The 68,752-nt window shown below is 45.0% G+C and overlaps 1 protein-coding gene across 1 annotated transcript; it reads left to right on the top strand.

The window, feature by feature from the left end:
• Positions 1 to 23,723: 23,723 nt before the first annotated feature.
• Cybrd1 (cytochrome b reductase 1) lies at positions 23,724 to 53,283 on the top strand. Its single transcript, XM_075984924.1, has 4 exons — positions 23,724 to 23,981; positions 38,131 to 38,339; positions 48,519 to 48,673; positions 49,341 to 53,283. The coding sequence occupies exons 1-4, from the start codon at positions 23,795 to 23,797 to the stop codon at positions 49,639 to 49,641; spliced, it is 852 nt and encodes a 283-aa protein (XP_075841039.1). The 5' UTR covers positions 23,724 to 23,794; the 3' UTR covers positions 49,642 to 53,283.
• Positions 53,284 to 68,752: the final 15,469 nt, after the last annotated feature.

Genomic DNA, 68,752 nt, shown 5'->3' with positions numbered 1-68,752 from the left:
ATCAAAGAGTTAGTAGCAGGGGCTATACAATCAAGAAATAAAGGAAACAAATATAAACTCATCTTTTTGTGCATAGAAAAGATTTACAGGTTGAATATTCTTTATCCAGGATGCTTAGAACCAAAATGATTTTGTAATTCAATTTTTCCCCCTGATTTTAGAATATTTACAGGTACATTATAGGATCTTGGGATGGGCTCAAGGTCTAACCTTGAAATTCTTTTTTTATGTTTAATACATATCTTGTGGCTGGGCATTGGTGGCTCACGCCTTTAATTCCAACACTCAGAGGCAGAGACAGGAGGCTCTCTGTGAGTTCGAGGCCAGCCTGGTCTACAGAGCGAGTTCAGGACAGCCAGACCTACATAGTTAAACCCTGTCTCTAAAAAAACAAACAATACACATCTGTGTACATAACCTGAAGGCACTTTTATGCACTGTGTTAAGTGTGGTCATTTGTGTTTAACTGTGTCTTAGCACATAAGATCAGGTGTTGAGTTTTGTACTCATGACATCATGTCAGCACTAAAAAACGTTTTGGGTTTTAGAGCATTTTGGATTTCCAGATTATGGATATTAATATGTATTGGCATTACAGAATAAGGCAGAATGAATATGAGCTAAAAAAAAAAACCAAACGTCTTTGGAGCTGATCCTATGTAGACTTACCATCAGAGAACATAAAAATAATTACCTCATGAGCAAGGTAATAACATGTTAAAGTCGAATACTTGGATCTACTGTTTGAAAAATTCAGCCTCATCTATGATACGTAGCAGCTCTATTGAGTGTCTCTGAAGGCTGAGAGCATTTTAGAGACAGCTTTGTAATTACAGGGCAGTTAGCAGCTACATGCCCAGCCCTGCCTAGCATATTCACACCTTGCTGTTTGGGTTTTGCTTTGTTGTGTTTTGGCACGTGCATGCTTTGTGTGTGTGTGGGGGGGGGTGTTTTTAGAAATGGTCTCATTGTGTGGCTCTGGCTGCCTTGCTACACTGTGTAGACCACACTGGCCTCAGACTCACAGAGAGCTGCCTGCCTCTTCCTTGCAAGTGCGGGATGCATACATAGCACATCTGACCCACAAGTTTGCACATTGAAAAACAAATCCAATGAGGAGCAGCAGGAGAGAGAAGAGGGGACTTTGCCATATAGGTTCCCACATGGCAGTGCATTGGCTCTGAGTTTCGAGAGCATTTGGAACAGTATGTCTTTAGTCTTCAGTCTTGGCAGAGAATCTTTGGTGGCTATGGAGTTTCTTCTTTAAGTCATTGTGGTGTGTATGTGTGTTGTGGTAGTAGAAAGAAACTCATGTGTTCAGAAAGGCAGTTGAGACATTTCTGATATTCATGGTGAGAGAAGGGATGGGCTACTTCTAATTTAAGTATAACATGACCACTAAGAAATTTGTAGTGTAAGCTGAGCTTCCGGTTCATATCTCTAATCCTGGCAACTGGGAGGCTGAAACAGGAGGGTCACTACAGTTGGAGGCAAGCCTGGGTTGCGTGGTCACAGAACATCCTGGGTTATACAGACATGTGTAACTCAAGCTCCAGGGAACCTAACATCCTTTTCTGGCTTCCACAAATGCCCACACATATGCTCACATGTGCACACAAATCCATACAATACACACAACAAATACATACAAATATTTACAATACACATAAGTAAGACAGAGTGTGTGTGTGTATGTTCAAGAGAGAGCTGTGTGGTGTGGGAGGTCCTTCTGTCTATGTGTTGCTTTTACTGGTTAATGAATAAAGAACTGGCTTGGCCTATAGCATGGGAGGAGGAAGGTGGAGTCAGAGATACGCCATGGATCTGCTGCCTGAGACAGGTGTTGGGAACTTTACCCGGTAAGCCACAGCCTCGTGGCCATACACAGATTAATAGAAATGGGTTAAATTAATATGTAAGAGTTAGCCAATAAGAAGTTAGAGGTAATGGGCCAAGCCGTGATTTAAATAATACAGTTTCAGTGTGATTATTTTAGGTTTAAGCTGCAGAGCGGCCAGGAACCAACAACAGCTGTGTCCAACTAACAAATTTAGCTACAGCTGTTAAGTTTTGGCCAGTAGTCACAGTTTACGGGAATGTAGGCTGCTGAAGGCGTAAGTCACAAACAATGCCAATTTGGGATTATGATTAATAGGGTGATATTTATTTAAAGGGGAAAAAACTTACAGATCACTTTCAGCCCTCTGCGTAACCAGGAAGGAAGTCAAGTCACTGGCGGAGCAGGAAGTGAAGAGAGAGAGGAGAGGGAAGTGGCTGCTTTTTTAAAGGGAGAGAGACCACGCCCCAAGGGGCTGGTATCTCAGCGACGATAGGCTGGAGGAGTGGGAGGACCTCCCGCAACACCTCCCCCTTCTGTTTAAATAAGAGAGTTCTAAACCTACTATGAAATTATATACAATAAGTACAAATATGCTATTCTAACTAGCTTAGGTCTTGTTTAATAAATAACTTGGCCAAGTCATGAGAGAAAGTAACTACATTTATATAGTCTTCAACCCCATCAAAGATCTGAGAAGGGAAATAATGTTACCTGGGTAATTAGGAAGTTCAGTACAACAACTTCCAAAACATGCAACAAATCACAGAGACAACTAGCTACCTAGGCAATCACCCAAAGTCACATTAGCAGCGTTGAAGCAACCAACTTTGGCTAAGGCCTAACATAACTGACACACCATTTTCAAAGGCAAGCAACTTTCAAAACTATCTTACCCTGTCTTGGCAGGATAAGACAGCCCTGTTTTATCCATTGATGCATGCTCTGTATCTTTGTCAGTGGTTGAGGTATGGGCATTTCTTTGCCCCAAGGCCAGTTCTGCCAAAAAGAAATGCTCCAGGTGGAGTGTCTTTGGTGCTCAACATTCTCTCGGGAATAGAGTGGTGTTGCCAGGAGCAATTGTGTCTCACTACCACAAAACTCTGAGTTAGATTAAAGGCCATTTTCTACAGCTCTTTGAAGAAGTTGAAGATTATCTATCTATACTGAGTATAATCTCTATATATCTAAAGAACCTGATTAGTCTAATTATAAATGACAAACTTAGATGACTATTAGTCTATATAATTCTCAATATCTATCTAACTTAAAGACTAAGACAATAAACGACTGTGAAACAAATGAGGACAATGACCTCCAAATATAGACAATGTACAAATATACATTGCAGTGGGTAAATATATACCAATACACGAACATTATATAAGTATCTTAATCAGAGGTAGAAATGTACACTGCAATATGATAAATATATACAATATATATATGTCAATACATAAAAAATGTTTTAAACAGAGGTAGAAACATGAATGCATACAATAGTCAATACAATTTAACTTTGTATCAATATACAAGAATCTATATCAATATATTTGTCTAACAACAGTAACTCACAATTACAAATCTATTATCCCATCATCCCTCTTTTTTTTTTTTTTTCAAAATGATCCCTGAGCTTATAAAATTCCTCCCCCAACCCTCAATCGTATACTAATTATAATCAACCCCTAAATGATGTCCCTAAACCCAAGGGCAAACTTTACTGGGAGAGGGGACGTCGTCCTCTAAAATTACTTCCAGCTGTCATAGGGGCGACGTTCTTTCTGGGGGATCCTGTGAAAGTAAAATGATGGTTAAATTTCAAGATCAATGTCTTTTAAAATTGCAAATAGTCTCTGAGTATTTTGTGGAGGTCTGGCCAGAATGTTGTACAAGATGTGCACCATTTCAGCTAACCAAGTTGGAACTGTCTTGTGCAGCTGGTACCCAAAGCAGGTCTTGTTGTAGCGCTATCAGTATCTGACGTCATATCAACCAGGTGGAGTTGTTGTTATGGGGCCCCATCTTCTGCCTGGAAACTTCAAATGTCACTTCAGGAAAAACTCATTGTTCATTATGAAAAACTTAAGCATTAATCATATAGACATATATAGACATATATATATTCAATGAAAGACATGATAGATATATTCAATGAAAAGTATGATAGATATGAAGAAAAGCAAAGATGTTTTCTAAACTCATATTTCTTTCTGTCCCACATCATGGCTCTTGACATGAGACAGAAACTCCAGAAACTCTGGGTTTTTCTCTTACTAACAGGCTTGGAATTGGAGAGGGACTGAGCCAGAGTCCAACTTCAAAACCAGCTTTATAAATTTAGAAATATGGTTTAATATTACTTACACAACCCATTCAGTTTTCTTGATATTTTCTATCGGGCAGGTATTTTTCCATCTGTCAGTATCCAAACATCCAGGGTCCCTTGAATTTCTCAAAGATGAGTGTTTTCCTGTGGAGATAAGAACAGAACCCTGCCCCCATTCTATATGTTTTTCTTACCACCTGTATGAATATCATCATTGTGGATAAGTTGTCATTTCTCCTTTCCAAGAGGTTTCTCCTCTTCCAATCGAAACTTTATTAATTTTGATGGTATCCACAATTTTTCTTCTCCTGTGGAAACAAGAGCAAAACCCCTTCCCCAACGTAGCACATCTCCTGGCTTCCACTGAGAGGTCAGCACATCTTTGAAATAAATCGGTTGATTTAGTTCAGCAGACTTTTCCATTATCCAATGTCTTTCTGCTGCTGTCGTTCCTTTCTCATTAGCGTTAAGAAAATTCAAGGTTAATAAAGCATTATGTAATCTATTTCTGGGGGTATTTTCGGTCCCTTTCTGTTTGTTCAGCATATCCTTTATAGTACGATTTGATCTTTCTATAACTGCCTGACCTGTAGGATTATTTGGTATACCTGTAATGTGTTTTATATTATAATAATCAAAAAAGCGTTTCATTTTCTTAGATACATATGCTGGACCATTGTCTGTCTTTATTTGTGCAGGTATACCCATGATGGCCATAACTTCCAATAAATGTGTGATTACTGAATCAGCCTTTTCTGAGCTCAGGGCAGTAGCCCATTGAAAACCTGAATACGTGTCTATGGTGTGGTGTACATATTTTAATTTACCAAATTCCATAAAGTGGAACACATCCATCTGCCAGATTTCATTTCTCTTAGTGCCCTTTGGGTTACTCCCTGCAGGCAACGGTGTTTGATTATAGAAAGAACAAGTAGGACATCTCTTTATAATGTCCTTAGCTTGTTGCCAAGTAATGGAAAATTCTTTCTTTAGGCCTTTACTATTGACATGATGCTTCTTATGAAATTCTGAGGCCTGCAACACACTTCCAATCAATAATTGATCAATCTCAGCATTGCCTTGGGCTAGAGGACCAGGCAGACCTGTATGGGAACGGATGTGTGTTATGTACATCGGACAAAGCCTGTTCCTGATTATGTCTTGTACCTGGATAAACAATGAAGTCAACTCTGTGTCATCTGGTATAAATTCAGCGGTTTCAATATGCAAGATAACTCTTTCTGCATATTGTGAATCTGTAACTATATTAAGAGGTTCTTTAAAATCCCTTAGCACCATAAGAATGGCATATAATTCTGCCTTCTGGACAGAATTATAAGGGCTTTGTTCCACCTTACTCAATTCATCTGACTTGTAACCTGCTTTCCCTGATTTATTTGCATCAGTATAGAACGTACGGGCTCCAGTTATTGGAGCATCACGTACAATTCTAGGAAGAATCCAAGAAGTTCTTTTTATGAGGTTAAGTCTACCACTTTTGGGATAGTTGCTATTAATTTCTCCCAAAAAATTAGCACAAGCTCTTTGCCACGGTTCATTGTCTTCCCATAACTTTTTTATTTCTTCAGTAGTAAAAGGCACTATAATTTCTGCTGGGTCTATACCTGCTAGTTGACGAAGTCTCAGCTTACCTTTTATAATTAATTCAGAGACTTTTTCCACATAAGTTTTTAATTTTTTACTTGGTTTATTAGGTATAAATATCCACTCTAAAATAATATCTTCCCTCTGCATTAGAATCCCTGTAGGAGAAATTCTGGAAGGCAATATGACTAGGATGCAGCTAAGATTTGGGTTCACCCTATCCACATGTGCCTCCTGTAATTTTTCCTCAATCATTGTCAGTTCCTTTTCTGCTTCAGCTGTCAGTTCTCTTGGACTATTCAAATCTTTATCACCATCTAAGGTTTTGTTTAAATGAACTATTAGATCAGGTGTTATCCCAACAGCTGGTCGTAGACTGGAAATGTCTCCTAACAATCTTTGGAAGTCATTAAGAGTCTTTAAGCGGTCTCTCCTAATTTGTGCCTTTTGCGTTTTAATTTTCTCTAACCCTATTCTGTAACCTAGGTAATTAATAGAGTTTCCTCTTTGAATCTTTTCAGGGGCAATTTGTAATCCCCACCTAGGCAAGACTTTCTTTACTTCTTCAAACATCCTTTCTAAAGTATCTTTATTTGAATCAGATAACAAGATGTCATCCATGTAATGATAAATAATGGACTTGGGGAATTGTTTACGAATTATTTCCAATGGCTTACTTACAAAATATTGGCACAGTGTAGGACTATTGAGCATACCCTGTGGGAGGACAGTCCATTGATATCTCCTATTGGGCTGAGAATTATTATAAGTAGGCACTGTAAAGGCAAATTTTTCTCTATCCTTTTCTTGTAACGGTATAGTGAAAAAACAATCTTTCAAATCAATAACTATAAGAGGCCATCCTTTTGGTAACAGAGAAGGCAAAGGAATTCCAGATTGTAGTGAGCCCATAGGTTGAATTACTTTGTTGACAGCTCTTAGATCTGTCACCATTCTCCATTTACCAGATTTCTTTTTTACAACAAACACAGGAGAATTCCAAGGGCTGGTTGATTCTTCAATGTGGTGAGCATTTAGTTGCTCCTGCACCAGCTGTTCCAATGCCTGTAGTTTATCTTCAGCTAGAGGCCACTGTTTGATCCATATTGGCTTCTCAGTTAGCCATTTTAAAGGTAGGGCTGTTGGTACCTCTAAAGGTTTGGTATTTGCTGTATGTTCTTGTACAGCCTGAATGGCTAGTGACCTTTTTCCATAATACCTCATCATATCTTTCCCAGAATTATGAGTTCCTGGAACTACAGGAATGTTAATCTGGGTATTCCATTGCTGTAGCAGGTCACGGCCCCATAAATTTATGGCAATATTGGCTATATATGGCCTTAGTCTTCCTATTTGCCCTTCGGGCCCTATGCATTCAACCCATCTTGTGCTTTGTTTTACACGAGATAGGGTTCCAATTCCCAGGAACTGAACATCTACCTCTTGAAGAGGCCAATTCGGATGCCAAGATTCTGGGGTAATGATACTTACATCCGCACCTGTGTCTAATAAGCCTTCAATAAAAGTGCCATTTATACAGACTCTTAGCTTTGGTCTTTGATCATTAATAGAAGTCTGCCAAAATATACGTTTACTCTGTCCAACTGGGTTTTTTGACTCATCCTCCACATGGATTTCATCATTTAGACCAGTATTACTTTTTGCAGCAGAAATTGGAGCTTTTAATTTTCTTGGTGAGGCACGTTCTCCACTGTGACTGGGAATGACTGGGCCACTGTTGGCTTGGGGGCCTGCGAGAGGCCCCTCAAGGAGTTTCCCGACGGTATCGGGTTGCCTTGTTTGTCTGTTGTTGACCTGCATTCATTGGACCAATGTCGGCCTTTACCGCATCTCCTACATATACCTGAAGGCCTAGGTCTCCTATCTTTGTCATTCCCAGAGGAGATAATATTCCTAGAAATTCTGTGCCTGCAATCCCTTTTCAGATGTCCTAATTTACCACAATTAAAACACCTGGCAGTTTGATGTCTCCTCATTGCTGTGGAAATCGCTTCTCCTACCCAAGATTCATCGTTATAGCTAAACGTCTCAACATTCATCGTATGCTGAATCCATTCATCCATAGGTGCTGATCTAGACTTTAAAGGCCCAATTATCTTTTTGCATTCTATGTTTGCATTCTCAAAAGCTAGAGATTCAAGAAGTATTCGTCTAGCTTCTGGGTCTGTTACCCCTATGTCCAGAGCCTTAATTAATCTTTGCAAAAAGTCAATAAAGGGTTCTCTCTGTCCCTGCCTAATTCTGGTATATGATTCAACCCTTTTTGCTGGATCTTGTATCCTATTCCAAGCATTTAAAGCTGCTTGGTGACATAGACACAGTACTTCATCATCATAAAGAGCTTGGACCTGTGGATCAGCATATTCTCCTGCACCAAGAATTTGATCTTGGGAAACCTCAATACCTTTTGCTCTTCCTTGCTGTTCCATATGTTTGGATTCTTCTCTGAAATAAATTCCAAACATCAAGGAAGGTCCATTATCTAAAACTGCAGACACTAACTGATGGAAATCATGGGGGGTAGCTCTAGCATTAGAAGCCCAAGTCCTTATCATTTCCTTTACGTATGCAGAGTGCAAGCCAAAATTAACAATAGCTTGCTTAATTTCTTTTAGATCATTCATTGCTATTGGCGTCCATCTAGCTTCTCTGACTCCCTTTGAGCCTTTAGAAGTTGACGCTTTGTCAGAATTAAGTATAGGGTATGCTGCTAAAACCTTTGGTAAGCCAGTTCTAATAGCTGGTGTTGGCATTGTATTCTGTCCTTGTGCCTTATTACTCTGTTCACCAGCTCCAATCATTTCTTCAATCATTTCAAGTCTTTTTATTATTGTCTCTTTTGAATCCTTAATCTCCTGACCTGCATGAGTTTCTAGTAAAGATTGTATGGTTCTTAGGAGTGCCATGATCTTCCTAAATGATAGAATATGCAAAAAAATACTGAAACCTAGTAACCAGTAAATTAAGTTATCCCCATAGTCATATAAACCTTGCATGATATAACCCATTGTATTGGTAACCAGAACAGTAAAATTCGCGTTGGAAACGGGAACTGCCATATTACCTATTATCCAGCAGGTGGCGCTGTTGCCAAGTCTCGACGAAAACACGGTCCTGTTTCAAAGTCCGCCTAGTATTTGTTAAAAACTGGAAAATGTAAGTTGCTCAACAAAGTAAATGTAATTAAATCAATTCCAGAGATGGAACCAGAAACCAGAATCCAGGGGTAGGGAAGAGCAACCTGGAAGCCGCTTATGCCTCCACGTGACAGAGTCACCCTGAGGGGTTGCAGCTTTCAGCAACCACGTGCTCTGGTTCGCGCCACTTAAGAGCTGTGCTTGCAAGGGAGATTTGAAAACGACTCAGAAAAGAGCAAATCACGCGGGCAGAGACTTCGCGGGCCTGTGGAGTTTAAATCCACAGGCAGCGGCTGAGGAAGCAACTGCTCCCGCCAAGCTGAACAAGCGCCCGCCAAGCCGAACTTGCGGCCGCCAAGCCGAACTTCCGGCCGCCAAGCCGAACTCGCGGCTGCGAGCCGGGAGAGGTTCTAAAACCAAACGTTGGGCGCCAAATGAAGGCGTAAGTCACAAACAATGCCAATTTGGGATTATGATTAATAGGGTGATATTTATTTAAAGGGGAAAAAACTTACAGATCACTTTCAGCCCTCTGCGTAACCAGGAAGGAAGTCAAGTCACTGGCGGAGCAGGAAGTGAAGAGAGAGAGGAGAGGGAAGTGGCTGCTTTTTTAAAGGGAGAGAGACCACGCCCCAAGGGGCTGGTATCTCAGCGACGATAGGCTGGAGGAGTGGGAGGACCTCCCGCAACAGGCTGCATATTTGGTAATAGGATGGTTGATAAGAAGATGCCGAAAGATACTGAAGGTAGAAAAGAATGGAGAAAATTTAGATGCCATTCATACCAAGAAGTTTAGCTGGGGATATAGCTCAGTGATAGAACATTTGGCTGTTGTGCACAAGGCCCTAGGTTCAGTTCCCAGTGCGGGAATAACAGCAAATGCAATGCATGCTATCCCAAAAGTGTGCCCGTTCCTGCTCACTCTGAAGTAGTCACTTCCCTCAGCAAGCACAGATGTTACACTGTATTCTCAGAGCAATACAGCAAGCTTATTGTTCTTTAACTTCCTGCAGTATTTTTTTTTCATTTTTTTTATTGAGAAAAGGAAAAAAAAGTTTCAGCCTCCTCCCAGCCCCCCATTTCCCTCCCCCTCCTCCCACTCTTCTCCCCCTCCCCCACTCCTCTCCCCCTCCCTCTCCAGTCCAAAGAGCAGTCAGGGTTCCCTACCCTGTGGAAAGTCCAAGGTCCTCCCCCCTCCGTCCATATCTATGAAGGTGAACATCCAAACTGGCTAGGCTCCCACAAAGCCAGAACATGAAGTAGGATCAAAACCCCGTGCCATTGTCCTTGGCTTCTCATCAGCCCTCATTGTTCGCCATGTTCAGAGAGTTCGGTTCTATCCCATGCTTTTTCAGTCATAGTCCAGCTGGCCTTGGTGAGCTCCCAATAGATCAGCCCCACTGTCTCAGTGGGTGGGTGCACCCCTCGTGGTCCTGACTTCCTTGCTCATCTCCCTCCTTCTGCTCCTCATTGGGACCTTGGGAGCTCAGTCCAGTGCTCCAGTGTGGGTCTCTGTCTCTATCTCCATCCATCACCAGATGAAGGTTCTATGGTGGGAGAAAATTGGGATCTTGGGATTGGGGTGGGATGGGGGTAAGGGGAGATGGGGAGAGAAAAGGGAGAAGGGGAGGATGGGGGGAACTTGGGGAAACAGGATGATTGGGATAAAGGAAGGTTGGATAGGGGAGCATGGAAGCACAATTCTTAGTTAAGGGAGCCACCTTAGGGTTGGCAAGAGACTTGAACCTAGGGTGGCTCCCAGGAGTCCAAAGCGATGTCCCCAGTTAGTTCCTTGGGCAGCTGAGGATAGGGAACCTGTAATGACCCTATCCTATAGCAATACTTCCTGCAGTATTTATCACAACTCCGGGAGAAATATAAAACCAACCCAGTTGTCATTGTTGTTGAACTAATAAGTGAGGAGATGATTTTGTTCTGTTCAAATAAAGATATTCCATAGCTTCCCAACATATGAGCATTTTATTAATCCTATGTATACTTTTATTATTAAAAAACACAGGGAAAACCATGTTTTCTCTCTCCATCTTTCTCTCTCTCCCATATTTGTGTTCATTAAACGTTCTAGAATCTAAGTAAAACTCAGGAGCTAACTAACTTCTGTTCCCTGTGTTGCTGGGCAGTCTTTGGCTCACACGGAGAATAGAGTCTTTCAAGCAGGGTCTACACTAGATGAGACTCAGAGCCTTCTCCGTCGTGTCGGGAAGATTTTAAACATACAGGAAGGTCACGTAGCTTCACTGTGTTACCAAGCACCAGCCACAGAGGTTCCACTCTCTTATCACCTAGCTTCTCAGTGCAGGTCAGAAGAAATCGCAGCTGTCAATTATTCCCCCAGTACTCTAGCACACATGTAATATTTTTACTATTCATTTAGATTTCAAAACGTAATATTCACATATAATGAAATGCACAGATGTTGTATAAATTTGCTGAGATCTTGTGATCCTACAATCCAAATCCTTTTCAAAGTTTAAAGCATTGAAGTCTTCCCCTCCCAGGCCACCCTTACTTCACCTGCTCCTGCTCTGACTCTGTCAGCTTCCAGCTCAAGCTCCTTGGAACAATGACTGTGAGGTTCATTGGTGTTGAAGCATCCCTTTTCATTACTGAGTGTGTTATATGAATGCATCAGTCTCTTTCTCTGCTTCCCTGTTGATGGGCTCCTGGGGTGTTCCTGCTCTTGTTTTCTTACTGTTATGAACAAAGCTGCTGTGTTCACATGTGTGTTCACATGTCTGCGGTGTGTATGTGTTGTGTGTGTGTAAGTATAGTGTCTTTTGACATAATTGTGCACTCGCTGAATTGCAAAATGTAGGGAGAGCAAACACCTATTACACAGCTTCCCTGATATCTACTGTTATGAACACCTGGAACACACGGTACACCTGACAAGACCACTGACCTTACCCATGTCTCGCCAGTTGCTTAGTCTTTTCTGTTTGTGTGCAATTTACCATGTCTTCGTATATAGAGAACCATACGACCAATCACAGTTAAGATGGAGAAGGTTCCATCCCAGTGGAGCATCCCTGCTCTTCCTCTAGGGCCATATGCGGCTGCCTCCCTCCAGATGCTTGCCAACTCTGACTTGCCCTTGGTCATAATTTAGATCTGTGTAAGAATGGTAAGCGAATCATATCATAAAGCCCTTAACTTTTTCAATTGGTTTTCCTGCTCATCCTCATGGCCTCCTGAGCCTTTGAAGTTGTTGCACATGGTGAGGATTTGTTCCTTTTTCTTGTTGGGCAGTATTCTCTTGTGTGAGGTACCACAGTTTTCAGCCACTCCCCTGCTAAAGGACTTGTAGGTTATCTCCAAAGAAATATTTTTTTTTACAAACAATTTTGTATAAACAGTTTTCATTCCAATGAAGTAAGTTCTCAGGAAAGTCACTTGTAGATTATCTGACAGATGTACACCAATCACGATAAGACATGGCTAGATTGAACTACAGTGTTCCATTTTACACTTGTAGATTATCTGACAGATGTACACCAATCACAATAAGACATGGCTAGATGTTCCATTTTACATCCCCACTACCAGTGTATGAGAGATCCAGTTTTTCTTCATCCTTCTAGAATTTTGTATCATAGCTATTTTTAGTTTGATCATTCTTCTAAATGTGTAATAGGTCTTACTGTGGGTTTAGTTTGTATTTCCCTAACAATTAACAACTTCAACTATCATTCCATGTCCTTGGTTACTGTCTAAACAACCGTTGTCGCAAAGTGTCCAAGTCCTTTGACCATTTTCTTGTTTGGTTTAGTTTTTCAAAAGATCTTATTGGATTTTATTATGTGTATTTGGGTGGGAGGTTATGTACTTGGGTGCCTTTGGAGGAGCCTTGACCCGGAGTGACAGGCAGTGATGAGTCACTCGGTATGGAAACCAACTGGGGTCCTCTAGAAGAGCAGCCAGTGCTCTCAACCACTGAGCCCCCTTGGCTTCTTGTTTATGAGTCTCATGTGACTCAGGCTACTCAAAATTGCTGTGTAGCTGAGGCTAGCCTTAGACTTCTGACCATGTAGTCTCTGCCTTTTAAGTGTCAGGACTACAGGTAGGCACTACCCCACTGGCTTTTTTTTTTGAAGAGGCTGGGACTACAGACCCCCCCCACACACTCATGCTTACCTTCTATGTGGGTCGCTTGTCCTGATGAGCTAAGGGTTTTTGGTTTTGTTTTGTTGTTGCTGGGTTTTTTTTGTATGTTCTGGATATACAATTACATTCAGTATGTGTGTAATCAAAGTTTTATCGGAACATGAACATATCCATGTATGTGTACGCCACTTGTCAGTGTTTCCACAGTGCTGTGGCAGAGATGAAGCAGAGACCATATGGCCCGTGAAGCCCACCGTATTTACTCTCTTGGCATCTTCAGCAAGTGCCCTGATTCCTGCTCGGATTGAAAAACCAGAAACAGAAAATTCAGACCTGCTGGAAGTCAGATTCTTCTGAGAGATGCAGACAAAGCCAGAGTATAGGAGAAAACCATTCAGACTTGCTGAGGAAGAGATGAGGCCAGGCTTCCATGTCTGTCCCAGAGCCTGGACGGGATCCATTTCCTATGCCCCTGCACTTCTCTTGAACCAACACATTTGTAGCACACATTCTAATTGGTCTTAATAATAAAAACTCGGAGTCAGCTATCAGAGGGTGAAAGCAGAAGGACCAGAGAAGCAGGGCGTCCAGCCACTAGAGAGTTCTCACCTCTACCAGTGCTCAGACCAAAGCACTGTCCCTATGAGTCCGCAGACTGCATCTCCTCTCCGAAACCTCAGACTGCACTGAGCTTTTCTGTCTCTCCCTCCTTATATTCCTCACTCTGTCCAGCCATATCGCTCCTGTCTCCACCTCCCTAGTGCTGGGATTAAAGACATGGGATCCCAAGCGCTGGGATCACCTTTGTGTGAGCTCTGTCTCTCTTTTAGACAGATTCAATCTCCTGTAGCCCAGGGCGGCCTTGAACACAGAGAAATCCCTCATAAGACTCAACAGAACAGGTGGTAGTTCTGGTTTCTCATACCTTCTAAGTCACTTACTTCCTTGACAGCAGTTATTTTTGTTAAATAGATGATAGCTTAAACAAAACTACGTGTAATACTGCCCATGTGTTATACAGGCCTGATAGTAGGTGTATCAAAGACAGAACACAGGTGAGCTGTCCATTGATGATAACATGTACAGGCTCCACTCTGGGTGGCCCAGCCACCTTCTTGAACTCACCACAGCTCCTGGGGAACAGCTTCAGCTTAGCTCCTCCAGGGCTAACCTCTGAAACAAGGACTGGCAGCCCTCAAGACACAGTAACTGAACTTCCTGCCCTGGTGTGGGAATTGTTGACTGGAGATGTGGGGGAAGGAGTCCTGGACTCTAGACTTCCAGACTTGGCCTCATGCTGGAGACAGGAAGATAAGACATTCACTGTTTATTGTTTTAAATCTGCTGTAACTTTATCAATTGCCCTAGCTGTGTTCTTTCTTTTTCCTTTCCAATTTCTTTCTTTCTTTCCTTTTTAGACTTTGTATTATATAGCCAAGACTGACTTCAGACTCACTCGGTAGTTTCACAAAGTAGCCCAGCATGACTTTGAATAGAGCCCCTGCCTCCTGAGTGTTGGGACTGTAGTTATGCCTCACTCCAGGTTTTATAACATGATGGTTATCAGACAGACGCAGGGCCTCATTCAGGCTAGCTAAGCATTTCACCCACTAAGCTACACCTCTAGCCCTGGAATTATTTTCTTTCTTCTTCTTTCCTTCCCTCCCTTCCTTTCTTTCCTCCTTCTTTTCTTTCTTGCTTCCTTTCCTTCTTTTTCCATTTCTCCATCTCTTCCCACTTCTCTCCTTTCTTTCTTTCTTTCTTTCTTTCTTTCTTTCTTTCTTTCTTTTCTTTTTTTTTTTTTTGACATAGTCTAACTCTGTAACTGAAGATAGCTTGGGATTCTGTGTAGCCCAGGTTGGCCTTGAGCCCACCAGCCTCAACCTCCCAAGTGCTGAGATTGCAGGTATAAAGTATCATGCCAGGATCTCATTCCTTCTTTTAAAAAAATATTATTTTAATTTTACATGTATGGATGTTTTGTCAGCACGTATATCCGTGGACCGTGGATATGCCTGGTGCCCAATGAGGCCAGAAGAGAGAGTCCGATCCCCTGGAACTGGAATTAGCAGATGGCTGTGAGCCACCCTATGTGTGCTGGGAATCAAATCTAAGTCCTCCGGAAGAGCCAGTGCTCTCCACTGCTGAGCCATTGTCTCTCCAGGCCTCGCCTCATTCCTTTCCTGACCTGAGAGAGATGATGGGGAAAAGCCTTGACTCTCAGGCATCTAGTTCCAATTCTAACTTCACCACTGCCTGCAAATATTTATTAAATAAGTAGACAGATGGCTTCAAAGATCTTCAGGGGAGGAGGAGTGCTGAGAACTGACGTCGGACCTCCAATATGTTCTTCACACTTAACCGTTTTTTACTCAGCCCCCCCCCCCTTTTCTTTTTTGTTTGTTTCATTGTTGGTTTTGTTTTTTGAGAGGGTCTCCTGCATTCCATACTGGCCTCACACTCACTAAGTTCCTCAAGTTGACCTTGAACTCCTGATTGTCCTTCCCCCCTCTGTTGTGACCACAACACAGATCAGTACAGAGGTTTCAGTGACTTAAAGGATCCAGATTAATTCACTGTGTCTCATGACCAAAAAAAAAAAAGCACTGTGGAAACTGTCTTCTAATGATCAGTGAATTAACTTTTTTTCTATTAAATCTTTCCATAACACTATACTAATAATGTATTTGGGAAAGGATATTAACCAGAAGGCTGGTGTGGGGTGAGGGTGTCTCACAATCCTTTTGAACAGGACATCAAGGTTCTAGGACCTCTCAGTGGGCCCTGCCTTATGAAGATCCATTTTATCCCTAAAAGCACTGTCCTGGGGACCAAGCCTTTTTTTCTGGGGGTAGGGGTACTCTGTCCATACTCAAATCAATTACAGCAAAGTCTATCTAGCATCAAAGAATAAACACAAAGGACCATTTTATATATGTGACTTATGTCTTTCCACAAACAAAGTATCATCTTATATTGAGAATATGCTCATGACTCATGTCGAAGGTCCCAGTTGGTTGATCCAATCAATCATGGAGAGTTTAGAGCACAAGGATTCTGACTCAGTGGTTTAATCCCTTAGTAGATTCAAAATATGATGGTGTATTGGGAGGTGGCAAGTCTGAGCGTAGGGACGAGGTGTCAGGGAAGCAAAGGGCCCAGGCAGAAGGAAAACTGTAGCAAAATCAAGGCACCCACAACAAACAGCCCAACCGCAGCTGTGGCCAGGACACGCTGTGCTGACGGAGCTTCGTTCAGACTGCCCATGAATAAAAATTAAGCAATGGAGAGATGGACTTGTTCTTCCTTTGGGAGTCTGAGTCAGGAGAACCCAGATTCCACAGCCTTGCTGGGCTAAAAAGACAGAAGGTGTTTCTAGGCTGGCTTTCCAGGATAACTAGCAAATGGTTCAAGTGTTATTCATACTCCTACCACATCAGGATGATGATTAGACCTCAGAAGACTCGAATCTGACTTAGCTGGTTGCCTTCCTTGGCTGGCAGGTCCACCTGTCCACTTCGTATATTTAAAGGCAGAAATAAACCTTAGAAGTTATTTTACACAAAGCTTCCAGTGATTTGTGTGCCATGGACTCCTTTGGCGAGCTAATAGGGCCTCTCCCTCAGAACGTTGTTTTTAAATGCATTAAGAGTCCCAAACCCAAAGCCCTAGGAAACCAATCACATTGAACCTAAAGAAGCTAAATAAGAAGGTGAACCCAAGGAAAAACATATAGTTATCCTCTTGGCTATGGGAAGTAGACAAAATTGCCGGGGAGAAAATTGGGATCTTGGGGGTGGGGTGGGATGGGGGTAAGGGGAGATGGGGAGAGAAAAGGGAGAAGGGGAGGATGGGGGGAACTTGGGGAAAAAGGATGATTGGGATAAAGGAAGGTTGAATAGGGGAGCACGGAAGCACAATTCTTAGTTAAGGGAGCCACCTTAGGGTTGGCAAGAGACTTGAACCTAGAGTGGCTCCCAGGAGCCCAAGGCGATGTCCCCAGTTAGTTCCTTGGGCAGCTGAGGATAGGGAACCTGAAATGACCCCATCCTATAGCAATACTGATGAATATCTTGCATATCACCATAGAACCTTCATCTGGTGATGGATGGAGATAGAGACAGAGACCCACACTGGAGCACTGGACTGAGCTCCCAAGGTCCCAATGAGGAGCAGAAGGAGGGAGAACATGAGCAAGGAAGTCAGGACCACAAGGGGTGCACCCACCCACTGAGACAGTGGGGCTGATCTATTGGGAGCTCACCAAGGCCAGCTGGACTATGACTGAAAAAGCATGGGATAAAACTGGACTCTCCGAACATGGCGAACAATGAGGGTTGATGAGAAGCCAAGGACAATGGCACGGGGTTTTGATCCTACTTCATGTTCTGGCTTTGTGGGAGCCTAGTCAGTTTGGATGTTCACCTTCATAGATATGGACGGAGGGGGGAGGACCTTGGACTTTCCACAGGGCAGGGATCCCTGACTGCTCTTTGGACTGGAGAGGGAGGGAGAGAGGAGTGGGGGGAGGGGGAGAAGGGTGGGAGGAGGAGGAGGGAAATGGGAGGCTGGGAGGAGGCGGAAACTTGTTTTTTTCCTTTTCTCAATAAAAAAAAAGAAAGAAAAGAAAAGTGATTGCTAACGTTCTGAAGATAAAAACACATTTGTTCTGTAGTAAAGCGTCTGTTGGCATCGATTCAGTGAGAAGAACTGATTGCAGTTCTCGGCAGTAACTGTGTTACTTTGAAAAAAAGGCTGACTTCAGATGATGTCTGTGAAAATTCTATGAAGTTAAAGTATCAATTGTAGCTAAGTGATTGCTACTGCGAATCCAAGTGTCACCCACCCACGTGGTTAAAGACGTTGCTCAGATTCATTTAGTGGCTAATGAAAATGAAAATGCTGTTTTCCCCATCTGCGTTTTGTTCACATCCACACGGTTAGGACCCTAAATAACACTAAAACTATTCTGTCACTAGTTAGCAAATTAGAGCCCAGTTTTTTGGTCCCTGTGCATGTCACAGCCGCCTAGCAACAAGTTCAAGTGCCTGGTTCCAAACAGCGTCCTGACGTCTGCCTGTAACCTCAAGGACCCAGGCTTGGACAGAAAGGACATGTAAATAGTAAATGACGGTAACCAAGTTATTCTGGAGCAAAAGTAAAGTTTGGAGGATGAGGGGGCTAGCACTGTCACTTGCTAAACACTTAACCTCACAAACATGAAGACCTGAGTCCATACCCGGTACCCACAGAGAAAAAGCCAAAGGCAAACATGATACACTTTCAATCCCAGCACATTTGAGACAGATGCAGATGGATCTCTGTGAGTTCAAGGCCAGCCTGATCTAGACAGCCAGTTCCAGGCCAGCCAGAACCACACAATGAGACCCTATCTCAAACATTAAAATAAAATAAAACATAAAATGTGCTAGTTTGTAATTCCAGCCCTGGGGAGGCAGAAAGGGCAGGTCCCTGGGGCTCACAAGACAACCAGCTCCAACTGATCAGTGATCCCCAGGTTCCAGTGAGAGACTGTCTCAAAATACAACAGGAGAGCTCTGAAGAGCTAGTGAAGACTGGATTAGACCAGTTAATTTTCTCTTTAAAAAGACACTCACCTAACAACAAAGATACAGTTAAGTCTTCCCAAGATCTAGTAAGATAAGTTGAAAATATTTGCCTGTAAATTTTGTTTAGAAAATACCTAACATCTCTCTGGAAACAGCAAGATGGATCAACAGGTAAAGGAGCCAAGCCTAATCCCAGGACCCACATGGTAGAAGAGAGTACTGACTTCCACAGCTGTCCTCTGATCTCTCTCTCTCTCCCTCACCTTTATCCTCTCCTTCCCTCCCTCCCTCCCTCCCTCCCTCACTCTCTCTCTCTCTCTCTCTCTCTCTCTCTCTCTCTCTCTCTCTCTCTCTCTCTCACACACACACATACACACACACACACACACACTCACAAACAAAATAAGTAAATTTTGTGAAAGGGAGAGAGAGCCTCTCTGTTCTATAGCCGGAGTTCCCATGATCCTTTCATGCTTCACTAAGGCCCTGAGGCCTATGAGGCCAGCTTCTGGAAATCTGTTTCTGAGGTGTGCTCCCTACGAAAGCCCTTTAAAAATGCATGGGTGACGGGAGGATTATCATTAGAATACATACTTCTGTTATTATAAAGCAGACCGAAAAGGCTCCAATAAAAACCTCCACAGGTAGCCGTGGTTTGGAATTCTCCTTAATTGTGCGGCCCCATTCCTTACTCAGTAAGTTCCACCCACACAGCCCGATGGTCTTATAAAACTTGGTTTGTGTGTGTGAGCTTGATTATAAGAAACATATTTCGGGGCATTCTAACCCTTGCTAACTCCGGGCTTTAGGCTCTGACTTCCTCAGTCTGTCATCACGAATGTGTTTTTAAACACTCTCTGTCAGCAACTGTTCCAAGCTGTGTTAGCTCTATTTTCTTATTTTCGGTCTTATTCATCTCTGGAATGTGGTGTGCCTTGTGGACCCAGGGAGTCACCCTCCCAGAGTAAGCTAACTCCCGGAGATAACCCACCTTCCTGTCTTTGATATGTCTCCTATGATGAAAGCATAGTCGTCCCATTAGCAGGGTTCCAGCTTCGCGCTTTTAAAACATTAATCCTTGTATTTCATTAAGGAGCCTTTGACCACTTCTCGGGCTTGGCTTGCCTCACCCAGTTTCAGCTGTGAGTCACTTGACCTTGGACTGGTGAAAGGGACGCTTCTCTCTCTCTCTCTCTCTCTCTCTCTCTCTCTCTCTCTCTCTCTCTCTCTCTCTCTCTTCCAGTCCTGGACATTGAATTCCCAGGACCTCACAAATTCTAGGCAGGTCCTCTACTTCTGTCAGTACTAAAGACAACTTTCTGGTCCCCACATCTCTAGGAAGAAGGGAAGAAATTGTGATTGCATCTGTGATTTTTGTCCCACTGAACGTGTCCGTCCACTCACAAGAAGAGTGTGAGCTGTCCATCACAGGAGAAACACTAGACCAACTTGCTGGAGGAGAGACTGATCCTGGCTCTCAGTTCTTGATTCCACTCCTTATATAACTTGACATTTTTATTTACTTACTTTTGCGTGCACAGAGGCTGGGGGTGCACCTGTGTCCCGTGCACGTGGGGAGGCCAGCGGATAACTGCTGAGGGTCTGCTCTCCTTTTCCACCAAGTGGGTTCCAGGGATGGAGGGCGACTGGGGTGAGACTTGGGGCGCAGATCAGTGTTTCCCCATTCATCTTAATCACGATCCATCAGGAAACACTGAGTTCACACGAAGGATTTATTGTGAGAAGGTTGAGTAAATTGAGTATTTTCTGAGCTGCAAACAGACTGAAGGCGACCCAGCAAGGCAGATGAAAACCGGAGACGAGCGACTTCAGGAAGTGAAAGCCTGTGGAGACCAAGGGACGATGTGGCTGAGCAGTGCCACTCCCGTGAGAACCACAGCTACAGAAGAGAGCCTATCAGAACGTTCCAGCAGAAAGGAAGATGAAGAAGAAAATGACCCGACAAAGAGGACACGGTGGGGCTAATAGGTCGATTCCTACCCTTAACCTGTCAACAGCATCCATCCACCAAACCCAAATGGAGGCCACGGGACAAGGAAAGCTATTGATCAGCATTTCTCAGCCTGTGGGTCCCGACCCCTTTGGGGGTCGAATGACCCTTCCCAGGGGTCATCTAAGACCATCGGGAAACACAGATATTTATATTATGATTCATAACAGTAGCAAAATTACAATTATAAAGTAGCAACAACAATAATTTGAGGAATGGTATTAAAGGGTCACAGCATGAGGAAGGTTGAGGATCTCTCTGTAAACTAAAGCCTTCTGGACACAGGCAAGGCCAAGGGTAGAGAATGGAGGAGCGAATAGGCCAGTCAGCACGGTCAACAGATGGGAATGTAAAAATAGGTCTACTTATGCCAAAAGGAAACCGCCATGTTTTTGGTTGAGGATAACGGACACCTTACACACAAGAAGAAACGCACCATCATGCTCGGGCCTCCTGCACGCTGCTCTGTGCCCTGGGGAGCTGACCTGTAGGAACTGCCTCACATCTTCTGATATCTGGTTAGGCTCTGCTTAGCCACTGGAGGACCACTCTGGAGAATACGGGCAGGGAGGGTAAAGGTGGAATAGTTACCTCTCGTCTGGTCTTTTCCTTTGAGGGCCCCCTGCAAGCTGGCTGCTCCTCTCATACAAGGCTGCCCTCCCAGCTTTCTCTCTGGACTCCGGTAGCCCTCTCTGCTGCGGGCGTGGGGCAGTGTGGTAGCTTCCCATGTCCTGCTCACAAGTGTCAGTTGTCCTGTTCATTGTCAAATTACTCCGTTTGAATATGCTGCCCGGTCTCTGTCAAGACCCTGATAGACACTGCATCACCTAACACACATTTACTGAATAACTCTTACGTGCCAAAGAAGACAAAAGGGCAGTCTGGAGAGCAGAGACTGCTGTGGGGGAATTATGTCACATCTTTGTAAGGGGTGTAGAGGCATTGAATGGGGTGTGGCTGGGAGGAGGACAGTCTAGGGCCTGGAAGGACCGGAGGGTTTGTTGGAAGAGGCAGATGTCAGGGAAATGTAGAGGAAGAGAGATGGATAGGGAGCTCTCAGGCAGATCCGAGAGAGAGATTTACAGCCAACAACATCCAGGGTCTGTCAGACTGTGGCCACTGATAATGTAGGGTTAGGCTGAGCTAGACCATAGATAGGAAGCCATGAACTGAAGATATAGCTCCTGTCCTTCCATTTGCTTAATCTCCTCTTACCAAAGGAAAAATAACCACACGGCTATAAGCCACAATCTCAAACTCGTACCCATTAATTCAGCCCTATTATTGGGTTTTGGGTATTGACACTACACTTTCTTGATTTAAAAACCTTTATTTAAAACTCATACAATATTTTAGGAGCTGGAGAGTTGGTTCAGCTGTTAAACACAGTGCCTGCTTTTCCAGAGGACCAGGGTTCAGTTCCCAGCACCCACATGGAGATTTACAGCCATTTGTAACTATAGTCCAAGGGAATCCAATGCCCTCTTCTGGCCCCTGTGGGTATTGCATACATGTGGAACCCATATCTACACACGCAAAATTCTCATAATATAAAAATAAATATATCCAAATAAGAAAAAATTTTAAATAATTTTTATATTTTATTATTATTTTAAATTTTAAACATCTATTGTGTGTGTGTGTGTGTTTTCTGTGAGCATCACAGTCAGAGAACAATTTGCAGAAGTCAGTTTTCTCTTTTTTCTGGGGGTCACGCTCGGGTTATCAAACTTGGTGACAAGTGCCTTTATCCATTGAGCCCATCTCACCAGCCCTTAAAACCTGGCTTTGAAAAATCATTCCTTGATACACACACACACACACACACACACACACACACGCACGCAAGCGCGCGCTGCAGTTTTTTTTAAGGTCTTCAGAGTGAGCATCCCAACTGCATTTCACATCATCTGCATTTTACAACAACTGCATTTACATCTTTAGCATCCAGAACCCTTTTCCTCTGATAGAAATGCATAATGCTGACACTGCTCTGGTCGTGCCTGGAAGGGCAGGTCTCTTCATTAAGGTATGTCGCAAGCCGAGGTGTAAGGTTTGGGTTCACGTTAGTTTGGGCAGGCAGACATCTTTAAATCCATCTTACCACACTCTACTCCAGGTCAGCATCTCTCTCTCTCTCTCTCTCTCTCTCTCTCTCTCTCTCTCTCTCTCTCTCTCTCTCTCTCTCTCTCTCATTTTTCTTACTATTGAGATCCGGTAGCATGTATTTCAGACTGGCTTTGAACTCTCTTTGTAACTGGGGATGTTATTAAACTTCTGATCCTCCTGCCTCTACTTTCCCAGTGGTAAGATTGCGGGTGTGCACCGCGAACCCCGTTTATTCGGTTCTTAAGAACTGCCCCCAGGTCTTCGTGTATACTAAGGCAAACTTTCCGCCAACTCGGCAGCGCTTTCAGCCTTCTCTTTTCTCTCTTCTCTCTTGATTTTGAGGCAAGGTTTCTGTAGCCAGGCTGGTCTGGAACTCACTGTGTAGCCTAGATTGGTTTTACATTTGCGGCTAGCCTCCTGCCTCAGCCTTCAGAGTGTTGGGATCACAGGCGAACTCCACTATCAATCTTGGTTCTAAAGATGCTTCTTTACTCGGTAAGGCCAAGTCCACTGCTACCCATACCAGCTACCCAAGTTCTTTCTCTCCATCCTCTGGGGGTCAGGAATCTTCATTAACTAAACGGCCTTAACCGCATCCAAAGGATTGCTCCCTCTCTGGTAACAAAGAGAGTGTGCCGCTGCCGCCCACACAAATAAGGAATCGAGGCGGGAAGAGTTCAAGGGAAGTGTTAGACTTGAGCTCCAAGCAGCTCTCCCCGTTAGGAACTGACCGAGGCCTGACACACCCCGGGGGGTCCGATGCTTAGCCAGGTAGCAGTCAGAGCTCTCAGCGGCCGCGTGACTAGGGTGTGTGTGTGTGTGTGTGTGTGTGTGTGTGTGTGTGTATGGGAGGGGGGTGTACCGCCTCGGAGCTCGCTGCACCCCCGGGAGGCCCCACAGCCTGTTACCCCAGAACGCTCCTCCCCCTCGGGCGGAGACGGCGCCGAGAAGTCGCCGCCCCGGCCCCGCCGCCCGGCCAGTACCCTGAGTCCGCGGCCGCAGCGCCGAGTTCTTCCGCAGTCCGTAGTGGAGCATGGGGTGCTGACGGCCATGGAGGGCTACCGGGGCTTCCTGGGGCTGCTGGTGTCCGCGCTGCTCGTGGGCTTCCTGTCTGTGCTCTTCGTGCTCGTCTGGGTCCTGCACTACCGAGAGGGGCTTGGCTGGGACGGCGGAGCGCTCGAGTTTAACTGGCACCCGGTGCTCGCAGTGACTGGCTTCGTCTTCATCCAGGGCATCGGTACTGGGGCCCTCGAGGGGGAGTGGCGGGATCACAGCGCGATGGGGACCGGGACGCCGTCGGGGATTCCGATGAATCCATGAAACTAGAGAAAGCTACTTCTGTGGGCGGGGAGGGCCTGCGCAGTCAGGGGCTCGGAACCGCTGCTTTGTCGAGGCCTGTCCTTGAACTTCAGGTCTCAGGGCAGAGAGGTAGGCGGGGAGCTCAGATGCCCGCACAGCATCCTCAGCCGGAGCCAGAGGAGTCCTCTCCTCCACCCTCTCTCCTAGTCCATTCCTCCCTAGCACCGGGCGCCTCAAGCACTCACGGCTGCTGCCTGGCTTCGCTCCACTTGTTGATGTGGCTAAAGTTCCGTGGCGGAGTTTCTTTTGGGCCCGCGGCCCCAAATCTGGGTGGGAGATGCGAGCAGGGCGTGGCCCCGAGGGATGACTGGCCGCCCCCGATCCGGTTTGCAGGCTGCAGTAGGGCAGCATGGACCCGCCGGTTTTCGTGTGTGTGTGTGTGTGTGTGTGTGTGTGTGTGTGTGTGTGCGTGTGTGTGTGTTGCTGTGCAAATGCCACTTAACTGTCACCTTCAGCCAATGTGGCGCTGCACAATTGCACTTTTCCAAAAGGTGGTGACTGCGAATGTACTCAGAAAAGCAAAGCAGTTATGCTGGGGTTAGTTCGCAGAAACTAGTGGAGAGGCTCAGAACAGGTTCCAACGGGCTGGAACTTCCAGCCTGGGCTTTGAACAAGTCACCTCGTCACTAATATTGGCAGTCCCACAAACAAGCAAACACAGAGAAGCGCTGGTTTCGCTCCTAAAAAAAAAAAAAAAAAAAAAGGTTTCTGTCTGTGTCGTTGCACCACCCGCTCCCACCCCCTACGCCCCCACCCCACCCCTTACGCTTTAAAGCGAAGCTACAGCCTCCAGCAAGTGTGGCCAGCCTTCTTCCACGGAAATACTAAAGCTCAGCCTACCGAGGCTTCTCTAGTGTGAGGTCAGCATCCCAACCATTTCCGTGCACAGTTCCCAGCTGTTTGGCCACCACCCTAAATTGAGAAAAACATATCCAAGTTCCAAGGTTCCAGCCACCAGAAACACTCTTCCCTTCCTGGTGGAGCCCTTTGGTTTGGCCAGAGCTGTTAATACCTTCTGTTTAATCAAGTAGTCCCAAACATCTCTTCACGGCTTCCATCCACCCAACAGTCCTGGATACCAGGAAACCCTTCAGTGACTTGGACTGTATTCTGTAGTTGCGGGTGAGGAAAAGGCAGCGCTTGTTGCCTGACATACCCAAGAGAAGACCGTCGCAGAGGTACTAGCATTATCGAGCCTTTTCTCTGTCTGCACTAGATGCATCATTTAAGAATAAACAGACGCGGAGGCATTAAAGTCCCCGAGGAAATAGGAGCTCTTCCAATACCTTATTTTCCATGGTTGCCCCCGAACGCTTTTCACTTATTCTGCTTTTATGGCAATATGCCCGGTTTCTGAAAAGTGGTCTTTTTAAGAAATCAAAACTTCATCTAAAATACACTTTGAAACGCTCCATTCACGTTGGAATCTATTTTACTCTTTCCCTAAAAGGATTTCTATTTTCTGGAAACTTCGGACTATAAAGTACGTACTTTGGGGTAAAAACATGTATGTGGAGATCGTGGAAATTTTTATCTGCCGTTCTTAGTCAAGGCTCTTCTAAACTTGGTCAGTTTATTTGTGCTGATGGTCCACTGTCTGTCAAGGTAACCAATCCTGTTTACAAGGATCCTGGGTTCGCTACCAGTATTAACCACACAATGCAGCCGGCAAACGTAAACTAGTCTTTTTCATCCATGCAGATACATGCAGTGTTCTTACTAGTTCTTCCACACCGTGGCCCACAGTACTCCGTAGCCCAGCAGTAGGGAGACTGCACTGCAAAGAACAAACACAGATGCTCTTCTGTTTAGAATGGTCTTGGATCCCCAGTACATCCACTGGGAGTTGCAAGTTGAGGGTGCATTTACTACACCTAACTCATGGCTTAGCAATTGTACCCTGCAGAGTGTTGCTGTTCATGTCCTTGTGGTTGAGTGGCTGGCTCTTTGCCACTGCCCAGATCAAAATCAGAGTAGATAGATCAAACAAAGCACAGTACAAAAAGCCAGGGGGCTTTCATGCCACTGTGAAGTCAGAAACTATTGACCATCCTAAATCCTCTAGGGACATCTGAAGTTGATTTTAGAGGCAGTGAGAGAAACATAGGTCAAAGACTAGTCATGTTGTCTCAGGGCATTTTACTGCCTTGTGGGCAGGCATTCTATGCTATAAGATGTTTTATTTCTAATAGAAAATGTGATGTGAGTTATTCTGTAACGTGGATATTTGGAAACGATGTGGGGATGTCACTACTTTAAGTTTAAAATATTTTACATATGCACCTAGCAAACAGTAAATAGTATTTGAAACTGTTAAGAATAAGGACAGGTCCTTTGGAACCTTTATGCATGGAATAAGCTGAAGGAAGGAGCTACAAAGAGGGGGCTGGAGAGATGGCTCAGCTGCTAGAGCACTGGCTGCTCTTCCAAAGGACCTGGGCTCAACTCCCAACACCCACTGGTGACTTCTAATCATCTGGGACTCCAGTTACAGGAGATCCTAACCCTCTTCTGACCTCCATGGGCTGCAGGCATGCATGTGGTACACGTACACACACCAGATATACTTTAGGAAATGTATGTATCCCTAAAGTACAACAGATTATGGAACAAACAAACAAACAAACAACACTTGCTATGGTATTCAGCTGGCCTGAGTTTCAGTGCTCAAGGGATCTTTCTGTTAGAGCGCTGCAAGTCCTGGGACTACAGGTGCGTGCCACCAACTGCCAGAGCATGCCACCGACTACAGGTGTGTGCCACCGACTACAGGTGTGTGCCACCAACTGCCAGAGCATGCCACCAACTACAGGTGTGTGCCACCAACTACAGGTGTGTGCCACCGACTGCAGGTGTGTGCCACCGACTGCAGGTGTGTGCCACCGACTACAGGTGCGTGCCACCGACTGCAGGTGTGTGCCACCGACTACAGGTGTGTGCCACCGACTACAGGTGTGTGCCACCGACTGCAGGTGCGTGCCACTGACTGCAGATGTGTGCCACCAACTACAGGTGTGTGCCACCAACTACAGGTGCGTGCCACCAACTACAGGTGTGTGCCACCGACTACAGGTGTGTGCCACCGACTACAGGTGTGTGCCACTGACTGCAAGTGCATGCCACCGACTACAGGTGTGTGCCACCGACTACAAGAGCATGCCACCAACTACAAGTGTGTGCTACCGACTACAGGTGTGTGCCACCGACTACAGGTGCGTGCCACCGGCTGCAAGAGCGTGCCACCAACTACAGGTGTGTGCCACCGACTGCAGGTGCGTGCCACTGACTGCAGATGTGTGCCACCAACTACAGGTGTGTGCCACTGACTGCAAGTGCATGCCACCAACTACAGGTGCGTGCCACCGACTACAGGTGTGTGCCACCAACTACAGGTGCGTGCCACCGACTACAGGTGCGTGCCACCGACTGCAGGTGCGTGCCACCGACTGCAGGTGCGTGCCACCGACTACAGGTGTGTGCCACCGACTGCAGGTGCGTGCCACCGACTGCAGGTGCGTGCCACCGACTGCAGGTGCGTGCCACCGACTGCAGGTGCGTGCCACCGACTGCAGGTGCATGCCACCGACTACAGGTGTGTGCCACCAACTACAGGTGCGTGCCACCGACTACAGGTGTGTGCCACCGACTGCAGGTGTGTGCCACTGACTGCATGTGCTTGCCACAAACTACAGGTGTGTGCCACCGACTACAGGTGTGTGCCACCGACTACAGGTGTGTGCCACCAACTACAGGTGCGTGCCACCGACTACAGGTGTGTGCCACCGACTGCAGGTGTGTGCCACCAACTACAGGTGCGTGCCACCGACTACAGGTGTGTGCCACCGACTGCAGGTGTGTGCCACTGACTGCATGTGCTTGCCACAAACTACAGGTGTGTGCCACCGACTGCAGGTGCATGCCACTGACTGCAGGTGTGTGCCACCGACTGCAGGTGTGTGCCACTGACTGCATGTGCTTGCCACAAACTACAGGTGTGTGCCACCAACTACAGGAGTGTGCCACCACTCTATGCTAAATAAAAACTCCAACTAACGGGAAATCCAGCCATACTCTGACCAGAATGAGGAAGACTTGAGAAGAGGCTTTGTGTGTCTCTAAAAACAAACGCTTCCTATGAAATAAATACACTGCGGGGAACTCGGAGAAATGGCCATTGTGAAGAAGGGCGCAGAGTAAACAATCGAAAGCACTCCAAGTAGCAGCTGACCTTTGTAAAGGTTCATCATGCTGGAATGGGTTCTTCAGTGAAAAGTGGAAAGTTCAGGCGTCTCCGCTAATGAAAAGAAGCCTTGACAACTCTACACTCCTTCCTTTCTGTGTGTGCAGCTCCTTCTGTGACAGAAGCTGAAGGGAAGAGAAATTAAATAGCACGGTGATCTCAGGTTGGTTTCTGTGAGAGAATTTAACTACATTCAAGAGCATTTAAAAGACTAACGGAAAGAGAGAGCGGTTATTAGAAGCTGTTGGAATATCCCTCCTCATGCAGCTGTAAGTGACCAAATTCCGAGATCACTTAAATATATTTGAAAAGGCTCATGGACTAAACCCTGGCAAAGAAGATAATGGTGAAAGTCCCCGGATGACTTCCCCAAGAGTCCTGGGGGAGAAGCCTTGATAACAAAGTCTCCTAGCTTCTGGGAACTGGGGGTTTTACAGAGCGTGAAGGGACAGCCCACAGTACCTCAAAACATGTTTTTGTTTCAAAAACCGCATGTGAATCACTTAATAATGGAACCAATAGAGTACTTTAAATACAATTATTTTGCTCCTGCTGGATCTTTGGTGCCTAGAAGTGAGTGATAAATCAGTCATTTTTTTCCCGGATTTTTCCCCCTGTGGCGTTAGTGAACCCAGGGTCTTGTTCTTGCTGGGCAAATGCTCTACTACTGAGCTGCATTCCAAGCCTCTGCTTGGAATATTTATTAGAAATATCTTTTTTTTCTGGGCTGGGAACAAATCCAGGCTTTTATACATGCCACTCAAGTGCTTTGCCACTGAGCTATCCGCCTGGCAATAAATAACGGCTGAGTGAGTTACTCCTGTCTCATCATTAAATTGATAGTAACAAAATGCAATTTTATAGCCTCCCATTTGTAATGATAGTAATAATGACAACAGCATCTAAAGTAAAAGCTCCATCCCTGTCGCCTAGTCATTGTTCAGTAGTTTAGCAACACCACGTAGCCAAAGCCCGGGAAGGAAGGAGTCCCGTCAGGATGGGAAAGCCTCTTTCTTCCCAGGCTCTTTGACTGAGAGCCTCTGACTACCTGAGTGCATTCTGTGCTCCTCTCCCCTTGCCTGCACAACTACCCAGCACTTCCCATCAACCCACCCACGTCACGCTGTTCAATTCTTCCCCCATTGGCTTCACTCCAATATTTTATATCTGGCATCTTTTAAAGACCCCTGCCCTGAGTTACAGACCTAAACAGAGCTCTCAGCAGAGAAATCGGAAATGGCCGAAAGACACTTAAGGAAATGTTCAACATACTTAGTCATCAGAGAAATGCAAATCAAAACAACTCTGAGATTCCATCTTACACCTGTAAGAATGACCAAGATCAAAAACACTGATGACAATTTATGCTGGAGAGGTTGTGGGATAAAGGGAACACTCCTGCATTGCTGGTGGGAGTGCAAACTGGTACAGCCCCTTTGGATGTCAGTGTGGCGATTTCTCAGAAAATTAGGAAAAAAAACCTTCCTCAAGACCCAGCAATACCACTTTTGGGTATATACCCAAAAGATGCTCAATTGTACCACAAGGACATGTGCTCAACTATGTTCATAGCAGCATTGTTTGTCATAGCCAGAACCTGGAAACAACCTAAATGGCCCTCCACAGAAGAATGGATAAGGAAAATGTGGTACATTTACACAGTGGAGTACTACACAGCAGAAAAAAATAACGACAGCTTGAATTTTGCAGACAAATGGATGGAGCTAGAAAATATTTTGAGTGAGGTAACCAGACCCAGAAAGACAAATATCATGTGTACTCACCCATAAGTGGTTTTTAGACATAAAGCAAAGAAAACCAGCCTACAGTTCACAATCCTAGAGAACCTAGACAACAATGAGGACCCTAAGAGAGACATACATAGATCTAATCTACATGGGAAGTAGAAAAAGACAAAATCACCTGAGTAAATTGGGAGCACGGGGACCATGGGAGAGGGTAGAAGGGAAGGGAGAGGAAGGGAGGGGAGCAGAGAAAAATGTGTAGCTCAATAAAATCAGTAAAACAAAACAAAACAAAACAAAACCCTACCCTTGGGGGCTGGCTGAATGGCTCAGTGGTTAGGAGCATCTATTGCTCCTATAGAGGACCTGGGCTCATATCCCAGCACCCACATGGTGAGTCACAACCATCTGTAACTCCAGTTTCACAAGCTCCAATACCCTGTTCTGGCCTCTGAGGAGACCAGGCCCATATGTAGTACACATACATACATGCAGGTAAAACACTCCCCCATAAAGTAACTAAGGAGCTAAGTAAATAAACCCTAAACACAAAACCCCAGCACCGTGGACTCTCCCTTCTCTCCTGGCCACTGCCTCACTTTCCCGGGTATCCGTCCATAGAACTGAAATGTGTGTCATTACGGCAGTCTATGATTCCTTTCCCTTCCCCTTCTAGACCTTCTCCAGTCAATCATTTCAGAGACTTCTGGAGCCACCGCTGCGGGAGACAGGCTTGCTCTGTAGGGTAGGAACCGGAGATTACAGCTCTTCTCAACAGGCACCCCGGAAGCGACAGTCCCTGGAAGCTAGCTACAACTGTCGTTAGTCAGCCACACGCTCCTTTTCCCGGGGGGCGGGGGGTGGACGGCACACAGCTCAGATGCTAGCGGAACATCCCTGTGCTGGAGGGATCAGGATCCCCTCAGACCCCACAGGAACCAGCATCTTCATGATCCCTGCAAGGGTCTTATGGTGGTTGAAAAATGGCTTCCAAAATATAAATCCAAATCCTAATCCCAGGTACTGAGAATATGCCTCGTTTAAAAATCGGATGTTTGCAGATGTAATTAAGGCCCTCAAGCGAGATCATCGTTGGCTGAGGGCAGGCTACACATTTGGTTACTGGCTTCCCTTCTAGAGGAAGGGGAAGGAGCTTAGAGACAAAGTCTCAGAGGGAAGGCGGGAGGTGGGGGTGGGGTGGGGGGGGCAGAGATTGGCCTGCTGTGTCTCCGCAAGCTGGAGAGCACTGTAGACCATGGGTAGCTTGCTAAGAGACAAGCTGCTACAAGAAAATGTTGCAATGCACTCTCTCCCTGATCCTCCAGAGGAACCAACCTGGGCAACACCTTGATCATGAATTCCTGCCCTTCAGATCTGAGGGGGAAAAAATATTGTAAATTACACCTATTATTTGTGTGTGTGTGCGCTCACACACGCACGGAGAGGTCAGAGAACATCTCATGGGAGTTAGCTCAGGAACTGAACTCGGGAGATCAGGCTTGGCTGCAGGCTCCTTTAGCCACTGGTCCACGTTGCTGGTCCAGATTTTGGTTCTTCTTCTTTTGTAATTATTTATTTTATGTATGTGAGAGTTTTGCATGCCTACATATATGCATTCCATGTGCATCCCTGGCGCCTCAGGAGGTCAGAAGAGGTCTCACATCCCCTGGAACTGGAATTACAGACTCTGTGAGCTGTCCTGTGGATTCCAGGAACTGAACGCAGATCCTTTGTGAGGGCAGCAAGTGCCCTTAACCACTGAGCCATTTCTGAAGACTCCAAGTTTTGGTCCTTTCAAACTGCTAAGTTTGTGGTAATTCGCCTCGGGAAACAAAGGCAAGATAAAACCATGACCGCTGCTCTCTGGGAAACCCAAAGTATTGCCATTCTCATCAAGCATTTATGGGGTTTTCATTGTCCCTCAAAGTATAGACATGGATCACCAGCCGGGGGTTTTTATTATAAGTGGCATTACCTGATACCACTGGTAGCAAGCGGCTCTTTTATGAGGACCGGTAATACCCGGTTGCATCCTCTTGCAGCTGCATGGAGAGCTGAGGACCAGCATGCAGAAGCCTGGCATGCAGAAGCTTCCACTTAGCAGCAGCAGAGTGTGGCTATGTGGGGATGCCAGCCTGTAGCTGCCAGAGGCACCCATTTCCCCAAGAGAGTGCAGATACTTAAAACCTGGTTGAAGGAGCCTGGAAAGAGACGGCTCAGCGGTTAAGAGCTCTTCTAGATGACCTGAGTTTGGGTCCCAGTAATCTCTCTCATCAGGTGGCCTATACCCAGCTCCTGAGGGATCCAACTCGTCTGGCCTCTGTGGGCTTCCACATTCATGTGCACATGCCCACACATAATTAAAAATAATAGAGAATAGAGAGGTGGCTCCAAGACTAACAGCCCTGGATGCTCTTCAAGAGTTCAGTTCCCATCCCAGTACCCACATGGCCGCTCCCAGTTGTCTGTAATTCCAGTTCTGGGGCATCCAACACCCTTACATAGACATATGGGCACGTGAAATAAAAAAAATAAAATAATAAAAAAGTAAAAATGTCTTAAAAGAAAAAAAACCTAGTTCAACCTAAAATTAAACAAGTCCATGAAACAACCCCCAACAGTGTGGTGACAAACAAAATTCCCAAGTACTAATCTGTATCCTCCAGATGCCTTCGAGGGTTTCTCTCTGGACTGCTGTATTCTGTCTGAATAGCCCAGCTTCGGCAATTTCCCTTTAACCATGACAAACTAGAAATCTTTCTCCTGGTATTTTTCTTTCCCAAGGAAACCTCCTTGAAGGATGAGAAGCTAGCCATGACAGTCTTTGCGCTTTTCAGGGTTTCCTCTCTTCTTCGTTCCGTTTCTTCACGCACTATCCCGTCCAGTTGACTGGCATTTCTTTGTTTGTTTTTGAGACGGGGTTTCACTTTGTAGCCCTGGTTTCCTGGAACTCACTACATAGACCAAGCTGGCCTCAAACTTGCAGTGATCCTCCTGCCTCTATGTCCTGTGTGCTGGGACAACTGGTATGTGCCACCATGCCCTGAATTGCATGTGTGTGTGTGTGTGTGTGTGTGTGTGTGTGTGTGTGTATTTTAAGCAGCTGCTGTATGCCAAATACTGTATAAAACATTAAAATATGAGCAGTGGGCTGGCGATGTAGATCATTGGTAGAGTCCGTGCTTAGTATGTCTTGGGTTCTATCCTTAGAATAGAAAGGAAGGAAGAAGGAAGGAAGGTAGTTGTGTCTTTTCTATAAGTTGTTTCCATTTGATTTAGTTAGAGATGAGTAACATTTTTTTTTAAAGAATGTATTTTATAACTGTGTGTGGTGGTACATACCTTTTTCATCCCTGCACTCAAAAGGCAGAGGCAGGAGGATCTCTGTGAGTTCAGGACCAGCCTGGTCTACAAACCAAGTTCCAGGCCAGTTGAGTGTAGGTTTGCACTGATCCTTTAATGTTCAGAACTGTCTGGGATAATCCATCCAACTCCTCATTTGAACAGTCGTAAGCTTGGCCATGGTTAATCAACCAGGTTTAATCAGGTCCGGTACTTTATTGAATACAGCCAATTTTCTAACACCATATAATACTGATGGACAGGGCTGAAGAGATGGCGCAGTGGTTAAGAGTACAGTCTGCTCTTCCAGAGGACTGGGGTTCAATTCCCAGCACCCATGCAGTGGGGTAGCAGCTGCCTGTAACTCCAGTTCCAGAGGATCTAACACCCTCTTCTGGTCTCCTCGGGCACTTCCTGCATGTGGTGCACAGATATTCACACAGGCAAACTCTTAATACACATAAAATAAAGGTAAGTAAAATATAAAAAGAAAAAAACCACTCCTCAATATTAAAAATATCTAGCCAGTGCACGAATTCTTCCTGCCCTGATACTTTTCGCACAGTTATTTGCTAGGAAGCATTTGCCTTTGTGATGATTTCAGAGGTCTCACAGCCAGGATGCTGAGCCAAATCCCAGTCATCCACATCACTCTCTGCACTTCAGTTTCTTGGTATTTGGCATGTTGCAAACTCTTGGTTTGTAGGCACTGCAGGATTTTAAAGAGGGCTCTTTGCTTTTCCGTTTAAAGCGGAGGCCCTCTGTATAGGACCTGGTAAATTGGGTACACAGAGAAATGAGTTCTAGGGATGGGTGATGCTGTTCTAAAGATGTCAGAGGGAAAATAATACTTTATTCTAGTGGGAAGGAACGCGTAAAGGCCCACCGTGTTTAAGGAGACTTCATAAGTGATTTCAAATCCCCATGCACTTCAGACTCAATGGCTTACTCTTTAACTTACTGTTAAGTGGGCCCAAGAGTAAAAATGCCTTTTTACTTATTTGAAAGCCACATTTGATCTTATATAAACTAGCATTTGTGTCTGCAGTGTGGTTTGCTTTGAGATTTTGATCTGCGCGTTTTATCAATGTGTGTGTGGTATCTATGTGCACATGTATGTGTTGGGGCACTTCCGTGTGTACGTGCACACGTATGTGTTGCAGCACTTCCGTGTGTACGTGCCTGTGTGGCTGTCTCTGTCATTCCCCACCTTATTTTGTGAGCTAAGGTCTCTCACTGAACCAGGAGATCACCGATTAGTGTGGACTGGCTGGATAGCAAGCCCCTGGGACTGCCCCCAACCCCAGTGCCCAGAATGAAGTCCTTACGATTGTACACGAAGCACGTTATCCTGATCCACTCCTCCAGCTCCCAATTTATACTTTTAAAAGAGGATTTGGGCTGGTGATATGGTGCAGCGTGTAGAGGTGATTGCAGCCAAGCTTATGAGCAGATCCCCAAATTCCATATGGTGACAGAACTGACTTCTGAGAGTTGTCCTCCAGCTTATATACATACGCACACACACACACACACACACACACACACACACACACACACACACACAAATAGATAAATATTAGAAGAGGACCTGTTGCAACAAAAACTGGTATGTTAGGTACTTTAACTTAACCATTTCATAATATATAACGAAAGATATTGTTATATATATATTGAATAAATATATTCAAATGTTCAAATATATCCTACTTTTTTTTTTGAGGTAGGATCTCATTATAGCTCAGTTTGGCCTGGAACTCTCTCTGTAGCCCAGCTTAGCCTAGAACTAACAGTAATCCTCCTGCCTCAACCTCTTAGTTCTGGGAATGCAGGTGGGAGTCATCCTATCCAGCTGTATCTTACTTTTTAAAAATAAAATTGAAAGAGGCAGGCAGGGGTAGCACACACCTTTAATCCCAGCACTTGGGAGGCAGAGGCAGGGTTTCTCGGTGAGTTCAAGGCCAGCCTGGTCTACAAAGTAAGTACCAGGAGAGTCAGGGCTACACAAAGAAGCCCTGTCTCAAAAACTCCAAATAAACAAATAAATAAATAAACAAAATTGAAAAAATCAAAACAAGCATGAGACTCTATTATGTTTTGAGAATGCAGAATTAATTGCTTTTTTGTTAATTTTTTTTTCACTGATACTTTGTGACTTCCCAATATGTGACAGGCACATGACATGTTTGTAGACATGTTTTGTAAGACTTTAAGACAATCGTGTGTGTGTGTGTGTGTTAAATGACATTAAACCAGGGAATTGCCCCATCTCTGCTCCCCCTGCCAGTGCTGGGAACCAAACCCAGGACCTTGTACATGCTAGACAAGTGCTCCACATATATATATATCACTGAGTTTTATCTCCAATGATTTTATGTCTTTCTACAGTATACATTTCCACTTAACTAATTTTACTATTCTTGGATCACACAGATTGTAAAAGACCTCATGCTGTAGACTAAAGGCCACGGAGTCATGGGGTAGGGGTGTCTACTCCCCGTGATTATACGAGGTGTGCCCCTAAATCCGTAAAGGAGAAAAGGCAGGAGGAGAGTAAACTGGTGTTTGAGCTGACGCTAATTTGGTTTCTAGATTTTGGTCAGTTTGCTGGAAGAAGAGCTTTGTGTTCGTTTACTTTCCAAAATGTTGTGGATCTCTCTCAGAAGTAAGTCGAGCTGGAGAAACCTAGATCAGGGCAGTTAGTCACATTGATGCCAGTGTCCTGTTTGTGATGTCCCGGGGTAAGCAAGAAGTCCGGAGGACCTGGAGGGAGAGGGTTGAGAGCTTTCTGTATGTGTTCTCACAGTTACGTGCGAATCTACAGTTAGCCCAAAGTGAGACTTTGGAAGACATTCACGGACCTTCATACTGTGAGGCTGTGTTAGGGTCTAGGACACAGGAGTGAAATAGCAAGACATGGATGTGCTGAGATAAAATGAAATTCCTTGAGCAAGCTACAGAAGTCTAAGGTTCTGTGATAACTGGCCTGAGGAGAGTCACTGAGTCTAGACATAATTAGCCAATGGTTCTCCATGTCCTCATATGATCCTCGTATGATTTTATTATATTTGTTTAGCCTCTGTGTGTGTATGTATGGAGGTGTGTGTGCCAGGACACAGAGGTCCAGATTAGAGGACAATTTGTGGGCTGTGGGGATCAAACGCAGGTCATCAGACTTGGTGGCGAGTGCTTTGCCCTTCTGAGCCACCTGACCGGCCCTCAATCAAGATTTTTATAAAGTATCTCCATAAGCATTGACTAGTAAGCAACAATCCCTTGGAGTTTGGGTCAAGAAAAAGAAATGCTGTCCTCTTGTGGGGATCTGTCGGGTGTTGGGACGGGACCGCAGGATGGGACTCGCGGTACCCTACAATGAAACCTTTAGCGAGGCTGCATTCTCATCTTTGAGGTTTCAGGTGTGTCTCTCCTCTCAGAAGTTTGCCTGATCTTAGGGCATTTAAATTTTTTCTTTTAGATTCATTTGTGTGTATGAATGTCTGTTGTACGTATGTATTTATGTATCTATGTATGTATGTATATGTGTGTATGTGTATATATGTATGTGTACCATATACATAGCTGTTATGCAAGGAGGTCAGAAGAGGGTGTCATATCCACTAAAACGAGCATTACAGACGGTTGTGAGCCACCATGTGGGTGCTGGGAACTGAAGCTGAGCCCTCTGCAAGAGCGGTAAATACTCTTAACCATGAGCCATCTCCCCAACCTAAGACATTTTAATATATCCAAATCATACTGCCTTTTGATGGTGTCAGGTTCCTTTTCCTTACTTCCTGGAATGAAGAAAGTACGTGGCCCACGACTGATGGAGTGGGGCTCATCTTCCACGGAAGTGGTCTTCAGAATTTTCAATCTGTCTCACGTTTCCAAATAGAATTTTCCTGACATGGATCAGATAGGCGGAGAGGGGCACTCTGTCGTCTTCATGACGAATTAACAAAAGGTTAATTGTGTGCTGGTTAATGTGGACACTTAAAATATTTTAAGGCTTTTTACTGGATTTTAGTATATATTCTGAAAAGTATACATAAAGCAATTCACTGTCTTCAGTGTGTATTATTCCGTAGTGTGGATCTGTAAATGGAGATTGCACTTTCTGTTCCCAGCCGCCCAGACCTGAATAACCACACAGAAACTATATTAATTACAACTCTGTTTGGGCAATGACTTATGTGTATTCCTAGCTAGCTCTTACGTCTTAAACTGACCCATTTCTATTAATCTATGTATCACCATGAGGCCTGGTAATGTTCTGGTATCTTTCTTCTTTGACAGCTATATGATGTCTCCTTGACTCTGCCTACACTTTCTGTCTCTGTTCGGATTTCTCACCTGGCTAAGCCATTGGCCTAAACAACTTTATTCATCAACCAATAGAAGCAACACACATACAGAAGGACTTCCTGCATTACGGATCTCTTACTATCCCATGTATTGGTGATAGACATTTGGGCTACTATAAATGATGGGCCAACAGTGGTGTGTGTTGGGGAATGGATGCATCTGTTTCTTTGGGGCATACACTCAGGAGTGACATGGCATGGGAGACTGAGAAGGGGTGCAGAGAGAAGGGGAGACTGGGAGAAGCAGAAACCAAGGGAAAAGTCCCTGAAAAGAAACTGTCCAGCGGGCCAAATGGTTTGCTTTGCGTTGATTTCTAAAACACTTTGCTTCCTTAGCCATTATCGTGTACAGATTGCCATGGACCTGGAAGTGCAGCAAGTTCCTGATGAAATCCATCCACGCGGGGTTAAATGCCGTGGCCGCCATCCTCATCATCATCTCTGTCGTGGCTGTATTTGATTACCACAATGTCCGAAGCATCCCCCATATGTACAGTCTGCACAGCTGGGTTGGGCTGACCGCCATCATACTCTATGTCCTGCAGGTCAGTGTCTTGCTATTTATATAAACAAAGAGAAAAACAGCCCGGAGACTGTTGATGTTTTCTCAACTTACTCTTTCATCTGTGTCCAGAATAACTCTTACCCCGAGGGGGCAATGAACCTCAGAATTCACAGCCTAGGAACGCAGATGTATGATTTATCTTTTTGACACCCGTAGGTAGGGAAGTCAGTGGCTCAGCAGTTAAGAGCAATGCCTGCTCTTCCCAAGGTCTTGAGTTCAATTCCCCACAACCACATAGTGACTCACAACCATCTGTAATGAGAGAATGAGAGGTGGGGGTGTCGCCATCTCCTGACATCTAGACTAGCATCACTTCCATGTCTGAATCAGCTAGCCTAGGTGGAGTTATGTGTTTCTTTACCACATTCTCTGCTGCATTTTGGGCTAACCTTTTCTAAGTGATAACACTGATATTTTTTTAACCGTTCGTAAGATTTCATTTTTTTTATTTACTCTTTTCATGTATTGTTAAACGTATGTTTTCTGAAAACATTGTACTGAAATGAAATTTAATGGCATGTGATACTCAGCAGTTTTATGTCAGAGGGTCTTTTGGGTCTTCCCCACTTTGTTGAAAATCTTGGCAAGTGGTATTGATTTATTGTCCTTCCTTGTTAGCTAGCAGGATGCATATTCAACTTCCTGGTTGGGATATCATTGTGAACTTCATTTTTCTATGACTACAGAGTGAGATACTAGAATGGGCACATACCACCCTAAAGCTTATCCTAAAATAAATGGCCCCTTTAAAAAGCAGGGCCACTTAACAGATATTGGCCATTTTTCTTCTAAATGGATATATGTGTTTTCAAAACCTTGAATCATGATGTGTTGTCATTAAATAATGGTTAATCTCTTGAGACACTCTTGGTTCTTTAGATCTGTTAGCCATCCTGGAGTTATGGGATGGAAATGGAAAGGAGCCAGGCTTTCTGCACCCACTGTAATCTTATCAATCAATAAGGAAAATAGCTCTAGTTGGATAACAGAACCTCCCTCAGATCACTGGGTCTGGCTTAAGCTTTTGAAACTCAAAGCCCACCTACAGTGACTTGCTGCCTCCAGCAAGGCCACGCCCACTCCAACAAAGGTCACAACTCCCAACTGTGCCTTTCCCTATGAGCCATGGGGCCATTTTCATTCAAACTACCACAAATATATCAGAGAAATACCATGTTACTCAAAGAAAAAAATTAATATAGAAGTATTTCCTCCTTCAATAATATCTATGTTTAACATAATTTTCAATGTAAACATGTGAGAATCGTAGAAATTGTTATGTAGAAGAATACATATCGAAAATAGCCAAGAAACTTTTAAGGAAGAGATGAAGGGACACCTTCCTTGTTTCAAGTGAGTTATCTGCAAACAAAACAAACACAGAAGGACCAGAGAGGCTAGGAAAGACCAAGTATGCAGAAGAACTTTTTCATGTTATAATAACACTTATTTAACAGATTCTATGCATTTAAGAAATCCAAACATACCATATCACATAATAAGAAAAAACCTAGATTAAGGATCTGTTGGGGAATATTATTTCAAGGTATGTTGCTTTTGTTTATGCTACATTTGTTTAACTCTGTGAAGCTGTGATTCTTTGCCTGTCTAAAACACCTGATGGTCTAATAAAGAGCTGAATGGCCAATAGCAAGGCAGGAGAAAGGATGGATGGGGCTGACAGGCAGAGAGAATAAATAGAAGGAGAAATCTGGGCAGGGAGGGAAAGGAGGAGCAATGAGAGAACAGGGAGAGGGGGACGTCAGGGGCCGGCCACCCAGCCACCCACCACCTGGCCACCCAGCCATCCACCACCCAGCCATCCAACCTCCCAGCCACCCACCACCCGGCCACCCAGCCATCCACCACCCAGCCATCCAACCTCCCAGCCATCCAACCACCTGGCCAGTCATGGAGTAAGAGTGAAAGCAAGATGTAGGTAAGAGAAAGCAAGAGAAAGGTGAAAAAAAAAAAAACCCCAGAGGCAAAAGGTAGTTGGAATAATTTAAGAAAAACTGACAAGGAACAAGCCAAGCTAAGGCCGGGCATTCATAACTAAGAATAAGCCTCTGTGTGCGATATTTACTACATAGTTTGTTTTAAATGTATGTGACATAAAGCATCAAAGTAAACAGAAAAGACTCAAGCGTTGTGGGAATAATTGCATGTCCTGTGTCAATGGGTAAGCAACGCTAAACATTAATAATAAAAAATCAACCAAATAGGAAAGACTTGGGACCATTGAGACAGCTCAGCAGGTGCAGATGCTTGCTACCAAGCTCGACATGCTAAGTTGGATCCCTTGGGCCTACATGCTAGAGAGAACTGACTCCCGTGAGTTGTCCTCAGACCACCCGTGTGCACCGTAGCATGTGCTTGCCCGTGTGCTTGAGCTGTTCTGAGAGACTGCACCTTGGTTTCTCACGATTAAGCTGACCCATTTCGCCGTATTCCTAGAAGAACTGGAGCCTGCTGGTAAGAAGCCACTAGAAAGCTAAGTCGGTTGTCTAACTCTTCAGCCAGCTGGTGCAGCAGAAAGCACTTCTGAGGCCAGAATGCGGAACACCAGAATCCAAACAGTGTTGAGTTGCAGCAAAGGGGAAGGACTGTGCTCGGAACCTGGGTCTTTGTGGAGCTGCATCTGCATCGGATTTTACCCATTTCACCGCCAGAAGGGGCGGCAGGAGCTTACCAAAGGAGTAAAAGAGGCCAGCTCAGCAGGAAACAAAGCAAAACGAAACAAACACAAACCAAAAACAAAACGGGGCCTGGACCTGTAACTCCCAGGGACTCAGGACGCCGAGGCAGGAGGATCACTAGTTCAAAGCTAGTCCTGGTAACTTAGTAAGACATTGTTTCAACATGGAAAATAAAAGAGGGCTGGGGATGCCGTCGTCGGGTGGCAGATCGTTAGCCTGCATGCGTGAGGTCACTAGGTGAAATCCACAGAAATGAGAAATCAGTTTTCACTTCCTGGCGGAGACAGCATCACCGTGAATACTGGTCCCTGCAGCCACTGTGGGGAGGACAAGATGATACCTCAGTCTCCAAGAGCCACTGCTTTAGTCTTAGCCACATTGCTGGCCACTTCCCCATCAAGGTCCTCCTCTGGCACGATGTCATTGTACTTTATAAGGTCAGTTTGTGCTCCTCCAGTTCAATGCAAGGAACAATGCTAGCTCAGAGGATGAAGAGGAAGAAAGATTTTTAAGATTAAATGTTCTGCTGGGCTTGAGTTCAGCATTGTAAAATCAGGGTTTGCTTGCCAAACAGTTGGTGTGTGGGTTGTTTGATTAACAAACTAGAAGATGGCAAACAGTGATACCTGCAACAGACTGACGGGCTGTGAACAATCCAAGCCCAGGATTCTTGACTCCCTGTGAGATTTAGCCTCTAGGACATTAAAATCAAACAATCTCAAGTTTGTACACATATGCATGTGTGTATAGAAGTTATGAATCACTATAATTATAGGTACTTCTGTGGTTTCACAGCCCATCTAGTTCCAAAAACAGCCCTCTCCTCCTCTCCCTCTACCCACCTAGACTTGATCATACATTTCTGGAGCTGCTCCTGTCCCTAGAAGTCCCCAGGTTTCTTGATTCTTCTTTTCCTCGCTTTCTGATTTTACTTTGTACTTTTACCACATTCTGTGAATACAATAGTAAATGTGCTGTTCATTGCGGTAGAGCGGATGAGAAGTGGCTCCCATAGTCTTGGGCATTTGAACACTTGCCCCCTGCCCCAGCTGGTGGCACTTTGGGGGGAGGTTTGGGTGGTGCACAGCCTTGTTGGAGGAATTATGTCCCTGGGGACAGGCTTTGAGATGAAAGGCTTCCCACCATGTCTAGCTCACTCTCCCTGCTTGGTGCGGGCCTTCAGCTGTCCCTGATACCATTCCTGTCCTTCCTGCTTTGCCTTCCCTTCATGATGGACTGAACTCTTATTCCTCTGGAACACTCAGCCAAAACAAACTCCTCCTTACTACATGAGCTACTTCGTTCATTGCACTTTATGACATCAACAGAAAAGGAGCTACTACGTCCATTTGACCACTTTAGCTCAACTCTCAAAAATATCTTATACTGTGTTCCAAATTAAAGTGAAGTTTTTACTTGATTTTTTATTTGATTTTTTTTTATTTTACATGTCCGAGTGTTTTGCTAGCACACATATATGTGCACTGTGAACATGCCTGCCGCCCTTGGTGGTCAGAAAGGGGCATCAGTTCTGAACTGGAGTTATAGATGGCTGTGAGTCACCATGTGGGTGCTGGGGACCAAACAGGCTCTGTGCAAGAGCGCTTAGCCACCCAGTGAGCCACCTCTCCAGCCCACAACTTTTTTAGGGCAACTAATTCAACAGCATTGTTTCTGTTAGCTACCATCTATGTTTACTTGTAACTGGGTCTCATGGGACCAAGCTGACCTCCAGCTTACCATGCGGCCAAGGCTGATCTAACTCCTGATTCTGCTGCCACCACCTCTCAAGTGTTAGGAACCCAAGGTGTGTTCCGCCGCACCCCATTCTTGTGGTACTGGGAAACAACCCAGGGCTTTGTGCTTGCGAGGTATCCAGCTTGATTTTCTGTTGCGACAAAACACTGAGCAAAACCAAGTTGGGGAAGAAAGAGTTTTATGACATTTTACAGGTTATTGTCTGTTTATTATCGAGGGAGGCCAGGGTGGGCCTCAAAACAGAGACTTGGAGGCAGGAACGGACTCAGAGACCATCGTGGTATACTGCTTACTGTTTTCTGTCCTTGGTTTACTTGGCTTGCTTTTTTTTTTTTAATTTAATTTACATGTTTTTATTTGACACACATTGGTGTTTTGCCTGCATGTGTGTCTGCCTGAGGGTGTCAGATCCCCTAGAACTGGAGTTACAGACAGTTGTGGGCTGCCATGTGGGTGCTGGGAATTGAACCCAGGTCCTCTGGAAGAGGGGCCAGTGCTCCTAACCACGGCGTCATCTCTCAGCCCCCGTCAGCTTGTTCTCTTTTATGCCCAAGCGCTCCTGCCCAGAGGTAGTATAAATACAGAGGGCTGGGCCTTCCCACATCGATCATTAATCAAGAAAATGCCCCTCCCAATTGCTTGTAGGCAATCTGATGGCAGCAATTCCTCAAGTGAGGGTTTGCCTTTCCAGATGACTCTAATTTGTGTCAGGTTGAAGACAAATCAACCCCCTAGGCAAGCACTCCACCAACCAAGCTCCGTCTCCAGCCCCTAACCTCCATGTTTTGGAGACAGGATCCCACTATGTAGTTCAGTTTGGTCTCAGACTCAGAACCCTCTTCACCTCCTCTTCAAACTCCTCATTTCTAACAAACCAGTGAGTAAAAAAAGATGCCTTTAGGCTTGTGAGACGCTCAGCGGGTAAAAGTACATTATGCTAAGACCAACGACTGAGTTTGATTCCAAGGACCCACAGGTGGAAGGGGAGAAGTGACTCTCAGAAGCTGTCCTCTGACCTCCACACCCCACACCAAGGCACAGCTACCCACACACACTTGAATACTTTAGATTTTTAAATAAATAAATTTTAAAAAGATTTTTTTTTGTGGTTCTAGTACCTACTCATTTTCTAGTACCTGGTTTGCTTCTTTGGTACATAAAAATAGGTTTGTATTCCTTTAAGGACTTACAGGAATTCTGAATCAACTTCCTTTTTATTGAGATGTGTTTCTATATTTTCTTCCAATTTGAATCTTGCACTTTCTCTCTATCTTTCTCTCTCTAGAAACTCTTGGTTGTAATGCAGCCAGGCGAATCATTTTCCATCCAAGGTTATAGTTTTTCAATTTTGTTCTCTTTCTATGACTTCATTATGAAGTCTCCACCTTCCCCACCCTAACTACTTGGAGCAAAGCATTCCCCTTTCTTCCTTTCTCTGTTTTTGTTGGTTTGTTTTGTTTTGTTTCCTGAGAGAATCTTATCAGGTAGCCCAGGTTGGTCTTGAACTCAGCCAACTTGCTGCCTCAGCCTCCAAGTGCTGAGTTTACTGGCATGCATCACCGCCCTCCACTCTCTTAATAATATTAATAACATCTACATGCTGAACTCATCTGGAATCTGTTTTAGGGGGTGCTGGGGGTTTGTGCCCCCTTCCTTTTTCTCTATATGGATTATTTTCACCGCATCTTTCTCTTACTTGTCTCTGCCCTTGTCATCTATCTGCAATGACAGCCTTGTCACCTGCTCTTGTCTCTGCATCCCAGACTGTCCAGGAGAAGCTGGGGAAGTTTGTAGAAGTGTGTGGAATAAGAGATAAGAATCCTTGACTCCTGTTTGGGAAAGGGTGTTTCTGGCAGCTTACTGACAGTCTCTAGCTCCTCTCACTGTTTTATAAGAATAAGCTTTCATTGCTCTTTGTATATCAGGAGTGACTCTGGGATTTTATTGCATGTTTTTTCTCTGTTGAGATAAACATCATTCTCTTTTTTAATCCGTTAGTATAATCAATGGCATCAGGTTATTTAAAATTTCAATAGTGAACTAAAAATGTGTTTGATCATCTGGACATTCTGTGAGATCGGAAATAGCTGGATTCTTGTTCTCTTTTGCCTCTGCAATCTCTGGACTTCTCAGAAATTTGGTTTCATAACACTTCTTGGTTTTGTTTGGAGGAAGGGACATTGGCTGGTAGCTTCTTCCTTGTTCACACCCAAGGGACATGTGATGTTTACAAACATAGGATTTGCAGTTAGGGAAACCTCTGTTTGTTTGTTTCTTGTTTGGTTGTTTTGGTTTTTATTATTATTTATTTGGGTGTTAATTTTTTTAGGCAGGGTGTCATTGTGTAGCCCTGGCTAGACTGGGCTAACTCATAGAGATCCGCCTGCCTCTGCCTCTCAAATACTGCAGCTGAATGCCTAGTGAGACCTGTTTGACATGGTCCTTACATTTGGTAGGTGCTGACTTTAAATGAGTTCCATTAACTTCTCACCTACAGTAGCAAGTCTCATGATCCTTCATAAAATCATAGGAATCAAAACCAAGTCATGCTGGAAAATGCTCAACCCTGGGCAGAGCACATTGAAATGATGTTTTAGCTGTTGTCACTAGAGTATAAATGTGTGGTAGATTCCTTTGTGATCCGAAAATGGTAGCTTTTATTTTTACTAGGCGTCATAGTATCTTCATAGTCCAGAACATGCACTTTATGTCAGTGAAATTCATTTATTTAGCAGAGTGAAATATCTGTTACAGCAAAGTACCTTCCTAAGCAGGCACGTACATCATTCCACAAGACAAACACGGGACCCCAGAGACATGTCCTCTGCCTTTGTGACGTCTGCAGGGAGAGGCAGGTAGCTGAGTATTGGTAGATGGTGGGTTCCGAGTGTTCTGGGAGAGTACTCAGTTGATAAAAAGACATAGGGGGTTCCATATGAGAACTGGAGCCACAATCCTGGGGTTAGAAGCTCAGAGCGTCTTCTAACCTGTGGGAGGAGTTTGTTGTGTTTGAGGAAGAGGAAGGAAGGCTGCCAATGGATAGGGAACACGAACTGGCAGATGAAAAGACATCAATACAGGAAGTCTAGTAGAAGGTGTTCTGCAGTTCAGAGGAGAGATTCGTTGGCATACAAGGGTGATGGTGGCAGTGAAGGACAGTGGGTAGATCCCAGTTATTTCAGATGTGAAATTTAGACACCAGGCTTGGGAAGAACGTGATAGAAAGAATGAGAGCCAGTGGGTGGATGAGAAGGGGACCGTGGGGGGCCCTCCAGGACTTGAGGGACGTCTGATGCTCCAGGGAAGATCTGCAGACATGACAGGATTGGTGGTGGCAAGTCAGAGATGACCTTGGAGGGCAGAAGCAAGGTGGTAGTGGATTGAAGAGGAAGTAGAAAACCTCTGCCAGGCCCTCTGGGTGAGTGGAGTAGGAAGAATGTGGACAATGTGGGCAGTCGCTGAGAGCGCTGGGAGCCGAAGGTGGTGTCTGGAGATTTGGGGAATATTTGTGTGGGTTTTGTTTTTTTTTTTCTCTTCTGCTTTTCATTAGAGAAGTTTGGACAACTAAAAACGCTGACAGGATGCCACCAGAAAAGGAGGGTTTGTGAGGACGGGAAAGACAGAGTCATCTAAAAGCAGGTCTCCATGAGGCCTCAGAGATGCAACACGAACTTTGCTGTCACTGGAGAAAGGGAAGGAGTCCTTGGGTTGGGACACTTTGCTTGGTGTGCTGGCAGCACACCAGATGTCTTCTCAGAAGCAGCTCCTGGTTTGCCAAGAGGAAATGAGGGTTGAGGAGGACAGCGTAGATGGAGGTCTGGTCGGAGAAGCTGACAGCAAGCAGGGCTGAGCTTTTCTCGACCAGGCGTTTCCACTGATGCGGCCTCCCTGGGCTCCATCACTCCATTGGGCCTAGCAGCCAGGGTTTGTCGTGAGGAGAGCTGAGCCAGGCTGGGATGTTGCCAGGGGCAACTGAGAGAGAGGTGGTACAGTGGGGAGATAGATGACATCAGCCAGAGCCGGAGGTGGAGCTGCCTTTTCGGTGACCATATCTGCACACTTTTAATCCCAGCACTCGGGGAGGCAGAGGCAGGCGGAGGCCAGCGTTGTCTACAGAGCAAGTTCTAGCACAGCCAGAGCTACATAGTGAGACACTGTCATGAAAAAACAAAGAAACATATACACATCATAAGTCACAAAAGAAGTGAGATAATATTGAGGACCTTAGAGTAAAAATGGTCAATAAACAAGACTATGAGAACTATGTATTTCATTAGGATGTCTCAATAAAAGACACCAAGGTGCAGTTCAGAAAACTACCACACAAAATTCCTAGCTTTCGTTGAGCTGAACTATATATTTCCACACGGGAAGCACACCGTGGGCATCGGGACGTTTGCCTTTGGATAATAATAGAGTCAATCACTGAAGGAGTTCCAGGAATATTTTGACATACCAAGAAGGAATGCTCTGGGCCATTCTCAACGTAATCAGATGTCGGGATAGTGAGTGAACATAAGATATGCTCGCAGCCCATCCAAAGCTCGCTATTCGTTACCAGTGCAAACTGCATGGACTCCAAGTTCTCAGGGCTCTGGACACCAATTATACCAGTGATCTTCCCAGCCTTCTTTTTTTATTTTTCATTTTGTATTTTTTGATTAGACTTATAGATCCTAAATCAGTCCTTGGGAAAAAAAACGGTGCCTTTAAATTCAATAAATTCAATAATCTGATAGCAATTGCATTGTCTTTTATTTTCTTGAAGAGAGAAGAATCTTTTTTGTTTTTCTTTCTTTCTTTCTTTTTTTTATTTTTTTTTTTGAGGCAGAGTTTCATCATAGCTATTGAGCCTGTCCTGGGAGAGGAGAATCTTAATGGGTAGGAGGCAGGGGCCGAAACAACAGAAGTGTGGGGTCGGAACAGTCATCATTGTGTGCAGGGATCTTACTGGCCTTGGTAAAGAAGCGTCCCACCGCAGACTTAGTTACTGAGGAAATTAACTTGGGCAGCTTTTGGTTTTTCCTTATGAAACACACTGTCAATTTCCTTCTTTCTGGTTTTGGTTTTTGAGACAAGGTCTCTCTCTATAGGCCTGGCTGAACTGGAGCTTGTCTCGACACACACATATGGCTGCCTCTGCCTCCAGGTGCTGGGGTCAGAGGTCGTGACACCATGCCTGGCATCAGACTGAGCTATGTATCCTGTGTTTGGTTTGGGGGGAAGGAAAAAAAAAACTTATTTTCCTTCATACTTAGTAAATAAATTGCTATATCCTTAAAAATAGAGAATTAACTATTAAACAAATTAAACTAGACAAATACATTGAAATAAAAAAATCTGTCCATCTTCAAGGCACACTGTTACTGAATAAAAGCGAGGTGCCCCATGTGTACATTTAAAAACATCAACTGTGTAAACTGGGCACACTCAGCCCTAGCACTTGGGAAGCTGAGGCTGGTGCACATGCACGTGTGCACACACAGGCACGTGCACACGTTTTCTAGAAGGATATTTGAGACAGGGCATGTTCTAGGTGTTACCGTTGGATGTTGGAACTGTGCACAGAGAAATTTGCTGTTCGTTTTCTGCCCCCTTGGTTCTGCCTCTGCCTCTGGAGCGCTGGGGCTGAAGGCACGTACCACCATGAAGGGTAATTTAAAACTGAAGTCAAGTGATAACCACTGTGCTCTGATGTTCAGCTTGTCCTAGGCTTCTTGATCTTTCTGCTCCCATGGGCTCCGCCGTCTCTCCGGGCAGTCGTCCTGCCCGTACATGTGTATTCCGGACTTCTCCTCTTCGGAACGGTGATTGCAACAGTCCTCATGGGAATAACAGAGAAGCTGTTTTTTGTCCTGTAAGTCTGGAGTCTTCTCTCCCTTAATTCTTAAGCTAGAAAATTTTAAATATTTATTCACTGGGGAAATATAATATAGATAGCTATTCTAAAAGACTCTTATTTTTTGCTTGCGTGTTTGTCTACTGCATGCTTGCTGTGCCCCCTGAGACCAGAAGAGGGCATTAGATCCCCTGGAACTGGAGTTACAGGCAGTTGGGAGATGCCATGTGGGTACTGGGAAACAAATTGGGTCTTCTAGAAGAGCAGTAATGCTCTTAACTGTTGAGTCATCTCTCTGGCTCCATAAGTAGCCATTTTAATATTAAAATTTAAATAATTTATTATCCTATACGCATAGTATAGTTATCACTAAAAACAGAATTATTGGGGTTATAGAGTGTGCATTCATCTTTTGGGGGTACATATTTTTATGGTAATTGTAATTATAGTATGTATACATTTTTTGTATCTTTTCCAGTTCTTAAGTGACATGAGGTATCCCAGGTACAATATTTTTTTCTTACTTGGAATTTTAAAGTATTCACAGTATAACCTAAATGTCTCTTTAATGCCATCCTGTAAGGACATTTCTGTTGAAGCTGTGTCATGGTTCTTTCTGAGCAGGTGAATTCTGTGTCTGCTGTGTGCTTGCTTGTAACTGGGTCCACTTTCTCTTTCTTTATAGGAAAGACCCTTCGTACCATTCGTTCCCGCCAGAGGGTGTTTTTACAAATACACTGGGCATTCTGATTGTGGTATTTGGAGCCCTCATCTTCTGGATTGTCACCAGGCCACAATGGAAGCGTCCCAAAGAACCAGGTTCTATCCTTCTTCAACCAAGTGGAGGCACGGATGGACTGGAAGGCGCCATAGCCATAAGCTCTGACCGCAGCCCTGACGCCGCGGATGCAGAGTTGAGCAGCGACGGAACCGCCAGGAAGAGAACCCTCGGCCTTGATGATGCGGGCCAGAGATCCACCATGTAAAATGTAGATGCAGCCAACATTTCTCTCCCGAAGTCAGCCCTACAGTTCAGCTTCTCCTGCCTAGCCGTTGGCGACTTGGGTTCATGGTGCCAATGTATACTGTGGTCACCAGGGAGGAATTTCTCGAGAGCGTTTGTATTGTGAGGCCGAATCTTACCAAATGTAAAAGGGCTTGATCAATTCAAGTGGTGATTGTTTCTTCTTTATTCCTGAGGACCCAAGCATTGGACGTGCCTGCCCGGGGCTTGTTTGCTGAGCAGACAGCACCCTTGGCCTCTCTCTATGCCTCATTAATTCTGGGAGCCCAGAGATTTCAGAACAAGGTAGAACCAGTCCTAACTTTTAAAACAATTACAAGTACCTGGAACTGTGTTTGAACCCTTATGCCACACAGCTGTTGTGAGTAAATGTTGCAAGGAATGGCGTTTTAGGAAAATTAGTTCCCCTTTCCACCTCGGTTCCCTCTCCAGCCAATTTTGAGCTCACATTGGGCCCTGGACATGAGAGTATATATGAGGGCGTTTCAGAGCAGATGCTGGGTCAAAGACAGCTAAAGAGATCTCTGATTAGACCTGGAAGATTTTCTTACACTCAGCCCACAGCGCCTAGACCCCCAGGAGCTGGCCACCTCACAGCTCAGCTTCTGAACCGCTTGCAATGCAAACACGCCTGAGCTCACGCTGCACGAACCGCTTTGCATCCATGCGCACGTGACGAGCACTGTCCCTCGAATTTCCAAAGCGCTTCCCTGGCTCTAACATGTGCCAGCCACTCTCCTGCTGGGCACTTTACAAATATTAGCTCCTTCAGTCTCAGACAGATGTTGTGAGGCAGGTATTGTTACTGGCCCCGTTTTTTTTAGGCGAAAAGATCCGAAGCTTGGAAAGGTTGTAACTTGGCCCAACTTTACATAACTCTTAAGTCGATGGAGCTGGCATTCCAACCCTGGCAGTCTGGCTCCTCTGCCCACAATCCTACATTCCACTATGTTCCTTTCGCTTTTATCCTACTTGGCAGCTCCGTGGTCCGCCCCTGAATAAAGTCCCCGAATGGCTTCTAGTGGAGTTGTTACAGGGCGCTCTCTGCCTTACGCTTGGTCCTCTTCCAAGGGGACCCTTTAGAGGGTGGGAAAGGCGCCGTGTAGTCTTAGACGTAGATCTCGGGGCCTCAGCCACTGCCAACAAGCCAGAGCCTGCCATCATGCCCTTTTAATCTTAACAGGGCATCAATCAGTCTTGCTGACAGAAAGATGTGGGCTAGGATACTCAGCTTCAAGATTAAGTCATTATAGTTCTTGTTCCTCATGATCTTAGCCACTGAAGGACTTTCCGATTCGGAGAGAATTGTATCCTGGGTTGTCCTTCCCTAGGGTCACAGGCAGGTTCTTTCCGGATTTTTGTGGAATTTGGAGTTCTAGTAGAGAACTGAGATTCAAAGGTGATGATAATCTTTCACGTGGCCAGATTTCTGTCTCAGCTCTGAGGGAAACCTGAGGTTGTAACTGAGGAAATGGTTCCTCATGGAGATTTTTTGATTTTTTTTTTTTTTTTGCTTTCACTATATTTTCTGGTTGTAACACTTGGGAACGGATGTGTGAACTTCTAGTTCCAGCTGCTTGAGAGGCTGGTATCTGAGGCTCAGTTCGAAACCAGCCTGGGCAGCATAGAGAAACCTGGGTTTCGCTAGTAACCCAAGTTGGCCTCACTCTTTGTGCAGCTGACAAGGTCACCTTGAACATGTGTGTAGCCTTCCTTGCCTTCACTTCCCAAATGCTGGATTACAGGCACGTGCCACCGGCCACACAGCCAGCTCTGTCTCTTAAATAAAAAATAAGGACAAAACAAACACAAGAATTTTAATGTGGAGAAAAAAAATTGTAGTTTACAGCAAAATGCAGTTAGCATGTTTGTTATGTAGTGAAAATCCTTTTACATAACGTGACTATTTCCGTAGTCGGGCATGGTGGCTCACACCTTTAATCCAGCACTCGGGAGGTAGAGCCAGGATCTCTGTGAATTCGAGGCCCGCCTGGTTTACAGAGTGAGGCCTATGACAGTGAGGGCAACCCTGTTTCGACAAAACAAAACAAAGATACGCTTATTTCCAAAGCCCAAATAGAACTTTCAGAGCTCTTAAACTTCATAACACTTCAAAATTCCCTCGATGCATCTTTGCTTTCTTCTGATTTAATTAATTCTATTTTCAAAATTGGTTAATAGTGTCAAAAGGACTACGAGGGACAGACCCAAGGTCTTCCGCTAGATGGGGAATTCAGGGCTATCCTGGGATCATGGCACCTATCTCAGAAGTCTAATTAACAAATAAAGTTCACATGTGTGCTAAGAAGGAGTAATTGCATGCTTACACCGAGCAGTTTGCTAAATGATGACTTGACATAAGAGCTGAGTCAGAATCCCAGGGAGAAGGGAAGGCTCATAACTGGGCCCCAAGTATCATGGCACCCTATCCTTTCCACAGAGGCCCACAGGGGCTATCAGCGCAGTGCTAATTGCGTGGCGCTAGAATAGCTGCATTGCAATGCATCGAGCACCCTTCATCTCGGCCCTTTCTCTGCTCTCAAGTGGGCTAATGTGAGGGTAATATTATAGGCGCTTCTTCTCTTTCTTCTCCAGCTTTTATGAAAGGATGCATAGCACAATATATCGAAAAGATCTTTCTATTTGAGACTCTTCTTTTAATGGGCTCTTTATTCCGATGATAATTATACCTTTATCTTTCAAAAGCTGATGTTTCCTACCTAAAGCGTCTCCCCACCTCCCCAAAATATCACATTAAAAAGTCTGCAAAGAATAGGGGAGAAGAAAGGCTTGGGTATCAATTCCAAACTTTGATTGAACCCCCCCCCAAATAATTATAGCTTATATCCTCTGCAGAGATTATCTGGGTTGGCTTACCCCATAATCTAATTTCAGGAAAGAAAGCTTTATTTCAACATTGATCTACGTCAACATGAAAGGCTTCTCTTTCCCAGGGCTTGGTGAGAAATCGAAATGAATATACTTTATTGAATTAATGTCATCAAAAGCGTGCAGCTCCCCTGTGCCGGTGTCAAACAGACCTCAGTCTCCACGGCACTTTCTTCCCGTTAGCTGGGTGGTTTTCTTTGCATCTGTGCCCTTGGAAATAGCGTCTGGGACCTTAGAATGGAGTGATAGATTAAAGTGTACTTTTTAAGGACTTGTGACAAGTAGTTTCTATTTTCTAAAGGACAACATAAATTGTATGTCTCATTTTAATTAGGTTTTCTTCCCTGCAGAGCTGGAAGCCCCAGTGCACACTCACTGACCATGGCTGCACATGAAAAATACAAAGGAGGAAGTCACATATTATGTCAACTTTACTTGTAATGGAATGGAATATTTAGCTTTAGATGTTCATCCACAGGACACTACCATAACTTCTAGGTCTGAGAGGAATGTAGAGAGGAAAAATGGCTGTTCTCCATTCACGAGCTACCTGAACACTTTCAGTGGGAAATAATTCTATCTATAAATTTGTCTTTTTATCTCAGTACATTGATGGAAAAGTATTATCTCGATTATTTTATAATTTTGTAGGGAATATATGTATCTATTTTTCTTGACTTTTAATATAGCAATAAAAACCTACTTCCAAGCTTTCTGTGTGTGTGTTAGATCCGTTTGTTCTGGGGTAGCTGGGATAATCCGTTTGCCCCAAGTTTCTTTTGCATAATTTATTTTTTTATAATTGTTTTTCAGTTGGGTTACCAGTTCTTTTATTGAAAATACTGTGAGCTTTTTCCTCTATACTCTGAGTGCCAGTCTTTCTATGATGCTAGAGGTATTGAGACTGTCAAACCCATGGCATACCCTTCCTCACAGAATCCAAGTTGGAGCCCATAGCGCTGTGGAAGGGTGATGCAGGTCATGCAAATAAACTGGAAAAAAAATAACAAGCAAGTCTATGTCATAAAGAGGCTGCTTGTTCGTTTCCTAGCTGCCCAGACTTCCGAAATAACCACACAGAAACTGTATTTTTTTGTCTAAAGTTTTCTTTCTTTCTTTCTTTCTTTATTATGTATACAATATTCTGTCTGCGTATATGCCTGCAGGCCACACAGACCTCATTATAGATGGTTGTGAGCCACCATGTGGTTGCTGGGAATTGAACTCAGGACCTTCCAAAGAGCAGGCAATGCTCTTAACCTCTGAGCCATCTCTCCAGCCCCAGAAACTGTATTAATTAAATCACTGCTTGGCCAATTACTTAAGCATATTGCTAGCTAACTCTTACATCTAGAATTAACCCATCTCTATTATTTTATATTTTACCATGAGTCTTGTGGCTTACCAGCCAGGTTTCAACATGTCTGTCTCTGGCTGCAGCTCCATGGTTTCTTCCTGACTCTGCCTCCTTTTCTCCCAGCATTCAGTTTAGTTTTCCCTGCCTATCTACCCTATCAGGCCAAACCAGTTTTCTTTATTAACCAATGGTATTCACAGCATACAGAGGGGAATCCCACATCAAGTCTATCCAGTGTACTGCTTGTTAAACAGCTGTTCATAGTAACTTTTCAAAAGATAGTTATTTTCTATTGTGTGTATGCCTTTATGGGGGCCATGAACTATTATAATTCTCAATACTAGTGGAATAAAATTTAGAAAGCCTGAGATTAGGAGAAAATCTGCTGAACTCCAGTCCCACGTCTTTACTCTCACTGCCGTAGCTCCTTTCTGATGTCCCAAGTCTCTTGTCATTTCCTTTCCGGCTGGAAACTTCGTGTTTACTGTTTCTTTCCAGGAGGTGTTCCGTGAGAGCAGGGTGTGCTCTTAGTGGCTGAGCTATTTATTTCTCTGGTTCCATCAATGCCTGGATCATTTTGAAATGGATCCCTATTGGTTGTCTTTCCACTGATAGTGGACGCATAGATCTTAGCTTATCTACCAGTTTACCTTGCGTTTTGAAAATCTTGAATATAAACGTGAAAAGGTTCTAAGTCCTGTTACACGTCCCTAAACAGTGCTTTTCAGCCCTTTGGGGTTGCAGATTAGATACTTACATTACAATCGGTAACAGTAAGTAGCAAGATTACAGTTCTGAAGTAGCAATGAAATAATTTTATGGTTGGGGGTCAGCACAACATGAGGACCTGGATTAAAGGGTCTCAGCGTTAGGAAGGTTGAGAACCGCTCTTCGAAAGAGTCTAAACTGCTTTAGTAAGCAGTGGGTGAAATCTCTTATTTTAGTTTTGGATGAGTGGCTTAGAGCCTACCTCACGTATATGTTGTATAAGGGCCAAGTGGAGTTTAGGTACAGATTTTAAAGTTCTTCTTATAATGTCAATCTTGGTTTGTCAGTTTGGATTGGGAGATGCAAAGGAAACTGGCAGACACATTTCTGGGTGTGTCTATGAGAGCATGACCAGAAATGACCCACAGGCCTGTGGCTCAGTGAACTGAATGGGGAAGACTCATTCTGAATATGACAGGCACCCTCCAGTAGGCCAGGACCCCATATGGAACGGAAAGTTTGCTCATGCGTGGGCAGGTGAGTGCCCTGGAGTGGGTGTATTACTGCCAGCACAGCCCAGACTGAGGCTTGTCAGCTTTTGAATGTGGCTTTGCACCAACAGTTCCTCAGGGGGCATCCGGGTCCTCTGCATCAGGTCCAGCTTCATTGCTCTCTCTTGTTCTGAGGCATCTTCAGTTTTGGACTGAGCAGCGATTGATCCCTTCAGCTCTCCAGTCCCAAAGAGGGACAACCAGGTCCTGGTTGTGTCAGGCGATCTTATAAAGGCTCTCTTAACTAAATGTGCACTCAGTGACCCCCTCAAATACTGTCTTTCCAGATTCTCACCCCACTTCAAGCTTCTGTGATCAAGTGGGATATTATCCTTTGGTGCTTTAAGCCCCTAGAAGCATTTTCTATGGTTTTTTAACTTCTCTGCCTCTTTCCCAGTCCTCAGGGAGTGTTTGTTGTTGTTGTTACTTTGTTTTCTGAGGCAGGATTTCTCGATAGATTTGGAGCCTATCCTGGAACTAGCTCTGTAGACTAGGCTGGCCTCGAATTCACAGAGATCCGCCTGTGTCTGCCTCCTGAGTGCTGGGATTAAAGGTGTGTGCCACCATTGCCTGGTTTGAATTTATAATTCGCCTATCTCAACCTTTCAAGTGCTTGGATTATAGCATGGAGGTTTCGATAAATACACTTATTTATGTATTTGTGTGTGTCTGTGTGTGTGTAGTGATGTCACAGCAGGTAAAGGCACTTCCTGCCAAGCCTGATGACCTGAGCTTGATACCCAGGATCAGCATGGTGGAAGAAGAGAACCAACTCCAGAAAGTTGTCCTCTGACCTCTACCTGCAGGGTGGCGTGCACACACCTCCCCTCCTCCCTACTCACATAAACGTACTATTTTTTTTTGAATGTCAGTAGTGTTTAGCTGTTACCCGTGGGACAGTAGATGTCATGCCTCCATCATGGAAAACCAGAACTATCCCGCACTTTTAATTACCAGTATGTAACTGAAATCTCCAAGACGGGAAATACACTGTATTTTTGTTTTACTTACTTGAACAGAGATTTTTTTTTCTTTTCGTTTTCTTTATCTCTAATTGGACATGTGTGTGTGTGTGTGTGTGTGTGTGTGTGTGTGTGTGTGTGTGTGTGTGATATGCATGTATGTGTGTGTGTAGGTGTACACTTGATACTTGTGGGGGAGGCCAGAGAGGATGTCAGGGATTCTGCCTGGCCACTCTGCCTTGTTCTTCTGAACCAGGGTTTCTCACAACCCGGAGCTAGGCTCCTCCAGCATCTGGCCCCACAGCACTGGGGTCATGGGCACACACAGTACTAGCTGCAGCTTTTCATGTGGAACCAGGATACAAACCCAATGGTGAGGAGTCTTACCTACTAGGTCATGGCTTGGCAAACAGAATGTTCTAAGTTCTGGTCCATGTCAGGCTTAGGACCAGTCTCTGTCTTCAAATATTGCAATTTAAATCAGGTCAGGATCTGATAAGATGTACTCAAATATGCCACCCACTTTCTCTTGCTAAGGCCAACTTACCCTTTGACAGTGGGATCCATAGACATCGGCCAGGAAAAACTTTCTGTGGTTCTGCTTTTCCTTTGCTCTGAGTGAAGTATTGTTCCTCGGGGCTGCAGAACCCAGGTCCTGCCGTTACCCAGTCTCACCAGGGTAGATTTATGAGCTTGTTTCTCCTCCCCTGACTCCTACACTTGTTGAGATTTGAACTTGCAAACTTAGACAGGGCCAACTAGATATTTGTTGAATGTCCATGAACAATTAACCAAGATAAACAGACTCGCATAGCAAGAGAGACAAGAAGTAGGTGAGGGAGAGAAGCTCAGAGCTGCTCTAGAATGGAGACCAAGGTGTGGGAGTGGCCCTGAAGTTAACTAAATCCTCTCTGCCTCTCTCAGTGCCTTTCCCTTTCTCTTGACGCTCCTAGTTCTGTGTCCTAGCCCTACTATTTCCCCTATTGAGAATCATTCCACTGAAGGTGTGTAGAGCAAGATGGGAGATGGAGATGATACCTCAACATTGAAATCTCTCAATCTGTCTCTCTCTCTTTCTCTCTCCCTCTCTCTCTCTTTCTCTCTCCCTCTCTCTCTTGTACACACATACATAATTAGCAGTAAAAATAAAACAAATAATTAATGAACAACTGTAATCTTTGGAGCAGAGTAAGCTAATGGAACATTTAAATGCCCCTATTGATATCTATGTTTTCTACAACTGACATTTATTACTGTTTTGTTTTAAGATACAGTCTCACTGTGTACCCTAAGCAGGCCTCATGACCCTCAGGCTTCAGCCTCCTGAATGTTGGGTTTACGAGAGCACACTACAACATCTTAATTTATTTGTTACTCACACGCTACAAGACTTATCTACACGTACTTTACAGTGTGCATTTTCAGATTCTTATCTGCCTAATTGACACGATCCTAGGCTTTGTCTAGTCTAATCTTACAAGAAATGGAAGAGAATGTTTTTCAAATGAACACAATGCTTTCTTAACATCAGGAAAGAGAAATTAAAACAGCTCCCTTTGCTAGACCCCAGCCTGGCCCCAGGGACAGCCTGCTTTGCAGACAGGTTAGCTGCCTGCCAGGTCCCCAGAGGCATCAACATTCATCATCTCTTGGTGCTGATGCCAAAGACTGAAACCTAGAGACATAGCATCATGAGAATGGGCCAAGCAGGAAGAGCGGATTCTTACAAGGATGCTATAAAGATCTAGAAGTGTAACCCTGGGCAAGTCACTTCATTTCTCCATCCTCTACAAAGCCAGGCCCTTCTTTATCCTCTTAGCAGTTAGTTCTTGAGGCCCTCCGTATGTGCAGGTCAGCTCACAGCCACTCAACCAGGCTCACACTATAACAATACAGTCATACTTTATTGACCATAGCACCCATCCCCCACCCACACCCCATTTCCTTCCTTCAACACAGAATGAGCCGGACTTCTCATGGCTTATTTCTGGTTGTGAGCCTAACCTTTAATGACCGAGCCATCTCTCCAGCCAGAGTTCTCATCGCTTATGAGTGGAGTGGTAATTGTGGCCTTGAGGGCCCTCAGGAGGAAGGTCAGTGGGTCTCATGAAGGCTGACAGGAGAGGCTAACAGAATAAAGGCTAAACTTTAGTCAGGTGTGGTGGTGCGTGCTTGGCATCTCAGCGGCAAGAGGATTGCCACTAATTTGAGGTCAGCCTGTGTGACAGAGTGAGACCCGTCTCAACCCTCTTACTCCCCTGAAGAATGAGAAACAAACCAAGTAGTTCATCACAGACAGATCGGAACAGGGAATGGAGAGATGGCCCAGCTATTAAAAGCATGTGCTTGCTCCTGCAGATGACCCGAGTTCGATTCCAGCACCCTCGTCAGGCAGCTCACAACTGCTTGTAACTCCAGCTCCAGGGATCTGACACCTTCAACTACTGAGGCACTGGAACACATAGGTGCATGCCCCTGCCCCACGGGCATGCGTGCATGTGCACTACTAAAGACAATACAAATGCTTCTGTTTTATAACGAAAAGATGAACCGGAAATGACACCAATTGGCCCTGAACAGTTTGGAGGAGGGGGTTGAAGTGAGGAACTCTGAACAGAAGCCTGGGAGATAATTTCAGCTCTGGGGTGAGTTCCCCGGAGGCTGTCTGAACACTTGGTCCTTTGAGCGTACATTCATCATTTCTCAGGCCAAACTGAATCATATTTATGATTTGCAATCACTGCTGTCGAGGGAGAGAGAAAACCGAGTGACTTTATTCCTGAAGGTTTGGTACTTGTGCACAATGGCTACGTCACAAGCTCTGACAAAGGGGGAAATGTGAGCCAGGGTCTATAGAGGCTGGTGTTTGGCTCGGTGGGAAAAGCAGCGTGAATTAAACACCGACATAAAGGATACAATAGCATCAGGGGAAGCTATCTTTGTGTTTCTCAGAAGATATTCCTATACTCTGCTAGGCAGGTTGGTTTGCCCTGTTCTGTTTCTGGAATATTCTGATTTGATTGTGCTTCCTGATTGCACAATGGTAACTTTGCTAAATCAATTGCTGCCCCTCATTGTATGGCAAAGCGCTCGCTAAGGTGATTCAGGGGCTATCGGCGACACTCAACTGGAAAATAAACCAGCGGAACACATGCTCACGTAAGGTTGTGACCTCATCACTCACGTGCAAACACGCCTGCATACGGCTGAGGAGGGGTATCCAAGAAACATGACACATTCACCAAGGAAAACAGATCTATTAACGTGGAAGCATAATTCATAATTACAATCTCTAAACCCCTTTGTGCAAAACTTGGAGACCACTCCCTCTTTGCGAGACCAAAGAACTCAGTGTCATCGTGTGTCAGATCCCCTGAAGTTGTCCTAGGCAAATATAGGCTTGGTCAGGTGAAAGGTCGCTGTATAGGTACAGGAATACACAGATTTTCATGGAGATTCAAAGTGAGATGTTCCCGGTCATTATGACAGTTTGATTTGTTACACAAATCCTTAAAGCAGGTTAAATTCATACTTCACTATATAAAATAAATCAGATGCCTGATGTCTTCTTGTATCAAAAAAAGGAACGCTCAACCGAGGTCATAAATAATGTACCATAGCATGGCAGTGCTTTAAAGATTATACATTACATATCCTGTAATTAAATATTTACAGCGCAATCACTTTATGGCCCCAAGCCTGATTCCACTTACTGACGTGTGAAAACTTCAGGGGCTCTCTCAAGGTGCAACTCCATCCGTACAATGGAGCTGAGGTGACTGAAGTGCACACGTGCATTGCTGGATGAGCTCTAGAACGCATGCATTGCTGGGCTAGCACACATGCATTGCTGGCTGTTCTTGATTGTGGATGTGATACGGCCCTCAAGCTCCTGCTGTTGACCTCCGTGGAGGGACAGTGACCTGGCGGTGTGAACTAAAGTAAACCCTTCCTCCCTTAGGTATTTTATCACAGCCACAGGGAGCTCAACCAAGGCCCCAGAACTTCTTTGTGCTGTTGTTTCAGTTTTGTGAGACAGGGTCTCTCTCTCTCTGGTGTCCAGGCTGGCCTTGAACTCAAACTCTCAAACACAAGGTTCTGACCTCAGTCTTGGAAGGGCTAGGATTACAGAAACCCACCCCCAAACCTGGAAGTACTGTGCTAATTCTGGAGTGTTCTTTTGGGGTGCTGATTGTGGGAACCCGACCGCTCATCATTTGGTGACGCCCAATTGAACAGCAGTCACACAAGCAGTAACAGGCTGCTATCTGACAACAGCTGCAGATGGGTCCCCAGGTCATTGTGGCATCGTCACTGATATGTGTGCAGGTACACATCGTCCTATCTCTGGTTACCTCAGCTAACGCCGAGTAGGGAACAGAAAGGGGTTCCTTCGAATCCTTCCCAACCTATAGATTCATAAGCAGATAGATATGGTTTGAATTATCTTAGCCCTAACGAAAATTGAAAATGTGGCAGTGACTTCAGGACTGGCTGGGAGGTCTTCAGAGAAATGTTAGTGAAAGCATCATTGCTCTTTATTATTACTGTTGCTGTTGTATATTTATTGTGTGTGCCTGAGTGTATGCACATGTACCCTGTGTGTGCAGTACCCACAGTAGTCAGGAGAGGGAGCCAGATTCCCTAGAACTGGAGTACAGGCCACCATGAGCCACTTGCCGTGGGTGCTGGGAAGTGAACTCAGGTCCTCTGGAAGAGCAACCAGTGCTCTTAACTGCTGAGCCATCTCTCTAGTCTTGTTCTTGACTTTAATAATGTCAGGGATTCCTGAGGAAAGTGTTAACTGGGACAGGAACAGAGGAACAAAAGTTTGGCAACATTGTCGCCTGTGGTCTCAAGGAGAATGAAATGATGGCCTACCTGAGGGGATTGTTTCTGGAATGGAATGGAAGGTACTGCCTGGTTTCCCACAGTGCTTGCAGTGAAACAGCATCCAGAGGACGGAACCCAGAACACTGCCAGGTCACTCCAAGGGCAAAGTCAAGGGCTTAATCATCTAACTGTCGACTGCCCAGGAGTGCTTAAGGGGTCACTTCATAGACCTTTTAAGTACACATGAGGCTTGCAAGCCTTAAGAGAGTCCCATGGAAGCTTTGGGGGGTTCTGAGAGAAAGAGGGGTGTGCATTCTGCCCAACAGAGTTGATTACAAATCAATTCATATGGTTTTAGTTTTCTAATGAATTATGATCAATTAGGACTGAAAGGAATATTCAGACTTTGGAATCTCAAATATCTGAGAGCAGAACGCCATCTAAGGAAACTCTTGGGGGAGGATAAACAAGTCCGCCCTAAATGCTCCTTTGGGGTCTTTCTTTTACCTATTCAGAAAGCGTACAGACACATCATGGCTCCGAAGAGCTGGTCTTTTGTGGAAGGAAAGTCTACACCTGTCTATGATCATAAGTAGCAAAAGCAGACAGAAACTTCTCGTTTCTAATCCCCCAACTCTTTGTCTGAAAAGGAGAGATAGGCTGTGACGCCATTGCTGGCTGTTGCCTGGGAGACCCCACCTTCATCACAGGGCAGCTCTTGTCCCTCCCTAGCCTCCCAGAGCCTGTGGCACCTCCGTGGCTCCCAGGAGCCCCGGTTCCTTTGTTTAGATAGACAAAGCTCAATTATTTGGCTGTCTGTGAGTCCGCAGTACTCTAGATTTCCACGTCAGGGTCTTGGACTGCGGGCCTGATTCCAATTCTGCAGGGGATGCACTGTTTAAAGGCCTTCAGATGGGTGGGAGTGAAATTGCAGCTCAAGGAGAACGTAAAGAACTCATCTTCTGTGGGATGATTGTAATGGCCTTAAAATATGGCTGAGGATTCTTGTAAGTCCTTGTAGGGCCCACAGGTCTACCCCTCCTCCCGGGGCTCATATTGAGGATGCTTGCAGTTTTTGGCAAAACAACACCCTGTTTTGTTTTGTTTTTTTTCTGCACTCCCTCTGTCCCTGCTGGGCCTGGGAATTTCCCACCTGCCTGGGGGGGTTTCCATTGTGCAGCAGTTAGGTATATAAGGCTTTTTCTAAGCTTGAATAAACTGAATTCAGCACTCTCTTCACGGATGACCCATGCCTCTTGTGTGTTCCTTAATCTCCAGGCCCTTGGGCTCACGAACCGTACAGTATTGCGAACTATACCATAACACAGGTGTTACAAGTCCTCCCAACAGAAGGCAGATCCAGCTGCACTCCTTGGGCCTCCGTGTCTTGCTTTCAACAGACCGGCCATGGTAGATGTGGTTACTGTATGTCCTGGCTAGTTTTACATCAAGTTGACATGAGCTAGAGTTATCTGAAGGAAGAGAACCTCAACTGAGAAAATGCCTCCTTAAGATCCAGCAGGAGGGCATTTCCTTAATTATTGATTGGTGAGGGAGGTCCCAGCCCATTGTGGGTAGTGCCATCCCTTGGCTGGTGGTCCTGTGTTCTGTAAGAAAGCAGGCTGAGCAAGCTATGGGGAGCAAGCCAATAAGTAGCACCTCTCTATGGCATCTGCATCAGCTCCTGCCTTCGGGTTCCTGCCCTGTTTGAGTTCCTGTCCGGACTTCTTTTGATGATGAACAGTGCTGTGGAAGTGTAAGCCAAATAAACCCTTTCCTCCCCAACTTGCTTTTTGTCGTTGTCTTAGCTAGGGTTTCCATTGCTGTGAAGAGATACCATGACCATAGCAACTCCTACCAAGGAAAAACATTTAATCCGATGTCTTGCATTTTCAGAGGTTCAGTCCAGTATCATCATGGTACGACATCGTGGTGGGCAGGCTGACATGGTGCTGAAACCGAGAGTCCTACATCTTGATAAACAGGCCACAGGAAGTGGTCTGAGATACTGGGCGTGACTTGAGCATATATGAGACCTCAAAGCCCACCTCCACGGTGACACCCTTCCTCCAACAAGGCCATACCTCCTTTTGAGGTTCCCTTTTCTTTCAAACCACCACAGTCATGGTGTTTCATTGTAGCAATAGAAACCCTAAGACACTACACGTCTTCTCAAACAAGGCCACAGAAGGGGACGCAGCTTTTGCCTTCTTCTCTTTGCCATTAGAATGTCAGCCTTTGGATCTAGCCGCCGCCGTGTAAGGACATCAGGAAGCTGTAGAGAAAGGACCTGTGGAGATGCATGTGTCTCTCAACCGTAATGATAAATGGGGGGAGGGGTCAAGTTACAGAGTGAGATGAAAGATCTGGGTGTAGCTCTGTGGACAGAGTGCCCACCTGCTACCCATGAAGCCCTGGGTTCAAACCCCAGGACTGTATAAAGCAGGCCCTGGGGGTACACACCTACAGTCCCAGTACTCAGGACGTGGAGACAGAGACAAAGTTCTGGATCATCCTTAGCTACATAGCAGGCCAATCGGGGATGTGAGACACTGAAAAGAGGCACGTAGGGTGGGGGAGGCACATGAGCAGACAGAGTGTATTTAAACACAGAGTTGATGCTTTGTACATTGTAAAAGCAATGTTTTTAATAATAAAAGTATTAATACACAGCTCATATCCATGCCCCTATGGGTGGCCCAGTTAAGCCTGGTAGATCACAAAGGAAAAAAAAAAAAGACAAGACATGAAAATGGGTTGGGGACTCTGTGACAGAAGGAGGGGACTGGTGGGGGCAAGAGAGGAATTAGATATGAGGGGTGGCGACCGGAGCGCATCACGTACATGTGTGACATAGTCAAGGAACAACACCCCTTTGTTTAAAAGTAAAGGGAAAAGAAGCTGATGTTTTATACTATGTCTGGATACATATGTCTAAATAAAAGTGCAAAGAAGTTAATAGGAATGGTGAACATGGGATTCAGGGAGTGAACACTACAGGAGCTGTCTGTTCTGTAATAATCAAATTAGAACCAACTTGAAAAAGGTTTCTCCTTAAGAAGATAGCAAGGAAGGGTGGCCTCACCCTGCTGGGGATATGACCTTTGGAATGTCAGCCAGAGAGAGTGACTTGCTGCAGATGTAAGTCCTGCCTTTGATGAGCAGACGAAAACTCATTCGGTTTAACATTCAGCGTTCTGATGCGTTTATAAATAATTCCAATAGTAACCTTTTTCATTGGGGAAACACCTGTACGGTGCCAGCTCTGATTACTCCCTGTGGATATTGCTTAGCTCAAAATTAATATATCATACTTTCAAGAATGACAGACTGTGGGCTGGAATAGGAGAAAACAGTAATTTATAAGATGGAGTAATTACTGGAGAATCCAGGTACTATTTACTGACTTTCTTCTTTGTTCTCAAGCCAACAAAATTATCGAGTCCACATTCCAGAGTCCTTTATTAGCCTTAATCTTAGGTTGTCTATCAAAAACAATACTGTTGTGGATTAATAAACACCACAAACCCATAATAAAGCGCGCAGGCTCCTGGTCTTCCCAGGTAATAAGTGAGCTCAGCTGAAGCATTATCAAAGTGACTGACTGGCGGTCCTTTCTCCGTGGCTGCTCACTCCGCCTGGGACGGCCTCGCTGGCTGCGCTACCAGTAACATCCACCAGGTGGCAGAAACCCCACGACTGCCAACCGCAGCGGCCTTAGAGGGCGACAGAGGCCACCTCTGGCTACTCAGCCACCGGGAAGGTTTAGCTCCAGAACTAGGTTTGGTTGTTTCTTCGAGAGATGGGGTTTGGGGAAATATTGTGATAATTTTCAATTAAAAACTATTGATGCTAATTACAACAAAAACACAGCAATAATTTGGTATATAACCATGAAAGTCTCCCCTCTCTTCTCTTTATATAACATAGTAAATTTTTATTTTTGTCAATGTGACCAGGCAGAAATATGGGGACTATAAAAGATTTTCAGGGGTTGAAGATACTATGATCTATAACTCCCTCTGTGTGTGTGTGAACGTGTGTGTGTGTGAACAGGGACTCTTGGCACCTCTACTCGGTGCTACTATGGGTCCGAACTCTAAAAACAAAAACAACAACAAAACACCCACATTCTGAAAGGGCATTAGGCACGTGAACATTTTCAGGAAATGCACGTCAAGGGAAATCCACATTTAGAATATCCAAAGAGAAGCCTCTTCCTACCAGACAAGGCAGTGATTATGAAAGTGGAATTTGGCAGTTATTTTAATGATCGTGGGAAAGGCACACATTACAGGTTTACTACGGTCAGAGACTTATAGGAATGAACCACGAAACATGTTATGGCCGGTCAACTCTTGGAACCTATGAAACGATGAAAACTGGGGTGTGTAAACACCAAGGTTATAGAGGTCAGAAAAACAAGCTGACCTTCAGCTTGGGACGTGCTTAGAGACTAGCATTATGTTTAGCTCGGAGAAGGAAGAAAAACATGGGGTCAGCTGGCTCTTAATAGTCCCCGGCGCGAAAAGATTAACAGCAGCTACTGGACCACGTCCTAAACCGTACAGGGTCTCAGTGCTGAGAAGTGTCTCCTCCGGTCTGGCCAAGGGACCGCTCTTCCAAAGTTCTGGCTCTCTGCTCCCCCTCAGATCAAGTTCACCCTAAGAGGAGGAGAGTCTCCCCCGGGATAGAGGGAAGAGTGGGGGTTCTTACAGGCCCTCAGATCACATCCTTTAACCAGGGTTGCCCTGGAATCTTTTGGGGGGGTTCCCAGCAGTGACTGAAAGGCTGCTGGTGGAGGGGCTCAGCACAAGAGCAGATCACTTGGAACTTGGACTGTCATCTTTCTTCTCGGTGCATAAACGGAAGTTAACTGTGTGGCAACTCTTCTGTGTTGAAGGGTACGCTTTATTTCTTACATTATTTTCGTCTTCTGTCTTCCAACCATGAGTCTGCCGTGCAGGTTTACGGGTGCTGGGAAACTGAATCTGGAGGAAAATAGGAACCCCAAGGACAAGAAGCCTTTCAGATTTTTAGAAGTGTGGGCCATTTCTCAGAAAGCCCAAAAAATGTGGCCCTATAAGTAAGTTTTCACAGTGGAAGGAAAGCCAGAATAATACGTGCAACTTCTGCATTGTGCTTTTAAGAGGAAACGAGACCCCTCCTTCAGCTCTTTTTGCAATCAGGAGAGTGGGGGTGAGCACGAGGCATCCGGGTGTTAGAGATGAGGGCAGTCTGACCAAGAAGAAAGAGAAACCTGGGCCTTCCGCCACAGCGGCACAGAAAGCTATCAAAGAAAATAGTCTAACTGGTGTTAAAGCCGGTGGACTCCTTTTCCTCTCTGCTGGGGTGAGTTTGCTTCCCAAAGTCTTGGTCTCTCAGCTCCCTGAGTCCCTTTCAGGCTCTGCCCTCTTCCGCACTGTAATCAGCGAGGTCAGGTTCAGGTTCAAGAGACCGTTTGTTCTGTGTGTTCCTTCTTTGCTCTCTGAACCTGCAGTTCTCAGCTGTGTGCCCCGTAACAGCATCACACAACGTTCTTTGCTGAGCTCCGTTCTCTCCGCCAAGCTCTCGGGCAGCCAATCAGCGCCTGCCACTCCGCCATCCGCCAAACTCTCTAATGAGGCTCCAAACCTCTGCGCTCCTTCTATTCGGGCTGTAGTTCCATGTTTCTGTCTCTCACTCTTGACTGTCTGGTTGCACAGTAGATTGGGGCCGTTTATCACCTGCAGAAAACTCTACTCACGGGCTCTTACGTAAAACTGCCAGGGCTGGGGGGGGGGGGGTTACTAACCTCCGGAAAACAAATACTCTCATGACACAGCCACTCTTAGAACTATCTGTACCTAGACAAGGCGGATCCAAAAGCTGATTCCAGGGGCACACAGTCTCCCCATAGGAAAGCTACCTCTGGGGTTTGAGAAAACAGTGCCTCCTGGCGGGAAGCCAGGTTTTAATGCAGGGTACAAGAGAGATCCTGCAAGCACCCCAGCTGCATCTTCTCGAGAGTGGGTAGCAAAAACAACTGGAACAAGCTTTGTTTAGACGGCAGTTTGCATCTGACACCCGAGAGGGCTGGACTCAGAAAAGCTGTGTCCTGGAGTGACTGACAGTAACAGGCGCTGGGCCTCTATCCTGTGGGCGCCATGGGCTCTGAGCACTCTCTTGAGAGTTCTCCAGGGTTAATAACGAGAATACAGCTGAGTGCAGTGACGCATCCCTGTAATTCCAGCACCTGAGAAGATGAGGGAGGGGGTTGCCCCAGGTTCAATGCTAGCCTGGACTACACAGGAATATCTTATTTCAACAACAATAACAAAATTCAGCTAAACAAACAAACATACACCAACTTAAACAACAACAACAACAACAGGAAAACAAACTGTAGATATGACACATTGAGCTGTAAAGGGCAAAGGATCAGGGCTGTCTTCCAGACATTAGAACCAGGGCTCAAGGGTATGCCAGACCAAGAGCAAGAGCGAGGGAGTTCCAGATTCTCAAGGTATACCACTAGCTAAGCTTATTCTACAGTAGGATTATAGTATGGAAGAGCGGGGGTGGGCTGTGCCCCGCTGCCCTGCTAGCTTAACCCCCGAAATAACCACACAGAAATTGAATTAATTAAATTACTGCTTGGCCCATAAGCTCTAGCCTCTTTTTGGCTAACTCTCATCCCACCGTGCACTCCCGAGTCCTACACCCCAAAAGCAATGTAGACTACACTGACTTTTTGAACCATAACAAAAAAAGCTAGACATTGGATGACAGATTGTACTCTTAGCACTGGAGAGGGAGGGGTAGGCAGATCCCTGGGGATCACTGGCCAGCACTTCTATCCGAATTGCTGAGCTCCTGGTTCAGCCAGAGACTCTGTCTCTGGAAGAAGGTTGAAAAGTAATTGAGGAGGACCGTTGGTGTCAACCTCTGGCTTCCTCAAATGTGCACACACAAGGACACACACAAAAGAATTTTAGGACGATACAACTATTCAGACTGCAGCGATGAGGTAATGTTCTTTGGGTTGTCGTTTTGTTTTCGAGACAAGGTTTCTCTGTGTAGCCCTGGCTGTTCTGGAACTTGCTCTGTAGACCAGGTTGGCCTCAGACTCACTGAGATCTGCCTGCCTCTGCCTCCTGAGTGCTGGGATTAAAGGTGTGCGCCATCACCACCTGGCTATGAGACAAGTCCTTAACCAACAGAGAGGGGAGATTTAAAGTTGACCAGATCGCATCGGATCGGCACAGCATGCCAGCCCTGGTTGCGCTCTCAAGCGGTCCCCATGGCCCCGCTGTCTCATTTGATCTCCATAATCAGATTATGAGCTAACGGCCCAAAGAAAAACCCGTCTACACGTGACACACACAGGAAAATTATTATACAAAAAAACCAAACGGACTTAATAAGAGGGGTAAGTTTGCCACAAATAAAATCCATATGCGAACTACAACTTCAATCTATACTTTAGTGAAAATATGATTACAAGACACAAGTTGCAAAGGCAACAGAGATGAAGGCTTATTAGAAATTTTTCTTTACAATATACATAAGATTTTTATGGTGAAATCCACAAAAATTAAGTAAAATATACCCAAAGACACAGTGAGGTAAAGAGGATCTTTATGACCAGCAGCAACTTGACTGGGGACTCCTGTAGCCCCATGTCCACGGCTCCTCTGAAGGCTGAGTTTAAAACCTCTATAAAGTCTGTTCGTAATTTACAAGTTGCTGTCCACAGCACATTAGCTTCAAAACTCAGCTCCCATCACTAGG

The sequence above is a fragment of the Microtus pennsylvanicus genome, chromosome 9, assembly GCF_037038515.1.
Source record: "Microtus pennsylvanicus isolate mMicPen1 chromosome 9, mMicPen1.hap1, whole genome shotgun sequence".
Lineage (NCBI taxonomy): Eukaryota > Metazoa > Chordata > Mammalia > Rodentia > Cricetidae > Microtus > Microtus pennsylvanicus.
The sequence above is the reverse complement of the archived record's forward strand: the minus strand, read 5'-3'. Positions and strand labels throughout refer to the sequence as shown.

Coding starts and splice junctions, on each gene's coding strand:
- Cybrd1 (XM_075984924.1), top strand. CDS start 23,795: ATGGAGGGCTACCGGGGCTTCCTGGGGCTGCTGGTGTCCGCGCTGCTC. Junction 38,340..48,518: donor TCATACTCTATGTCCTGCAG/GTCAGTGTCTTG, acceptor TCTGATGTTCAG/CTTGTCCTAGGCTTCTTGAT. Junction 48,674..49,340: donor GAGAAGCTGTTTTTTGTCCT/GTAAGTCTGGAG, acceptor CTTTCTTTATAG/GAAAGACCCTTCGTACCATT.